Source organism: Pelecanus crispus, chromosome 3, assembly GCF_030463565.1.
Source record: "Pelecanus crispus isolate bPelCri1 chromosome 3, bPelCri1.pri, whole genome shotgun sequence".
Lineage (NCBI taxonomy): Eukaryota > Metazoa > Chordata > Aves > Pelecaniformes > Pelecanidae > Pelecanus > Pelecanus crispus.
The window spans coordinates 12,616,587-12,688,675 of NC_134645.1; the positions used below are offsets into that span (position 1 = coordinate 12,616,587).

Sequence of the window (72,089 nt, forward strand, 5' to 3'; positions counted from 1 at the left end):
GGACAGACCAATTCATCACCAAAGCTAATACAGCAACTGAAGGGATTCAGATGCAGTCCTTTGACTTCTCAGCTCTGTCTTTCTGGGAGGTTATTTTCTTTAAAATGGCAATTAAAAGATTTTGCACAGCAACTCATATTTAACTGTGTGGAACAGCATAGATGCTGGCAAAAAATTATAAGCAACATCTGATTCACACTGAAGACCTTCCTTCTTCCCTGTACATCCTTAGCAATAGCTCCCTACATCCGTCAGTATTAATGCCCTTGTAGCCGTGACAGATCTGTGGTGGTTAAGCAATGTGAGCTGGCAGGGAGAGGCTAGTATTGTTACTGTGATTATTGATAGCACGCTCAAGAGCACGTTTGTTTTTTCCAGCTCTATCTGTTGCTGAAGCAGTTGGTATTACCTTTCTCTGTAATTTCTGCCTGCAGAATGCTTTCCTCTGGATTCTGACAGACCAGCACTTGTGGATAGATTTACTACTACAGAAGTTATGCTGGATCCTCATCTCAACTCCTTTTTTTCCCCTAGCACCATTAACTTGAGTTAACTTGGAGCAGCTGAGGGTTTGCTCCAATATTTTGTGTGCCCCTGCCACAAAAGCAAGCAACACATCAGGCAGAACCACCAAGAAGCTAAATGTATCACCTTCACGATGACTCAAGGACAGCAACGTAAACCCAGACAGTCCCAGTATAAATCTATTTGCAAAGAGAGGTTGCACCAAGTCCAAAGACGTTGGCCATAATTTGTAGCCAGCTGGGCCAGCAGGACCTCTTCCTGCTCTGGTTAAAGTCAACAGCCAAATTTCCATTGCCTTTGCTGGAAACACCTGCAGAGCACAGCAGCTGTGCCAATCTGCCTGGGGCAGCAAGGCAGGAATAGCAGCCCCATGTGAAACTGCAGCAGGGAATCTGACGTGCACAAAACACAAACACCCATGCTGGGATCTGGCCAGCGTGGAAAGGGAACAGATGAGAGGTCTCAGCAGCTTGGCTGGCAGAGTAAGAGCTATCTCCAAACTGAAATGCTGAAGATCAAATGCTAAAACTGGTGCAAGCAGTGTGTCTGTACTGGAGTAACCGCATTAGCTGGGAACCTCAACATTGACCTTTGAGATCCCAACTGTCCTTTCTTCTTTCTTCTTTCTTCTTCGCCCATATGCTGTGATCTTCTGTACATCCCTTCCTCTTGCTCTCTGTGCTTCCTTGAACACGTCCACACTGGAGAATGAATGGCTTCCCCAGTTAGCGAGCAACATCACCACAGCAAACCACCCCTTCAACGGACAAACCAGTGGGTGGAAAACATGCACAAAGGCACAAATCTTCCTGCCAGAGGGAGTAAAGCAGCAAAGAAGCCACTGAGCCACGAGATAGGAGGCCTCCAAGAGAGAGACCTTAAGTGGTTGTGTGGGGGTTCATTGCTCTGCTGCTGACTGACATCAGACTCTTTGGGCTCAGACAGATCTGTTTCATTTTAAAGGGAAAACTCCTCCAGGGATCTCGTTAGCACCATCATGAAAGACAGAAAGGAACTGGAGGTGGTGGAGGGGTGATGGTGGGGAGGAAAACAGGACAAAAGCGCTGTCAAGCTGCATTTAAACTGGCAGGGGAAGGAGCCTGGGAGCACTCTGCCCTGTTGGGGGAGGGCTGCCTCCTTACCCTGTCTGCAGGATGAGCGGCTGGGGTGTGGGGGGCAACATCCAGGACAGCAGCTGCCCAAAAGCTCAATCCAAAGCACCTACTCACCCACCCGCATACCTGGGGCAGTTTTCCCCCTGCCAAATCCCTCCTCCTCCTCCTCCCTGTGCTCTCACTCTTCCTGGGGTCTGTCCTCCTCCTCTCTCCCATCACTGGCTGGACACTGTTGTTTGTGGGGGGCAGCAGCTCTGGCCAAGTTCATGCCTCTACAACTGGCAACAGCAGACAAGGCACCTGTGGCTGTGTTTGCAGTGGTGGGAGGTACACTGGCATTGTTACACCGCTGTCCCACTCTGCAATGCTGAGGACTAGTTTGAGACAGGATCCTGGCAGCCCTACACATTTGAAGCTGATTGCTCCTTGAAACATGCTTCCACCTTTCTGAAGACTCCAATGCAAGAAGAGGGTGAAGCAGCCTGTGATAGAGCAATTTAGTGGATCCAGAACATGAGCAGATTCCCCTCTATTAGGCTGAGAAAAGTCACAAAAGCAACACACAAAAAAAGCAAAGAACCCAGAAAAATAGGAGGAAAAAAAAATCCAACTTAGTTAATTTGAAGCAACACATCTTAGTTATAACTGCAAATCAGCTTAAGAAATTCAAATAGACATGTTAGGCCCCCTGTGCTATTGCTCACTAGAGGTAATATTCATTATTACAATTTCTTCTATGTAGCATCATAAAATGCCAAATAGGACTGTGCTTCTTTCAAGTACAGCCTGTTCAAAGCAACTGGTGAGTCTTGCTTGGAGCACCTGGCAAAGGGGAGGGAGGCATTCAACTCCCCATGTCCTGAAATCAAGGAGAGATGCATATCAAGGAAATGAGTAATACAAAGTTTGGCTTTCAGTAGACTTGGAAATACATGCAGCAGGTTCCAGCACAGGTTTGTAAAAAATTAATTAGCAGTGAGTGGGAAAAGGAATGATGAGTGTTATCCTCTGTGCTAGAGTCTTGTTTAACTTAATAAAAGTGACTGAACTATAAAATCCCAGTGAAACACCTCCTAAAATTAAGTGTTTCTCCAGAAATGGAGCTGTTCATTTCACAGTAGGAATGATCAGATATTCTAAACTCTATCATGTTTCATTATCATTAAAAACCAATGGGATTTTGGACCCTAATTTATCCAGCTGAGCTCTGCCCTGCTTCTGTAAGCACCTAAAATACTAAAAACTGCCATAAAATAATTAGGTTTATTCTAAATTTTAATGAAACTCTAACAATAAAAGTTTGGAGAAGACAAAGCTCAGAATTTTTCCAGAAGGTTTTTTTGACTTGCAAACCCCCCAGGCAAGCTGTGAAACAAAGCAAAAACTACATCAAAGCAGTGGGCCTGGCAACCCTGGTAAGGACTATCACATAACTATCTTCTCCCACCCAAGTGTCTCTTTTCAAGCCTGATACATTCATTCAAGAACAGAACATTTGTAAGAATAACTGCAGTCAGTAAAGCGTAGCTTTGACAACCTGTCCAGAGAAGGATTGGAAGCTCTGCTTGCTCCTGGTTGGCCACTTCAAGGGCTCCCACATGCTGAGCAGAGGGACCTGAATTGCAGCCTTGCGTGACAGTAGCACCCTTCTCACCAAGGGTTTGACAGAGGGATCCCAGTCCCGCATCCCTCATGCAGCTGTCTTCCTTGGGATTCACTCCCAGTTTCCACAAGCACAAAGCAAAGGAGAATTAGTCCTGCCAAATTCACAGCGATGCATCAGACCCAGAGCACTTTAAATTCCCCAGGTGACAGTGACAAAAACCAATTGCTGGGAATTAGTCCTTCAGGTCACCTCTTAATGTCATAGGGCAAGCAATAGTCACCACAACTCAAGCTGGGCAATCAGTACATTGGGCCCATTCCCACTGCAGCCAGTGGTGATCTTGCCAGCTAAAACCAGAGCTCTGTATAAAGAGCAGCAGAGCTTGTTAGAAGAAGCAAACCTTTGCTGTAACCAACAAACACCAGATGATCCCTACTGGACAGCAACCACCTCCATGGTTCAAACATCTCACAGAATGCTTTCTTTCATCCATCAACACACCAGGAAAGTAATCACAAGGCCTTGCGCAGTGCCAACGAAGACAATAAGAGTGTACTCAAGCAATGAGCACTGGCTTCCTCTCTGCCAAAGCTCTGGGCTCAGACCCCATGGTGGCAGAAATCAGCAGGGGCCAATGGGTAGGGAGAGAGCTGGAGAAAGTAGCATTGCCACTACAGAATCAATCAAGCAACCCACAGTCTTGGGCATGCTGAGATGTGAGCTCTGCTTTTCCTAGATACTCTGCATCTTACAGCAGGCAGCTAACAGGGCAGCTGGCACCAACTCTGCAGCTTCCTTATGAACACCTCTGCAGTGCCCTTACTCATGAATGTATTTTAGGTTGGTCTTAAAACAGCTCATATAGATAGGAAAAATACCCATTCTGCTCAGCTGGTGCATTTGAAGTGTTAGAAACATCACCAAGGTGATACAGCTTTTCTGTTTTTTATCCCTCCCGTTAAAAAAAAACACCTGCTCAGAAGCTGTATTTCCTCTCTCTCTCATGCACACACACACTTTTTCTGTTGAAAAAGCGCACTTGCATTGCAGTCATTATCTGTGGGATCATATGTCTGTAGGTAAACACACACAGCTATCACGCACCCCCATGCAGGCATAGGCATTACAATATCAGTCAGATACAGAACAAAATCTTAAGTTTCCTCCCTAGGTCTGGGGTGTACTGTGCCAAGCTCGTTCAATCAGTCTGTTATAGTCAACAGCACTTGGACATCCATGCCTACACAGGGGCTGAATTTGGGCTGGACCACATTGAGCTGGGGTAGGGATGTAGGTCAATTTAAAAGCCTGGTATGTAGAAATCATCATGTTTGATGTCCCAGCAACCGACACTATTATCACCCACCACCCATCCCAATTAGTCAGCACATCCCAAGCAGCTACATGGGAACCACAGATGCTCCTTATGCGGTGCTGCTCCTGCAGAGGCCAAGGTGGCAAGGCCTGCTCCAGATGAACCCCTCCATGGAATATGTGGCATTGAAGGTGGTGCTAAGAGGAACAGCGTCTTTCCAAAAAGTCACCTCTTTTCAGAGTGAAAGCCAAGCTCCAATGACAGAAATAAACTAGCATCTTATTCACTTCTCATGTGGCAAGTCAGGGCTATGTTCTGTCCATGTTTGTTTCAAGAGGAATTGCAGGATGTCATCTGAAAGTCCGGGTGTTCTCTTTCTGTCTTCCAAGACAACTTCTCCCTCAGCTGGCTTTGAAAAGCAAGCAGCAGTGGGGTGGTTTGGAAAGATCTTACACCCATCTCTGTTCAAGACCACCTGGGCCATTTGCAGGCAACGCAATGCATATTTTGTTCCATCCCGGTTTGCTAGCTCTGAAACCTTCTGCGACAGACATCGTGATGCAGCCTCGTAGGTGGGATCCATTCTGTCTGGCCGTTTTTTGCAATACATTTTGTAGAAGCCATCAAGAGATTTCCTGACGCTGGTATCTTCCACACTGTCTTGTTCATACATCCATGAGAGAGCAGCATTGTTAGGTTCAGTGGGCTCACACAGCTCCGCTTTCAGATAACATCTCACGTTTGCTTTTTCAGAGCCTCCAGCAGAAAAGCTCACAGGAACTGCACAGGGTAGATTGTTCTCTCCTGCAAGCACAAGATCAATGAAAACTCATTAGTCACCAGGTCATCCCTGTGGCAAAATCTTTTTTTGTCGCCCCTCATTGCAGTCTGGCAAACAGGCTCTGTGCAGCAGTGAGCTAAGTACTGCTTTAAACTTGGCTGGACTGCCAGAGGGGCTTGCTGCATAGATTTATACAAGATGGGCTGTATTTGGGGATCTTATACTTGTCCCAGCCTCACCCTACTGCAGTGATTGAACCTACTTGGTAGTATGCACCTCCTAGCTCCTCTCAGTCATACTTCCAAAGAGGTGGAAATTGGCATCTGCTGCTGCTGGAGACAACAGCTGACCTACAGGAAAGTCTAATTTGCAGCTGAAGCAGTTCTGCCTCTGTTTCCTTTTTCTCCCCTTCATCCCTGGATCTAATTCTTCCCTTTTTAGTTCTCAATTTTACTCCTACAGCACAAGTACAATGTGTAGTCCTGCCCTTCAGCTTTCAGCCAGATCTAGAGCCTTGAAACCAACACTGTTATGGTGACTGTACAGAGCTGGGAACAGGGCTTGCAAAAGGGGACCTTGTGCTTCCCCATGAAGTCCCATTTTTGCAGCCCAGCTGCACTAAACACTCTTCCCACATCCTGCAGGGAATTTTATAGGTAACATTTATGTAAAGACCAAGGATTCATTCTTGCCTAGCTCTTCTCCTCCTTCCTTGCTGACCCACATCTCTGGGTAACAGTCAGGGCTATGGTTCCCTTCTACTTCAATGCAATCAAGGGGGATGCTTTGTACTTGCACATAATGAATACAGCATCAGCACAGAGACTCTTAGCAATGACATGACCAGGACGGTCAGCAAGCCACACAGCTTCTAGTATGAAAAGCCTCCATAAAGGGACCTTGAATTGGGCTCTGGTACCCAGGGAGTGCCTCTAACTGCAATCTTATCTCCAAGCCTGCCACGCCAGCCTGTTTGCCAAGCACCTGAGTCACCGACAAGAAAATTTTCCAGGGCTCAGCCAGAGGTTGCACAGCCGTCATCTGCAAGTTACATAAGCAGGACGCAGGCAGTCAGAAATATAGCTTGGTCTTTCCTGTGAAATACGAGGCAGAGTGCAGTCCTTCATTTCGGTAAGAGACCATGTTCAAAGGAAATCTCAGTGCAGTGGCAGAAGGCTGTTCTGTCCCTCCCAGTACACAAAGAGCTACCCTCCTCTTCCTGAGTAGTTAGAGATTCATTACAATGAAATTAAGATGTCTGTGCAGCCATACTGCACATTGCCTCTTTCTTCCTCCCCCTACTTTCTGTCTTTGATCTTTCTTTTCAATTTCACTTCATCTCCAATTCTGCAATTTTAAATAGAACTTTTCCTCCTCTTGCAATGTGTCATTTCCAATGCAGTACAAAGAAAAAGCTTAGTGGCCTTCTTTTAACATCAATATATGCCATCAGAGTAGTAAATCAGAGCTAGTCAAAAAGAACAGGTCCATTTTGCCTCAATAATCTCTCAGCCTTGGTGCCTATGTTGTTAGAACCGAAGCCTCATGCATCTCTGATAATTCAATCAAGTGGCACTTGCGCTCAGACTCCTGTGGCAATTGCAAACCCCTGTGCCATGCTGTCATCTTGCTACTCCTCACACACAGCTCACAGCCATATTTTGTAAAAGGGCAGCAGCTGCCTCCAGCTACAAATCTCAACCCTACATGATCCGGGAAGAACAAAATCCTGTTGGTTTCACGGTGTCAGGGGAGACCTTTGCAATGCTGTTCTGCCTTTCTCCCACAATCTTAGATTGGATATAAGGAAAAATTTCTTCACTGAAAGGGTTATCAAGCATTGGAACAGGCTGCCCAGGGAAGTGGTTGAGTTACCATCCCTGGAGGTATTTAAAAGACGTGTAGATGTGGCACTTACGGACGTGGTTTAGTGGTGGACTTGGCAGTGTTAGCATTACAGTTGGACTTGATGATCTTAAAAGTCTTTTCCAACTTAAATGACTCTATTCTATTCTAATCCAGTATGACCTATAAAGCAGCCATCCTCTGTTGAAGTACAATCCACTGAAGCAGTGACCAATATTTCAGGGTTATATTTTGGGGTTTGATTAGTCAGAAAGTACTCAATTATATTACTGGGAGAACAGTTTTCTTTCAGTTACTGATTCAAATTTATGTATCTCTATTTTTCAACAGTAGGCCCTACCCTCTTAGTGGATTACTCTCCCAGCAAAGCCTTCTTAAGGCAAGACATAAAAAGTTAGATGCAGAATTCCCAGAACCAATCTATATCCCATGAAGTTGCACCTTTCCTCAGCTTTCCTGACAATTTCCCAATACCTTCTCAAACTATGTGCCAAGACTGATCTTTGCAAATACACTCAACCCTTTTCCTCCCTAAAAGATATCAGTCAAGGTAGAGGTCCTTCCTCAACACCCTCTAAAGAGCTGATACTGCCATCGTAATCCACAAATCTCCTGAATGATTTATAAACCATGGGACACAAGCCCAGTAGCTGGATGCCTGCAGGGTCCAGAAAGAGCTTCTCAGCACACGTACATCACACAAGCACGCCACCTAAGCCAGCAAATGTGCTGCTAAAGGCAAAGGCAGCATTAAACTAATCAATCCCTTTCCCTCTCTATGCACCTGCAACCATCAAGAAAGCTGGGATTCCCTGACAACACACAGCAGCATTGCTTCAAAGCTTAGACCTCTCTGGCCAGTTCTCAGCAGTAGGGAAAATGGAGTTTTGTAAACCCTCTATCCTTCCACGGCATACTTAACAACACAGTTGTCACACACCCTTGTGTTGGCTTGATCCAACATCTATAGAAGTCAATGCAAAGATGAGCAGGGCTGAAAACTTGCACTCCGTTCACCTGAAATGGAGTTTCATCACCAGAGAATCTGTTCCAAATTATTTTTAGCAATTTTCACTCATTTATACTACCAAGCATGCGTTAAAAGGGAAAAAAACCCAAACCCAAACCCCCAAAAAAGTCCCAAAACCTGAAACAGGCTATTACTCATGTGTTGATTTCATTCTCACATGATGGATAATCATCAATAAGAATGTATATTATTTCATCTGTGCCTCCACTCCATGCTAATTGAAGTTCAGCATTTGCAGCAGTAAAAGACCTGGGGGCTGATAAAAGGGTATTCTTTGTGTTTATAAACCTGCTGATGAAAATTTAAAGTCTCCATCTGGTACAAGCACGTAACCCTACCACCCAAAGCACACAATCAAATCCTGCTTTGGACTTGGGTCACTTTCAGTGATGCCACAATTCTGCAATTATTATTATTTGCACTTCTACAAAAGCAGCTCACGTAGCGGTTTGAGTCTCTGTATAACTGTGTTCAAGCACATACAGTCAGAGTGTAAAATAAGACATCCTTCAAACAGCAGACCTCCTACACTGCTGGCTTTCTGGGGAAAGAAATCCCCCCCAGTTCAGGCAGGCAGCAATCCCTGCAGCTGCTAGTGCTTCATTAGAGCTGGTGCTGCCATGATCTTTGCCTCTATCACTTGCAGGGGCTTAGCTGGATGCCAGCAGCTGCTAATTCTCTAGTTACAACATCTGTAGCTGCATTTGTCCAAGCCTCCTGCCCTCTCCCACACTGACTGCCTTCCAGGGACCCTGCTTGTAGGACATGTGGTTCCCCTCCTACCCAGTCCACAAAGGCCCATCCTATTATCAGGGTCTGGGAGACTTACACTTTAGATCTGAGCATGGGAGAGCTAAACCAGCGTTTGTCATCAGCAGTTCTGTGAAAATGGCAATTACATCGCTTGTTTTAGGGCAGGAATCATTTGCCCTAGGGCTTAGGAATGACTCATCCCTGGCACAGATGGAGGTCGAGTCCAAGCCACCAAAATGAATGACAATCCCATACCCACCCCAGAGCTATTCTGGTGCTCGCAGGTGTTAGACACTACTGGAGCAGCCACGTTCAACAAGGGCAGCAAGCCCCGTCTCTAAATAGTTCAAGCCCTTGACCTTTTTCAGCCATCTGATTGATCACATACTGTGGATAACTTGGAGCAAGGGCTGTTGTGCCACCATAAACAAGGACCAAGAAAACTGTGAAACTGAGAAAAGTGAATCTTTTTTTTTTTTTTTAACAGAACTAAATTAATCTGGAGACATACAAATTGCCCTTATGTTCACAGCAGTGATTGCAGTTCAACCAGATGTTGGTTAGATGATGCTAGAGCACATCCCTATGTTGTAAAGTCAATGACAGGACTGTTATCCAGAGTATCTCAGAATGATGGAGTTCTTTAGGTACTCAACTCTGAGATGGTGTATCGAGAAAACACGTGTCTGCTTCCTGCTACAGCCATCCTGATGGCTGTCAAGGCCCTAAGAGACCATTAGGATCAGCTTGTCTGAACAAATGTCCCTGAACAAAGATTACCAGAGAACTGAGCAACACAACAGTGGAAAGGAAAAACAAAGGAAAGGAGAGACCTAGATGAGAAACTCTTTCCTTGGGTGAGACTATCCCAAAAGTCACCAATACTTTACCTACTCTCCCTGGGAGTAGATGCGGCTGAGCATAACTAAACACAGCTTTTTTTCAGAGTAGCTGAAGAACAGAAGCAGGAGACATGTTCTAGCTGGGGAGACAAACGCCAGCTACGGGCTCCTATGTCAGAGCTTAAAATACTGCCTTGCCCAAGGCACCACCATGATTTTATGCCAAGTTCCAAGATATGCAAGAGACCACAGATCCTGCCTCTCTGCACATCGCAGTTAATTGGTACTCCAAACTTTTCCTCAGAGAGGAAGACAGAAGATTCTCCTCTGTCGGTCAGAAAATCACCCACTTCTTGCCCTGAACACCCCACCTGCCCTGGATACTGCCACCTGTACCTCAGCATGCTCTTTCTACCCACATGAGTCTTCTCCCCACTGTGACTTTTTACAGTTAAAGTCAACACATTCTCGATACCCATGGGCAATGATGAGTCATGCAAGAAGGACAAAAGTTACCAGTTGTTTTGGTTGATGGTACCCATTAAAAAAGGGCCATTCAGAAGTTCTCACAGATTGTATTATTTCTCTTTTCCCATCAACCTGCCAGGATGTACCTGGGGTGAAAGCAATCATCCACAAATTAAGAAAGGGTCCCTAATTTTGTGGTTGCTATTAAGTGATAAGACAAGTGCACACAGATGCCATCCCTGAGGGTTGCTACAGCCCTCTCACCGCTCCTGGAAAATCCCTTCTTGCCTCTCCATCAGACATGTCCATATGGCATGGGAAAGCTCAAGCAGAGGTGACAGTACTTGGGCTTGAGGAGAGCTCCCAACTGACAACAAATCTGTGCCAACCACATCTTTTGGGGGATGCATCTATCTGCACAGGAGGCAAGAACAGGTCCCATGTCGCAGCAGAACTCCCTACATGTCCATACACCTTACAATTACATGTGTTGAGCACTTGAGACAGCTAATGCAGAGAAAACCATCTTTTTTTTCTTTCCACCTGGCTGATTTCTAGTGGGAGTGTGTGTATCATCACGGTAATGCGATTCCAAAGAAGAATTTTAAGAGTTTAGCAGGAGCTCATTACACCTCAATCTCACACAGCACCATAGCCTGTCAGTAATTGCATACCAGAGCGCTCAGGCATTGCAAAGCTAGACATTTTGGGGCCAAATCCTATTGCCCTTATTTGCATTAATAAAATTTCCATTGATTACAACAGTTAAAAACCCATGTGTGAATTTCTGATTATATCCCTTTACATGAACTGGAATATATTTGCATTGTATGATTTCCATTACTAACATTTAAATTGGAATAGCACCAAAAAGACAAGTATCAAAAAACCAAAGATCATTCTGCTAGATGCTGTACAACCACCTATCACTTTGAGTAAATGACAGATCCTAAAGCCTTTCTTGTACAGTACTGAAGAATTGTGGTAGAGTTTACAATCTCTCTGCACACATCTCTGCCTTGCAGAAAACAGCTTTTTTCTTCTTGCATTGTTTTTTGGGAAACCTTTCAGCATTTAAAGCAAAGGCAAAATGGAATTTTCAATGACATTATCATTCAAAAAGACTGTTGTAAACAGGAAAAATTTGTTCCTTGTGGGTATTTAAATTGTGAACTGAAAGTGAAAATAAGAATATAATAAGCCTTGCTACTTTGCTGTCTCCCTGATGACACACAAACCAGCCTTCTCATGCCATAACTTGCAGTAGGCTATAGCTCGCAAGACAGGATCCGTGAGACTCTGCTTTACACGACATAACTAGCTATATTCTTCATCCACCAGCCCACAGGAGAGGCACATGTTGCTGTTTCTGATTGCTGAGGAGCTGGCCGCGAGATGTGCAAATACTGGCTGCTCTGTCAGGAGACCTGGAGGAGGTGAGCATGGGAGGGTGGGCGAAAGGCAGCAAGAAGGAAAGGAAGAGGCTGGAGGAATTTGGGGTATGGAGTACAAAAGGGAGGCAGTGATGGAGGAATAGCACTGGGTATAGCCCAGTATTGAGTCAGGCTCCCTGCCTTTTTTTTACCTGCTGCACATTTGTGGTGTGAAAAGCTGGGGGAGGGCCTTTAATTTGCATGGGATAAGACGTAAGCAGTTATTCTGGGGGAGCATAAACCCTTCCCTTTCTGTCTAACTCCCTTAGGAATTTGAAATTCAAGAAAAGTAAAAAGCCTGGGAAATAGTAAAGTGCTTTTGAAATGCAATAAGCAGGCATAGCGCATCCCCCTAGACACTCTTCAAATGTCACACTTGGTATTAAGCTCTGCCCTGCTCTGAGAGCTCACAGCTGATGCCTGCTGCGCCATACTTTTAAGACAGCTGGAAAACTCAGGTAAATTAAATCTTTCAGAGAATGCACTAGTTAAACACACTGGATTTAATAAACCACAGAGCAAGTCAGCTACAATATGAACTCCTACAAATTAACACTCCTTATTTGCTGAAAGCCAAGAGATAGGCACCGCTGTCATCTCACAAACCTGTTCCTAAGCAACCAAGCCCCATGGTCCAGGGCAACAGGTATGGGAAGAAGCAGCAGCAGCAGCAGCAGCATCATAAATACCATCACTTATGGCTGTGCCCCAAGAGCCTGCTGGCGATATATCCTCAGCCAGGCCCCAGAGCAAAGGGCTTTGGATGTAACTGTCTGTGAACAGCTCCTGTAAGTGCAACAGCATACAGGAACATCTCTCATTGCAAAGATCCCAGGTGTCTCTGAAGAGATGGGCAGCAACATAACTGGCGTGCCTGAGATTTTATTTTTACAAGGCAAGTTCCTGCCTTGGAGCTCATCACCATTCTAAAAATAGAAACAGCAAAGTTAAGAACTCTTCAAAGAGGTATATTTAGAGTGGTTTAATTTACATGATTCTGTAGCCAGCAAAAACCCCTAAAGCATCCTATTTGTCTCAAATTGTGATTTTAAAAAAAGCTTCTTAAGATCTAAGGTTAAAGATTCTACTATCAAGAGTAACCTTTCTCTGGAACATAAATTATAAAAAAAACTGTTTATGTAGCTGCAAACATTAACTGTCAATTAGTTATTATCCAGTAGATGAGGGCATCAAGGGGCTTTATTAAACTGCAACTATCTGCTGCTTTCCTATTACATATACAGTCTTGGGAACTGACAGCCAGACTCACCTTGTCTATGTAACACTAAAGGCACCAATTTCCAAAAAGCAACTCTGACAAGGCTGCTTCTTCTCAGCTTTCAATTCCTAATTGAGCTTAGAAGAGCACGGGCAAGCAACTGCAAGAATAGCACCATGCACGTTCATGTGCACAAACACAGCAGTGCTATGCTAGACCAGTCCCTCCTTAGCCACAGCAAAACATCCCAATGGGCTTTCAATCTTTGACAGACAGGATCCAAGACAAGCATCCCCAAGCCAAGCCTCTTCCTTCTTTGTAGGTGAAAGTAAGAATTATCCTCTCATGTCAAGTCCCTTACTCACCAGGACCACAGCATCGCTCTGCCTGTGGGGAGGATTCACACCATTTGAGTCAAGTTTGACCCCTTTCCTCCTGTGAGCAGGTAGAAGCCTTTTATTAACGAGATCGATTTTTCCTTCTTTTAATCAGTAACTTGCAGTGTTGCTTTTTTATACATGGAAGGCTCTAATTTAGCCCCAGATCATTTTTGTCTTTAAGCTCATCCTATTTCAGAATAAAAGCAGAATTCTGGTGCTTGAAACCAGTGAGAAACAATTCTGCCTGCCTGATTTTCACTGCTTAAGATTTGTAAACAATTTTATGAAGGAAAGCTGTGGTTTGTGTTTTATGGTGCATGAAGGAACTTTCTTACTTTATTCACATTGCACAGCTAAAGCAAATGGTAGCTGTTTCCCTTCATATTTTTTTCCTTTATAAAGGAAAGTTATAAATTCCAGTCTTGTCTATTCTCTTTTTTCCAGTTGACTCTATAGAGTCACATCTTCATGAACTGTTAGTTTTCTGGCATAAGAAGAATTTCCTAAGGAACCCTAATTAACTGAGAGGGAAGGCATTTTTATCCAGCCCCTGGGTTTGGTTACTAGCTAGTTAACTCCAGAATTCAGCAAAGGATTTGCTATGCCCACCTCTTCAGCTAAGAGCTGAGAAAGTCCCTTGGGAACCTGAATCACCCAAGGAGACCTGTTGAAGAGACAAAGAAGGACTGATGAAAGACAACCTTCTTCATAGTTCTAAAGTAAAAGATGAGCAGGGAAAAATCCTTCCAGTTTCTGGCAAGGCACACAAAGGAAAGATACTGTACTTTTAGACATTCTGCAGATGTTGTCATGCAGAACTGATGAAACTATGAGCTGAAATTAAGAGGACTTGAACATCTATCTGGATGACAATTAGTGATCATAGACAAGTCTAGCAAAAAAAAATCTGGAAGAGTTATTAAATCCTATTCTTCAGGGCATTAACAAATCCTCTGCTAGAGGCAAGAATGGGGCCCAACAGGCAGCCCACTGTATGCTGCAGACACCTGTTTTGGAGGACAGGGATGAAATAAAGAGAGGGAAACTGCCTCTTATTCTGAAATACTCAGTAATGACCACTGCCAATGACAGGAAGCAACTCTAGATTGCAAGTATTACTGAGTAAGACAATATCACTATATTTGCAAGTATTAAAAAGAAAACAAAACCCAAAGCAATATCCTTTCTTGATATATTACATACTTTGTCTTTCATTCAGTCACACATTTTCAGTACTCAAGAGTACCGATGATCCTCAGCTGATGCCTTTGGCAAGAATAGGAATAAGCAGACAGCTCTCACTGGAGATCAAGTCTCAACATCAGTTTGCAAGGAAATGCAGAAGGTAGAATTTTTGTAGAGTGACATGCATGACAGTTTGCCTGGAAAAACAAGAATATGGATGCTATTCATACAGCTAAAATAGAAGAGGAAGAGCCTGTCATGACAGTATTTCTCTAAATGAGAAGAACAGACTAGAAGACCAAAATACCTAAAATTTAGCAAAAGATATGCTTTATTTACAGATTGCGTGAACTTGGAAAGGGGCTGGGGGGGCTGGAATTGTTCAGTGTAAACTGCCTTCCCCTGCCATTATAGCACTTGAAAGTCCAATTCATTACCATGTTAGCACCCACAAACATACATACAGTTTACGTTGCAGCTTTTCAGCTGCATTTCAGCTCTGCTTCCAACCAGCTACACACAGCTGTGGACACAAGTGACATCAGCAGAAAGGCAGTTTCTAGACCAAGAAAATACTGCAAAGCAAGATACTTTTTAAACACCCTTCTTGAATTGTAGGTAAAATGATACTACTTGTAAATATTTTTGAGAATAAGTGAGTTATGACTATATAATACTACCATTAGCCATCTTCATGGGAGGCCCTGCACTTGGAGGCCTGAATCCTGATGTGGAATTGATGCCTGGGTACCACTGGGCATCTATTGTAAAACAGCTGCTGTGGGGAAGAGAAAATGCTCTAAAAACTGTGGAGGTTGAAAACTGAGTCAAGTAAGGCAGAGGAGGGTGAAGGTTGACTTAAATGTAACTTCCTTCCAATTCTTTACCCCCTCCAACCTGTACACCTGTATCTCTCTTAGTCAAATGCATCTGTGTGAGTTTGTTCAACTTTATACCAACTTACTATTTAGGTTCAGATCCCAAATCAGTGGACTGATTTTCAGAAGTGCTGAATACACAGATGCTCTCACCAAATTTAAAAGAAGCCATAGAGGTTTTAGCTCTTTGCCAGACAATGCCATCTAAGCTTTAACTTTACTAATTCTTCAGCAGCAGATCACTACAAGTTGTACAACAGAAAAACAAGAGGTACCTTTTGGTTCTCAGCTTTTACAGTCCTGATCTTTTGTTTTTGTCTAAGGCCAAAAGCATGAGTGTGGGAATACCACAAGAAACACTTACAGATGGACTGATTCTTTCTAGATGTGACAGAAATAGCTGAACGTGTGCAGTCTGTCCCTCTTCAGGTCAAAGCTCTTTACCTACAGTCAGGATTGATTTTTCACTAAGAACAACAGAGGAACACTTGCAGAGGTGGTTTCCTGAATTTACTTGCAGTAAGATGATTTTAAAACCACGCTTCTTGTCTGTGTCATGCTCCTGAAAATATGCTGTGTGGCAGACAAGCACAGAAAAGCTTGCACTTCTTTTAGAAGTAGGAGTAGAAAAAAAACCACAAAGAAATAATCTTAAATAGCACAGGCAAATAGCAGGTACAAAGGTAAAGAAATCTACTGATATTCTGGTGAAGATTTGAAGGTAAAATGAGGCATTTTCCCAGTCTCCCTGCAAGCCTGACATGGCTGTGCGCATTGAACAGGCTGCACAGAGATGTAGCCAGCCTGAGAGTGCCTTGGCACAGAAAGAGGAGACCTACGGCTCTGTCCTCTCCCCAGCCCCACCGTGTGGGATGTGGAGTCACACAGCTCGGGGCTGTTTTTTTCTGCATTGCCAGAGGAAGCTTGTGCATCAGATATTGGTCAAAAATGAAAAACCAGACTCGAAAATAAGAATGGAAGCAAGATACCAATCTCCACCTATCAGCTTTCCACAGGCTAATAAATGAAACATCCTCATATTGAAGAAATCAGAGAGTCAGATATATCAAACAGTCATCAAGGAAATTTTCAAGAGACAGAAAATGCAATTTCAACAGAATACAATGAAAAGCAAGCAAGATATACAAGTTTAATAACTTGGAGGTATTTGTTCATCACTAGTCTGTGGCATTTTGGCTTGCCACTTTAAAAGTACACTGAATAAACATTTGATCCATCTAGCTTTGGTGCAGTATTACTTGAAATCAAGTAAGGAGTAGAAAGATTATTGGACTAGAGCGATAGGCACATTTATAGACCATTCACAAATCTGGAGGCTTGAGAACCACAAGGGCTTTTTCTTAATTATCTACACGCTGTTTGGTGAATCACTGAAAATCTCTTCCATCAGAACCAGCTTAATAGAAAACTAGGTTTTGAATAAAGTATTTTGCCACTTAATCAGTCAGCCTTCTGCAGGAATTGCTGTGTTGCTAATAAACCAAGCACCTGAAAACTGAAATCGGAAATGGTTATCACGTAAGAATGGCATTGGGTTTGAATCCTCAGGCCCTTAATGGGCTGCACTCACCTGCCAAACTTTTCTCAGGCTGGGTTGTGGCTGTGGGACTCTACATGCCTCTGAACGGACTAAAAAAACTGAAAGGCAGAGGAGAGGGGAGAAAGGAGGAAGTCCTTAAACAGGAGTATTACTTTAAAAGCTAAAAAGGAGAAAAATCACTGAGCAAGCAACAAGAGCCGTCTCCATTCCTCACTTTGTCCTCTCAGCCAGTCATGAGAAAGGCTTGGCAATATAGGCATTTCCCTGCTATAATTCAGCTTTGCCCTCTAAGGCCAAACAGTAAAAGGTTTCAGTCACTCAGGATTTGTTTGCATCCCTTTAGCTGTCTGCATAGCCTACTAGTCCTGCTTTTTAAGCAAATTTCTTAGCCATGAGCAGATCTGGGTGCACTCAAACGTCTTAGTTCTGTCCAAACCAAACATTTCACCTGAATTACTAGTGGACACAACTGTGGGTAAACAATGAAGGTCACGGAGAGCCCAAATCCCGTTTAAAAAGCAAACAAAATAAACCCCCATGTTTGCCACCCCACATTGAGTATTAGCAAAAAGCAACTCTGCTCTGGGATGGTTCTGCTGAGAGATTGCACAGACTTTATCAGAAAAGGGTCTGGTGCTGTGTATGAACCACTTGCTTGGACAGTTTTTCAGTAACACCTTCAACTACTGACGAACTGTGGTTAGTGACAGTTACTGCAACCACATTATGTTTCTTCACCACACTTTATGGCACAGATGTTTTTAAGCCACACAAAAGGGTCCAGACATATTAAGATCTTGCATTACCACACATAGCTTGAAAACATTTACACAAATACCTGTGAACAAAAAAAAAAAAATTAATTCGTGCAAAACAAGGCAAACAAAAGGACAGATAAGCCAGAGCAAGTTATGGCAATTTGAATTTTCCTTTATTAAAGGGAACATTTTTCACTCACCTTTAGGCCACGAGATTGCCTAACTGAAAATACCCATTTCATTCAAAAATAATCACACAAGTAGCAAGGTAGGGAAAAAGATAAAACTCCTTTTAAAAATGTAGGACAGTTAGGGCTTGTTACTGCAGGGATCTATGAACACTGTAATGTGTGTTTTTCATAATCCACCTGATATTTGCATGTGCAAATATTTGCACCATTTACAAACAGTAAAGAAAAACATCCCAACTATTTTTCAAGGTGATGTGAGAGTGTTTGTATGACTTTCAACAGTGACATGAATTATGATCATGTTTGTTTAATTTGTTCTCTGAATATGGGCTAGAGAGACTATAGAAACGGACACCCAGATACTGGGAACACCAGTAAGTTCACAATTTGTAGCTTATTGATCTGACTCTCAAAATTGCCTGGCTCTTTTTGCAAATGTGAAGCAACAAATGTTACTGGGGCATTTAGCAATTCCCATTGCTCTTTTGTCATCTAAATGAGAACACAGGTCTCCACATGCAACTGCTTCTCCCTCCAAAACAATACCAGAGGGGGAAAAAAGACAAGAAATAAAAATAATGAAAATAAATATGAGTAAAGGTGAACAAACAGGCAATCAACAGACAAAAGGAGTTCTCTAGAGTGTTTTTCAGCCCAAACAACCAGGGGCTGCAGCACAGGTGCTAAATGCATGAAAATTATGTTCCTAAAAACAACACACAACCTAAAAACAACCCAGCTATCTGGGCATGTAACCAGCTATCTGCACCAGGAATCTCTAGTCAGTTGGGTTTAGAGGTATCCTTGGACTAGTGATGGGGATTCTTTAAAAAACAACAAATTCCTTCAATATGGTGGCCTTGCTCAAAGTTTTCTTTTTTTTTTTTAACTCTGATCTCAACCAGTGAAGATACCTCAGCATCTTGCTTCTGGACGTAAATTTTAAAGAGCATGGGGAAGGACAGCATGCTTGTGTATATTGCTCTACCTGTTGAGAAAGGCTTGCTGGCCTATGTGAAAAAATAATCCGAAAAGAGAACATGTTTTGGAATTAGCCTACAGTGAAGTAGAAGGCAGAGGTGTATATAAATTAAACGCCATCATGATGGTATTTAGTTACTTTTAGTACTCTGAGAGCCAGTTAACTAGACAAGGTGAAAAAGCCATTAGAAAGTGGAATGCCTCTCACTGAAACACAGAGCAAAACAGCTATAGAAGCCTGAAAACCCAGTTTAACAAAATAGCTTCAAATCCGTGGAGCTCATAATTCCTAGGTAAGCAGCACCAGTCCAGGCCCTGAAATTGTTCAGGGAGCCTCTGGGAGCAGGTAGGTTTTCCAGACCCACATGCACAGCCTGAACCAATGGACGACTTCTCAGAGATGGAGAAACCTAAAAATTCAGCATGATAGGGCTGTGCAGGTTTTGCTGGACCATTTCAGATTTTGCTACTTGCAGTCAAATTATAATGTGGCTAAAATTAATACAGAAAATTGAAGATAATTTTAATCAAACCGTGAAACTCATTCCAGCAATACAAACGGCTGCCAACTTCTGCTATCAAATCTTATTTTCAGGCAGGTGGTCAAACAATGGAAGTTCACACATATTTTGGAGTAACATTTCCTCCTCTTTGAAAAATGTCAATTAATTAATGACTAGTCACCACTGACTAGCACTTCTGGCAAACATAATTAATGATATTAATCATATTAATATAGCTATTCACCTATTCAAAGGTTTAGCATAATGAATGCCTTAATATTGGACATTTTTATCCAATGATGAAATTGGATATGTATGATATGTGTATGATACAACATAGATCCTTAACAGTGAAGGTAGATTCCATTTTTCAAGTAAAATGGTAAGTTTACCACTATTCAATTTCTTATATCTAGGTTGGAGATATTCCTGACAGCTGTGTTCTAGTACAAGCTAAAGTCTCCTGGTTCTTATTTGAGATTGGTTGGTCAGGTGGGATTTGACAGTCCAGATAATTTAGCTGATCATATATTCAGGTAATTTTTTTAATCCCCAAAATTTATGATCACTTAAGAATTTTGTTTTAAAGGGCCTAATGAAAACATAATTCAAACAGATTGGATTCTGTGATTGTAGTAAATACATCTGGTTTATTTATAAATAAAGCAGGGAATTCTGAAACAAAGACTTCAGTGAACATTTTCAGCTGAAGTTTTGAGATTGATTTCCAAAGGGTACTTACTATGTTTTTTAGATCAAGTGTGGACAACACGAGGAAACCAAGGGCATAAGTAATTCATTTGTATTCCACTACAACAACCTGCTTCCTTAATCTCTTTCATTTTCTCATTTCCTCAGTGGATTGATTTTTTGTAAGTCATCCCCAAAGCCTCAGTACCCTCATAAGGGAGGACACTTCTGCAGAGTGTCTGCAGAGTGCACATTTGTGCCTCTTAAAGAAGGTGTAGCTACAGGTATAACAGCACACCAGAAAATGCTCATATCCAAGGATGACTTGGAAATGAACATTAACAACTTACTAATAAGATGGATAGGTGCATTTCCCACTAATTAAATTAAGTCAGGAACAGCTGTCAGAAAATAAAATTGACATTCAGGGGATCCTCAGCTCTGAAATTTTAAAACCTCTACGATCATAGCGCTAGAGTCCTTCATTTCCTCCACTCTACAAACAAATCCACTTTCCACTTTCACATTCTTCCACCTCCTCTTGATCACATTCACTGAAGGTTAATCATGACTCTTAAGACAACAGGAGATATATCTAACACTTTCTTTAGCTGGAAGATGTTTAATGCATTAAGGGCACAAAAAAGGCTGGCGCCCTTGAGTGAGCAATTGAATCAAGATAAAATAAAGGTCACTGAGAATTAAAATAAAACAAATATCTGTCTGTCTGCACAGAGGCTTAGTTGTGCCCTTAGTGCCCCCCCCCCCCCTTAAGCAACTGTCATTCATTCTTTATAATAAAAACATAAGAGGCCACTCTGCTGCAGCACAGACTTGAAAGAATTCAGAGATTAAGGTATTCAGAGGTGGAGACAAAAGGTGCATTTTAGTGACAGCAGCACTTGTGATCTAATGCCAACATATAGCACAAGCAGAGCACAAATAGCTAACAAAGTGAAGCCATCTTGAAGAATGCATACAAGGTTAATCATGGGGTGTGATCCTGTTGTTCTCTTTAAATGCAACTGCATCATTACTGCCATGTATTATAGAGTTTAAAAGATCTTGAGGTTTTTCTCCTTTTTTTTTTTTTTTTTTTAACCTTCAGCACAACAATGAAGGCTTATTCATCCTCCTGCCAAGCCGTGAGGAAAAGGAGGCATAGGAAAAGTTGTTTAAATCTGCTCCTGATCAACAAAACACTGACACTACAGGGAGCACAGAGTAAATCTGAAGACAGCAAAAGAGTGGTCTGTCCTGGAGGAGCAGGGATTGTGCAAAGCAGGAAGAAAGACATAAGGTGTTTGCTTCGTTGCAGAGGGGCTTGGCAGAAATGATGGCATCAGCACGTGCTGCTTCCTTGCAAAGCTTCCCTCTTTGTGGCAGTGTTCACGCCGTGCGGTCAACTGTGTGATGAGCATTCCCATGGTTAAAACAGCGCATGCATGTGAGGTGCAATGCTCGCCTGGTCTAGGCTCCAGGGGAGCCGTCAGAGCAGAAAATAGGTTCACCACAGCCCCATCCGTGCCTGCCCTGGCAGCTGCAATCCTGTGGAGGAAGCACGCTCTGCTGCTCTGGACCATGAGGGAAGCGGCGCTCTCTCCAGGTCTGCCACTGTCCACCCTGCGCAAGTCATTTCATAATGGAGGGGTGGGATTTATCCAGGAAACCACAGCGTGATACTGAGCCATACTGATGGACTTGGCAAATCACATTGAGGAAAATCTCTATTGGAAATCCCACAGCAGAAGTCTGCTGGGAATCTCAGATATGCTTCTAGGCATTAGGTGCCATCATCAGTAGCTGCTTTCTAACATCCACTGCCCGTCTCAGTGGGGTCCTCTCTACCCACATGCACTTAAACACTACCCAAGTGTCTCACTGTGTTTGAGAGATCAGAATCTCAACACAGATTTTCAGAGATTACAACCAAGGTAGCAGCAGTGTTTGTTTTCTCAACCACATTATAGAATTTTTCCTCATATTGCAGAACACGAATTTAAAGAAAATTTGAAATAAATGCAAATAATGGCAGTTCTTATGTTTGTACAAAAAGCCCTAGGCTTTTAAAATGCAATTTATGTGAAAGGAGACAAAAGGATTTTGTACTCTTCAGCAAAAAACAGCCCAAGGAAAAAAAGGTGATTGAAAAGAAATTACATCCCTGCTCACAGGTAAATTATATTACAGACAGCTAGTTGTCCAACAGGAACACTTTGGACTGTGATACACATCAAAATAAATCTAATTACCCTTAAAATTCAGAGAATCTCTAAGTTTACCTAAAAAATAGGAGATGAGCTTTTAATTGTTTTCACTGCAGACACAAACAAAAGACACTGATTAACTTACTGGGCTCAAGAAAGGTAATTATTTTGCAGCAGATGGATCTGTAAGAGCAATTCTGTGACAGCTGCAGATTTAATCTGCTTTTGTTTTATGAAGACCATCTGCACAAATTATTTTTCCCCTTAGATTTTAGGTTTTGAGATTAACTCTACTCAGACAGAAGGCAAAACTCAATTACAGCCCAGTATCAGGATCTCCTGATGCTAGACACAGGCTACAGACTAAGTCTAATGAAGGCTCCCTAGCTGAAAACAGAGTTTAATTTCCTTTAAAAAAAAAAAAAAACACACACACTTCCCAGTTTTGTAAAAATATTAAAAAGATTACTGAAAACAGATGAACAGATTACTGAGCACATATGAAAGGGAGAATATTTTAGAAGTTTTTTGCCTGGAAACAAGCTAAGACGTATTTTAATAGACTAATTAGACTATTAGAATATTAGAATATTAGAATAGACTAATTTAACAGCTAATGTGCTGTTTCATTCTGCAGTATTACCCAAAGAACAGAGCATCTAGGTAATAATACTCTGTTATACCATAAATTGACAGACTTGAAAAAGTGTGGCAAGAGATGCCAACATTTTCATATCAACTTTCCCAATGCTGTTTCTCAGATCGCTGCAGACTGTAGCACTGACATCCTACTCTCTGCATGATCAGGAGTAGCAGGGGAGAAAAGTGCAATTATCATCACACAGTTAAGTGCAGATCAGTGCAGACATTCATGGCACTATCCCAGCCCATCCTAACCTGGGTCTCGAGTCTTTCCTCAGCAGCCACTAGACTTTGCAGTGCTCCCACATTGGCCACCTTGGCAGTGGGACTGGGCTGGGGGCTTCTTCCAGTAAGAGCAAAGCAGGCTGCGCTGAGGAGCTGGCAAAAAGACGGGGAGACACAGACGCCAGCATGAAGTAAGGCCACAACTTAAGTCATCAGACAGGGCTGCAAACTCGAGCCTCTGAAACACTGACCCAAGCTCCCTCCCCCAGATCACCTGCCTCACAAGCTATTTAACTGAAATGGCCAGCTGCAACACAACATGCCGGCTCACTGTCACACTCATACATCATCTGGCAGTGCCCTTACTCCCCTTGGATTTGCTGCCTCTCTGACCTGGACTGTGCTAAGATTTTCCTGTTCTCAGTGTAATCCGTGCTGCATTTCACATGGGGCAACACCAGCTCACCAGCATCTGTTTTACGATGGACTACTAGACCAGCCCAGAGTTATTTGGCTGGCTTTGACACTGGGCAGACACACAAGCAACTCAAAGCCCCCGAGCTGTGGGGAGCACTCTAGCTCCCAGCCAATGAACTAGTCATACGGTCAGCACAAGAGCTGACTGACTATGAAGAAAAAAGCCTTAGCGGGCAGAATTACAACTGGAGTCTCCAGAAAAACAGAGGAATCCTTCTCTGGACTGCTTTGCCAAAGATACTTTTAGCCGAAAAGGTCCATGTTCATTCTTGATACAGTTGTGAGGAGTTCAACTAAGTTTAAGGCAAAGGACTATTTAAGCAGTAGACAGGAAAAACCTGCATCCCTTTCTCCTGTCTTAGGCCAACAGCTTATCAATATTACCAATATAGCATCTGTCAATCAACCTGCATAAAAATCTAAAGTATTTTTCAAACCTATTTGCCCTCACCATCATTTTAAAGGTCCAAGGCTCAAGGCAGGTTTCCACAGTTTTGACAAACAAAAGCATTAGCTGTGTGTGACCACCAAATGAGTTAACAACTGCTTCTGAGAAACCTAGTCATCTTCCAGGCAAGGTTTGAACTCTTCTCCAAGCACCCGTACCCATGGCCCTCCACCAGCACTCATCTGCTGTGCATTTAGTGACTGGAGCTCCACACAGATATGACAAGTGCAGCAGGTTTTATTTATTCACATTAATCCACTGAATTAACTATACCATCCATGTCAAGTCTTCTCTCATGGGCACCGAGCAGTATGATTTCGGGAAGCATCCACAGACAAAGACCCGTACAAAATGAAGCAATCAGTACTCACCTCCATGCTCTCCTTTGGATGCACATGTTCTTCAGGGTGTCACACACTGTATGTCATCCAGCCCCAGGAGTGCTCTCTGTATCAAGGTATGGCTAAGGTAAAACAGATGGTTCACTACATCTCCTTTGTCTTAGGTTTTTTGCCTTTAAGCAGGACTTAATGTGCACCAATGCACATTTGGGACAGTGGTATTTTTCCAATACCACACTGAGCTTTAGGGAATATTTGCATGAACATTAATGAAACCAGAGATGTTCCTGCAAACACTCCCAGAGGAAAAACAAAGATGGTTTTGGGCAAAGGGTTATAGAAAAGGACAAAGCAAGAGTTAAACCAACATAGTTATGTTGATTTCTAACAGACGCAGATGTTCTAATAGATGCAGAACTGAGAACATTAACCTCTTCTCCAGGTTAACTAACATTAGCAAGAAGAGGCAGGGACAACTATAGCAAAATTTTAGTGAGTTATCACCAACCAGCCGTAGTTCTAGATACCATTTAAGTTCCATAAGGGTTCAGCCTTTGCCTAATTAGTTATGTTCTGTGATAACATGTAGTAATGGCAACAACCTATCTGGCAAGACTGAGTAGCACCCAGACCCATGGTCATAGTCCAACCATGAGAAGAGGAATCAGAGACCAAAGGGTGCTTCTTGGCACACCATCTCCTTTCCCATTTTGCTTCCTGTCACTGTCGCAGCCTTACTATCAAAGCAAAGGCTTGCTGAAACCTGCCATAGGTAAGGGCAATACACCCTTCCAGGTGCATTATTCCTCAATAACTGCACTCTAAGTGTTCTAGGTAGGTGACCATCTGCAGGACTGAGCAGACGTTGACATAATCATCTTTCCGATGACATACAACAACTCCATGCAACGCTACAGGATTAGGGAAGAGTGGCTGGAAAGCTGCCTGGCTGAAAAGCACCTGGGGGTGTTGGTCGACAGCCGGCTGAACATGAGCCAGCAGTGTGCCCAGGTGCCCAAGAAGGCCAAGAGCATCCTGGCTTGTATCAGGAATAGTGTGGCCAGCAGGAGCAGGGAGGTGATTGTCCCCCTGTACTCGGCGCTGGTGAGGCCGCGCCTGGAACACTGTGTCCAGTTTTGGGCCCCTCAATACAGGAAAGACACTGAGGTGCTGGAGCGCATTCAGAGAAGGGGAGTGAAGCTGGTGAAGGGTCTGGAGAACAAGTCTTATGAGGAGTGGCTGAGGGAACTGGGATTGTTTAGCCTGGAGAAGAGGAGGCTGAGGGGAGACCTTATCGCTCTCTACAGCTACCTGAAAGGAGGTTGTAGTGAGGTGGGTGTTGGTCTCTTCTCCCACGTAGTTAGCGATAGGACGAGAGGAAATGGGCTCAAGCTGCGCCAGGGGAGGTTTAGGTTGGAAATTAGGAAAAATTTCTTCATGGAAAGGGTGGTCAAGCATTGGAACAGGCTGCCCAGAGAGGTGGTGGAGTCACCATCCCTGGAGGTGTTCAAAAAGTGGGTAGATGTGGCACTTTGGGACATGGTTTAGTCTAGTCTACCCTTGATTGGTTTAGTGTGGACTTGGTAGTGTAAGTTAATGGTTGGACTGGATGATCTTAAAGGTCTTTCCCAACCTAAACGATTCTATGATTCTATACACTCTATAGTCCCTAGAGTGTTTATTCCAACAGCATTACTCCTGTTTGTGCAGACAGGAAAGGCACAGAGAGGGAAAGCATGGCAGGTACTGTATGCAGCAGTAAGCTGTCCAAGCAGAGCACTGGGGTGCCTGCAGTGCTCACACAAAGCTTGAATCCTTGCCTGGTCCCTGCACCCCTGAAGAAGATGGGCTCTACTTCTGCTTCATTGCTTGCTTCCTTCTTTCATTACAGGTGGAAGGCAAGGGATATTCAGATACGTATCCAAACTCTCCACCTAAGTTTCAAACAACAGGCCATTTCTGTTGCTCGTTCATTAGTCACTAGAGCAAGAGCAATTAGGGATATTATGGTGTCCAGAAGTAAAATCCATAGGAACACACTGGTTCCTCAGAGAGCAGCAGAAACAACTGTTTTCAAATTAGCAGTAAACAGTGTTTTGCAAAAGGAAAACCCCAGACACGTTATCAGATGTAACAGCTTCCAAAACAGCAGCGAAGCCTGATTACTTTCTCATGCAATAATCAAGGGAGGGAACTAGATTCCTGCAACAAGCCAATAACTTGCTGGCTGACAAAAGCTATGGAGGTCTGTTTGAGAGGCGAGGAGAAAAGGCGGGCCCAGCTATTGCCTGGCAGGGCTTCAAAAAGCTTGGAAGATTCAGAGTAAATCCCTTCACTAAGGCTGCTGAACCAAACCTAGTTTTCCATCTTCTCTCAAATTTGGCCACCCGCCTGTTTTGGGATCACTCTGGTCTTACAAATATCTCCTCCAAGATGAGCAGGATCTTGAGGCACATAGAATTGTAGTATTTCTAAGGATGCAAAATTTGCCCCTACTTGCAGCAGTACAGCTCTGTAACACTGCATTCCTTTCCATGGCTTAGCTGCACAGAAAATCTGGCTAAGTTTGACCACTACACATTCATTTAGCACCAGTTTGGAAAGGCAAACGCTGTTTTTAGTGCACAGCTGAGAAAAGGTGAACTGGCAGCAGAGACTCCTCCCAGATCCTTTCAAAAGGATTTCCTTCTGAAATCATCCTACTCTTAAGAAGTGGCTAGACTGGTTTGTTGTTTGGTTTCTTAACAGGACGACCAAGAGTGGGGAGACCATTGCTATGATCCCACAAAGCACAGACTGCAACACTTCAGCATAAACACAGCTAGACATTGGCATCTAGAAACGGCACAGTGTTTGTTCTGTGCTACAGGGAGGAAGATTTTGGCAAACTAAGGATGTAATAAAGCAGGTTACTAGTCTGAAGTATTAAAACCAGCCACAGGCACTTTTTAAAGGTGGATTATTGCCTGAAAGATACCATTAGGTTTTATATCACCTCATTCTATGACCAACTCTTCAGCATGTTGTAGAGATAACAGTTGACTAATCCGTAATTTAACAGGAAGGTTCATCTACAAATATTTAATTGCCAGGTATTGTTAATATGAGAGAAGTTATGAAGAATTTAAGCAACTGAATATTTTGTGCATGTGTGTGGGAAGAGCATGGGCAAAACCAGTATTTTGTTTTCTGTGTGAAGACTCACATTTGCCAACAACGCATGTTTGCTCCCTTTCCCTACCTCGTTTAACTCATCCTGGTGGATGAGCATTTCACAGTTGCTAATTATAGAGCATGATGCTTATGTTCTGAGTATCAGATCCAAATTTCAACCTCATTTTTGCTTTCAGCCTCTGCAAAAGAATCCTCTTCCTTCTCTTAAGAGAAAAAAAATTCAGAGCTAGATCCTCATCAGGAGTAAATTACTAGCTCCATATCAGTGGACTGTTGAGAGCTAACAGGAATACGTGATTTCTTAACAATGCAAACATATTTCTCTTTATATTCCAAGATTGCTGGGCTGAAGAATACTATTATTTCCTCACATTCAATCTAATACAGGAATGAAACCCACTGGCGCAAACTCAGTGACTCAGCCACTGGAGCTAACTTCACTTCTGGAATGCTGCCACAGGCTCTGCAGATGATTCACACGCACACACATGCTATTAGACAAGTGCCTCATATAAAATAATAATTAGCAGCAATAACAAACATCCTACCACAAAGCACTGGTGCAGCATGAAATGGATTTTCTCAAGTTATTTTATTTTGCATCTTCTGTTGCCTTCATTATATTTTAATTGAAACTGCATCAGGAGAAAAATTAACCTAGAAATAACCTCATTAGACATCCAGAGAAGAAGCAATGTAGAGCAATGTTAAATTCAGCAGGGATTGCAGATGGTAGCTCTGTAAGGTCTGTAAATCAGGTTCTGCTTCAATTCAGCACTTCAGTAGAAAGTTCACCCCTTCAAGAAATTACTGATAGATTATAAGATATCACGAAACAGATCCTGCTTGTGCCACACCGTGACCAGGAGGTAAGATGACACATTTCTCTGCAATCTTTATAGACCATAACTGCTTAAATCATTAAAATCAGAACAAGTTTATGCTATGAAGAGTACAGAAGGACTTGGGGCTAGGCACAGGGTCAGCACATTAAGGGTGAGTATTCCTTAGGTCTGCACAAGTTACTGCATTTTTGATACGTGCTATCTGTGGGTTATCCATTAACAAAGTAAAATACCACTGTAAAATTTACTCATGCACAAATATAACCTAAGCTGTGGACCAAAAAAAAGATTTTTCCCCTCCTCCAACTCTCCATTGCCCGCTTCTCTACTCCAACAACCCCCTTACTTCAGTTTGCCTCCTGCTTCTGCTTTTGGGCAGATTATCCAAGGATTTATTTTCAAGTAACAGTACTTATGAGGTACAGACTATTGAAGGCAAGAGTTGTACCCATTAAAGCATTGGTATCAGCTTTTGCATCTGCAGAATGGGAATATCTTTTCCTCTTTAGAAAAGAGGAAAGGAGGGAGGTGCCAAGCAGGATCAGATCAGAAGTATATCTAGGCTAGTGTGTCCCCTCCCGTTGTCATCTGTTCTAGGTGACAACAGGGAGATGTAGTAATGGGGATATGTAGGTGTGATCTGACATGCAAAATTAGGCAGTAAATCATATAAGCCTTGAAACACCCCCCAATGTATCCAATATCTCAGTAACATTTGTGTCAGCAAGAACTATTTACTTAGCTTGTTCTTATTATCCAAATCACGTGTACAATCCCCTCTTTTAATAATGCTAAGCTCTTAGCTTCAATAATTTCCTGTAGCACTGAGTTTTGTAATCTAATTACCTGCATGTACGGAAGTGCTTGATTTTGATTCTACTACCTTTTCTTTTTCTCGTCTTCCAACACATGCAGATTCAACATTCAGATTACTCTCTAGATCATTAATATTTTCTGGATTTAACTTTAAAAAAAATAAAACACAAAACACCCAAGTTTTGTATAATCCTTGGAGATACAAGTATGCATATAAAATGGACCACTATGTCAGTGTCAAAGTCTCAATTTATCTAGAAGATGTTATAGTGTACTTGCCTGCTTTCCCACGCTTACTTTTTTCTGGTTCTTTTTGTCTCACCTTTTCAGATTTTTTTAAAAAAAGAACTTTTCCTGTTACAGGCATCACAGCCTGTAAAAAGCTGGGACCTCCTTTAGTACTAACACACATCGTATTACTACTTAGAGATGTATAAAATCATCTGTGGGAATATATGGAAGGTAGGAATGCAAAGGGCTTACTTTCTTGACAAACTCAAATAACTTTTGGAATAAGATAATCTCTGTAACACAGGCAGTGCCATCTTTATAAAATACAGTCAACTTGCAAAAACTCAAGCCGCCGCTTGCTCCCACCTCTACCCAGGAACGAACATAAACAGAGCACAGCTAGAAATCCCTCAACATGCTGAAAAGAACAGGAAGCAAAGCATAGCACAAAATATTGTCATTTGCTTGCCAGTGCTTATTATGGCAATAAATAACCAGCTGCCTGCTACCCTTCACATATAACCTTAACACGGAGGCTCACTGTAAACACAGAAGCACTGCTTAGCCTGACAGCATTCCATCTTCTGTGGAGGAAATTTTATAGGAATATATATGTGCACACATAAGCCAGCCAAGGGGCTCAGCTACTATGAAATCTACAGCATGCAACACCAAGAAGGAAGGGGAGCTCATGAACAATCATGAAATGAAGGAAGAAATCAGATGCATGAGGGCTCCAGGATAAAACTTCATGTACTATAACCCACACTGATGTTGAATCACTGGCCCGGGTTGTTTTGTTTAAAAAAATATTGTGGATGATGAAAGTGTGCTGTATTTTATACTAGCAGTCTGCTACTAAAGCGTTATGAGTCATTATTTTTTGTGCTTTTATGCTGCAGCCTCATCTGCTGCACACCAATAAGCTCAGTAAAGTAAACCAGAGAAACAGGCAAAAAAATTGAGGCCTGAATTAAGACACACAGAGAACTTGTTTAAATCCAGCACCAGATCCCCCACTTAACGTCATTTATTTTTGTGATAGGTGCCTGAGCTGGAAGGCTTTAGGAATATTTCACCTGGACCCAATCCATGTGGTGTGGTGCAAGCCAAACATTACAGAGGGGAAGAAAGACACACTGAGAGCGGCATCTGAGTGCAAAGGCAGGGACTAAATAACTACACAGAAAGCCAGGAAAAAATCCACAATAATCCCCACAATCCTGGGATTAATCCAGGCCACATCACTGCAGAGAGCAGGGACCTCCAGTCAGAAGGTGGTAATGGCTGTCCAGGCAGTAGCACTATGTCCTACTTCGTTGCACAGCTATGGAGCATCCCCTGCAATGCTCCAGGCACTGGATCCACTGTAAGCTCTACTCATGCACAGGAAATGAAGGCATCCCTATCCACAGCCTCCTGCTCAGCTCTTACTCCAAATTTGCCATGGCAGAATTGGGTAGGAACAAGCTGCATGCTCTCACAGCAGTAAGTCTGGCCTCTACACTAAACAGAGTCCTGGGAGCACAGCAAGCAGTACAGCTTCTCATTTCAACAGCACTGGCATCCCTTTTTTCTCCTCCTCCCTGCCACCAGCCACAGAGGATTCCCCAAGATGCGTTTCATTGTTGCCAATTCACAGCAGCTTCAAAGAAGCTTCAAAGTCAGGGAATAAATTCAGAAGCAGTAAGTGACCATGGCAATCAGGGCAACCATATCTTTAATTTTCTCTTGCTGCACTTCAATGACAACTGTCAGTGCAGAGCCTTTTGGGTCCAATAAACTCTAGATCATTTTTCTAGCACATAGTCATGCTACATGTCTGAGAAAAGGTTTGAATGATAGAGAGATACATATAGTGAAAGCCTCTCATTGAAAAGGAGAAAGTCAGGCTGTGCATAAATGATCACTGGTGTAACAGATGCCCAGAAAAGGCTGAATATCATACAGAGAATTCAGGCCTCTGAGGGTCCTCCAAGGTGTTTTGTATAACAGGACAGGTGAGTCTGACAAACTACAAGGCAAAACCCCTACTTTTAGAATCAGACTAGGGGGGGAAAAAAAAAAAAAAAGATAAGAGATCTTGCTAATAGAGTAATGAAGAAATATCATTACTGTACAAGTTCACCGTTTAGGCCATGCAGGTACTTCGTACAGGCTCATATACCTTATCTCAGTGACATTCAGACATGCTCAAGAGATACCAGTATTTCAGCACACAGTGCTCTCTGACACACGTTGCTTACACAAGCTATCCCTGTAAATCGGTAATAAAAGAACATTCTCTGGTTATTTAGTTATGCAGCTCCAGGGGCTGTTTGCTATCTCAGCAGTAACTACGATGAATTACATAAAAGCACCGTCAGAGTGGGAGGAACACTGATGTATAAACATGCTCCAACATGTGGCATGATGCAAACTGCTGTCCTTCCATGGACTGCACCAGAAGGCAAAGCTTTCCAATGTGAGCAGTGAGGCTGGGTGCAGGGCAGGCGAGGCATATATCCACCAAAGAGGCATACACTTCAGAAAACCAAGCAGAAATGAAAGCCACTGTCACCAAAATAGTGCATGTAAAAGAACAAACAAGGAAACAAGAGTTTTTAAGGAGACTTGAGGAGTCACATTTCTTATTTATGTGGTGTATCACCAGAGTATCAAATCTTCATCTAAACTATAAACACTACTCACAACTGGACTGGAGGTGATACGCACCAGAGCATCTGACTAAATGTATGAAGCTCAGGGTTTACTGGAAACTCTGTAGCATCCTTACGTGGGTTCTCTGCCTTGAGTACAGCTGCATTTCAGGCCGATGCAGCTATACTGCTTCCCCAAATACCCAAGCTAACCTGGGTGACCCACACAGCACCATGCTATCAAAGAAATATCCTGGCGGGCTGGCACGGGATGGCCTCAGCATGGCTTTCCAAGCCAATTTGCCCTTTTTCATTGTTCTGTCCTAGCCAGACATCCCTCATCATTTAAATTGGGGGTTTTAAGCCATTTTCACAGATCTTTACCACCCACACGTAAGTGATGCAGCTGACAAGCTGAAACACCAAGGCACACTCTGCAGACAGCAGGGAAGGGTAATGCTGGTTTTACATAACAAAGTTATCACAGGCATTTCATGTTTTGCCACTTGATGGCTGCTCAACACAGATATATATGTCTTGGGTCATTTTTGCAGTGTCTGCACTACAACAAGACCATAATAGCAAGTTGCAAAGAGCAGCTTTATTATACAAGAAAGGAACCAACAACCTGGGAGCCCCGCACGAAAGAATCTAACATTGATGGAAAAGATGCCATGAACAAGTGTCCAGGTAACAGGAACAGTCACACTCCTAGACAGCTTTCCCTAGTTATTTCAATCACTTAAGGATTCATGGCATGCATTTTCATCTTTCTTCAAGAAAAAAATCAAGTATTTTGTGGAGATGTTTCAGCTGTACAGCAGTTCTTGCACTCCAAAGTAACTGGAAACATTCATGCATACACCAGCATGTTTCACAGCTGCTATTACTGTATTATTGTAGCACTTTATTATAAAAATGCATACCCTGGCTTATAGGCCCCAACTGCTTTGTAGCTTCTCCTCCCAGCTGTTAAGGAAAATCAGTTTCACTGAAATTGTTTCCTACAAAAGATGCTTCTCTTCCTAAAAAGCAGAACAGCAGAATGCGACAAGTCTAACCTTGAAACCCTACAGCAGGGTCTGCAGGAGCTATAGTCCAACCCCTTCATGTTCCCATTCTCCTCTGTGGTCTTTGCCCCTTGTGTAACTCTCATGACTGTGAATCTTTTAATGCAAACTTCTTGCATGATTTTAAAGCTAAAAATACATCCTAAAGGTTTTGTTTTCTTTTTAAAAAAAGGAACCCAAACCTTTTCTCCACAGTAGTAGAGAAAGTGAACTTCTTTCTTTGCCTCTCAATGTTTCAAACATAGAGCACTCACTGCTCAGACATACATTGAAATCTGGTTCATATTATCCTTGTTTAGACATATACCAGCGCGAAAAACCCAACCCAACTTTTACAGGAACACAGCATTGCAAGACGGATGGAGCACTTGCTGGATTTCACATCAGAAAGAAGAGATGAAGGGAACCAGACATTCAGTCTGCTGTGGGGAGGGGACAGCTCCCAGTCTAGCACAAGAGTACATTTTGCACAGATGGGTTCCTCTCCGGGACCCACTCTCAGGTATCACAGCCTCTGTACATCAGATCATGATGAAATCCTGTCAAAGCTTTGGTGTTGTAAAGAAGGGTCACTTTATGAAATCCTCTCCTATGGGTCTCTGAAGAGAGATTCTCAAAGCTGGGAAACAACATAGCAGAGAAGGAAAGTCTGTCTTCCTGCAGCACAGCCTTCCTCCAGACTCTGAAAAGAAGCGTAGGAGAAAAAATGATGATTGTGTCCTGCTGCTGCACACAAGTGATACCCAAATTCACTGCTACATCAAGAAAGCAGAGGACATTCTACCAGCCCTCTGTGCTTTGCTTGGTGAAATACTTTTTGGATACCTGGATCCAAACAATATGAACACGCTAATCAATTGTTACTTCTCAATGGTAAGAAGTACAGCTATGGAAGGTTATTTAGGAATTCAGCATATAAAAACGTAACTTGTCTGAAAAAGAGGAAATGTACTGCAGTTAAAATGGTAACCCAAGGTGACAGGTAAAGAGGGAATGCTGCTCAGCTCCCACATACGTGTAAAATATTCTGTCCATCGCTGCCATTGCTATCCGTCTTCCCATACCCTTCCAGCACCACAATTACATCAGTGATTGTTCCTAGAGCTCCTCAGCTTCGAAATAATGACAAAATTAATCAAAACCTATGAGCTAGAGATTAAACAACAAAACCCATTTTGCACAGGATTCTTGTCATCTCCGTCAACCTCACAGACACTTTAATTTCCTCTTTCCCTTTCCTGAATCCTGCACTTTCATTCAACCCATATGCTTTCTACCTGCACTTCAGCACCCTCACACAGAGCCACAATATTGCTAAAGGAAACAGAGTCAGGCAGTGAAGTAGATGAGGATCTCTGCAAGAGCAGACTGTGCTTTCGATTCTAATCATGTGAAGGAAATGGCTCCCACTGCTTGCCCAAAGCCAGCACCTGAGTGAGAAGCAGGCAGTAAAAACAGTCCCTGGGCAAGACAGAATCATAGAATCGTTTAGTTTGGAAAAGACCTTTAAGATCATCCAGTCCAACCATTAACCTAACACTACCAAGTCCACCACTAAACCAATTAAGGGTAGAGTAGCAATTTCATGTTTCCTGGCTTGGTGGCTGGATTATTTTTTAATGAAAGTAAAAACTAGGAATCATTAAGGTTGGAAAGGATCTCTAAGATCATCAGTCCAACCATCAACCCAACACCCCCATGCCCACTAAACCATGTCCCAAAGTGCCACATCTACCCGTTTTTTGAACGCTTCCAGGGATGGTGACTCCACCACCTCTCTGGGCAGCCTGTTCCAATGCTTGACCACCCTTTCCATGAAGAAATTTTTCCTAATTTCCAACCTGAACCTCCCCTGGCGCAGCTTGAGCCCATTTCCTCTCGTCCTATTGCTAACTACGTGGGAGAAGAGACCAACACCCACCTCACTACAACCTCTTTTCAGGTAGTTGTAGAGAGCAATAAGGTCTCCCCTCAGCCTCCTCTTCTCCAGGCTAAACAATCCCAGTTCCCTCAGCCACTCCTCATAAGACTTGTTCTCCAGACCCTTCACCAGCTTCACTCCCCTTCTCTGAATGCGCTCCAGCACCTCAGTGTCTTTCCTGTAGTGAGGGGCCCAAAACTGGACACAGTGTTCCAGGTGCGGCCTCACCAGTGCTGAGTACAGGGGCACCATCACCTCCCTGCTCCTGCTGGCCACACTATTCCTGATACAAGCCAGGATGCTCTTGGCCTTCTTGGGCACCTGGGCACACTGCTGGCTCATGTTCAGCCGGCTGTCAACCAACACCCCCAGGTGCTTTTCAGCCAGGCAGCTTTCCAGCCACTCTTCCCCAAGCCTGTAGCGAGCCCATGAGTCAAAACAAGGCATTTATCTCTTTTATAAAAATCTAATGGAACGTGAAAAATCTGTACTACAGCTTTGCACTAAAATAACTGTCACAGGAAAATAAGAATCTCTAACCCCCGTCTCCCTGCCTGTGACAAGCCAGACTCCACTGCTCTGAGGCATTCAGTAAATCTCTGGCAGCCATATACAGAAGCACGGAAGAGCACCAACACCACTGTGTGAAACTGGTATCGCGGGCATTAGTGCATTTTGGAGTCACGCTCTTGAAGAACTAGACAAAGAATGATATTTACTTGCTGAAATATCGTCATAGGCCATGGCTTCCCTGCTGGCTACTCAGAGACATACCAGATGCCACACAGACCTGTTAACGCCGCATTTCCCTGAAGACTCTGAAGCCCAACTAAAGACAATTTATAGACAAATTTGTTTCAGATGGGAGCTCAGTGTAGTGAAGGCAGCCATCTCAAGTGGACCTTTGTTTTACAGTGGACTATTAAGTTCTGTAAACACTCTGCTCCCTCCAGCAGCATCAGCTGACTGCCAACATCCAGCATCCAGTTGCTCCAGGACAGATCCATTTCCACTGATGACTCTGAGGGGTGAGGAGCAGAGCTAATGTTTTTGAAAAAGCTGAGTAGGGCTATAAAAGAAGACTTCAAGCACAGAAGAAACTTCACACTACATATGTGATAAAAACCTATTTATGGAATGGGGAAGCCTAGGGAAGCACCCATTAAGGAGGAACCCAAAGCAAGGATCAGCTTTTCAGCCATGTCTGCACTGTATTTTGCAGCTAGTAGCATCTGCCTACCCAAAGACACCCCCATCCCAATCTGGTATCAGCCTTTACCTTGGTCAGTAAGAATTCTTGAGGTTTTCTTGTACTGTCTTAGAAATTCTTATTTGTCCCCATAATATTTAATGGCATCGTGGTGGTTACAAATGATGGCTGAAAGGCACAGGCTTTATAGAGTCTAAATTTGGCTATCGTTCCTCTGTAAAACACATACTTGAGTGGTTTCTGTTCCCAATCTACAATTTTCCATCTCAAAGAAGGAACTTCAGAGGATGGAAGATTATTCACAAAGAATTGAACAAAGTCTTGTTCTCTGTCATTTATTTACAGGATTTAATTCCTTCTTATTTAAACAGCTAACACTCACTAACTGACCTCGTAAGATAAAATAGCATTGGCATAAGTATGTACAAAATTGCCTCGAAGCCACCTTAGGAACAATTGCCATAATGACATTACTGCAGTCTGAATTAGGTTAGGTCACAGCAATGGACAAACACTGATAGCTATGATGAGAGAAACAAAAGCCCAGGTTGGAACGACAGTTTAGATAAAGATAAGAAAGAAATGGCCCACAGGGACTCTTACACCACAGCTGCAGGGCAGACACATCTCTAGGTACCTATTACAGGTCCCATTGTCTGGCACTGATGTGTGCTGATAGTGTGGCTGTTATTGCCAGCAAATGAACTAGGCCCCTCTCACACCAGCCAACTGGTAAAAGACTAATGAGATCTAAAATAGATATATATTGTTTGTATATGCAATGTGTGCACTTTTTAGAGCTTTCTGATATTCTATCACTAACAGCCAGACTGCTGTCGTCAGTGTAAAGCATTCATAGTTGGTCATCTCCAGTAGATGGAGCTTTAAGAAAAGCTACAAATGCATTTGTTACACTAATGAAATTAGCTATATGGCATCCTGAAAGCAGGTACAAGCTTTTGTGCAGCCTCCTTTTTGAAATTAATGCCAATCATGGTTTGTTATCATGACATTTTATATAGATATGCAGATTCCCCTCTTCACTCGATTGAGTAAATCCCTGATCTGGCTACTGAAGTAGGATCACATTTGTTTTCCTGAACCTGACTCATACGCCTGTCTGACCTTTTAAAAATCACTAAAACGCTGTCTTCACATTTTAGTTTTGCCATTTCAAGTCTAAGCCAAATCCTTGAGCCTTATAACCAGGAAGGACCGGAAAACCACCTCGGAAAGTACAAGGACTACAAGCACAACAAACATCAAAGGCAGATGCAGAGCAAATGTTTTACTGAAAATTGTGCCAACAGGGTTTTGGAAGTAAAGCCAATAAAACCCATGAAGTTTCCTGAAATAGAAGTCCAGCAATAACAGTTGATTTAGGGATCATGTTGAAGACTCAGCACACAGCACAGGGTAGGAGGATAGCATTTAGGACTTCTAGTCTGTAATTACAGGCTGACAGAGTAAATATTTCCATGCTGTCTCGAGGACCATCTACTGAAAGGTCAGCATATTTTTTAGGATAAAAAGGACCACATTACCCAGAATCCACAGCAGGTAGGCGGCTGTATGCAGACAATGGAGACGTGGGGGAAAAACACCACTACAATTTAACACAGAATAGGAGACAAGGAGGCAGTGAAAGTGCAAAAGCAAGGAATGAAAGAAGAGAACAAAGTATGTGAACAGACTGCAGTGAACAAAAAGACCAGGAAAAGAGCAAAAGACAACTTTGACCTACCTGCAGGGATCCTAGACTTATATTACTAGGTAGTAAGAGACCTTTCAAGAGAGCATCTTTTTGAGACCACTGTCCTAGCCTAGGCATAGTTCATAGTTCAGTGTCCAGCAAGGAAAAACTTCCCTTCCTCTAATATAGGTACCAAACTGGGGAGAAAAAGAAAGAAAAAGACAAAATCTAGCAAAACAATGCACAAAGAACTAAAAGCAAGGACAGACTGCTCTGAGCCATGTCACAGACATTGCACTGTTCTTATGCCACATCTCTAAAAGATCATTGACAAGCTAGAAGGGACACACAGAAGGATAGTCTAAAGCTGGCTAAAGTCTTAGAATGGCTTTTCTTTGAAAGAAAAATAAAATACACCAGGTTTCTTTAGCCTGGAAAAATACAACAGGGACAATGTGTAAGATATCTGTAAGACCACAAATGGCTTGGAGAAAGAAACAGTAGTGATCATAGACTGTTTCTTAGCCTGCAGGAACTCAGGAGATTCAGGGGATCAAAGAAAGCAAAAGATGCAAAACAAAGCCAGTGGTTCCCCACAGTCACAGTCCCACTCCCACGAGAGAGAGACAAAAGAGGTCTGAAAGCAGTTAGACAAATTCCTGGAAGGATCATTCATCAGGAGCTAGTGACACAGTGATAAGCCATCTGTGGCTCCTAAACCAGAAGTCCTGGAAGCTAAAGGCTTGCAGGGATGGGATCACTTCTGTTTGTGCTGCTCTTTAAATATCACTGTTACCTGCTGCTGAAGAGAAGTTACCACTCAAACAATCTTCACCCTGACCCACTTTTGGCATTCTCATACTACCCTGTCCTGCCTTTTCTTCTCTGGAGATGCTTTCTGTTGTATTGCGTGTCAATTAGAACTGACAAAACCACTTAAATCCAAAGTTCATTTCTATGAGGTCTGACACCTCATGTCTCCTGGCAAGGTGGCTCAGTATTTGCAAATGAGGAGTCTGAAGCATTTTAGAGAAATCTCCACAAAGTGAATGGTGTCTGAAAAAATAAAATAATCAGATATATTTTTGCACACAGGAAAACAAAACCTCACTAAAAATCTTTCAGCAATGTTAAGGGATACAGCAGAACACACTGTTAGTACGGCTTGCTACGTATAAGCACCTTTGGCAACTCAGTATCCAGGCTCTAGATCATACAGTGCACCACAGCAACTGTGTATCATCTTCACAACACACAGACTTTACATTTAACAGGGAAAACAACCTAAAGAGTTATGAGCTACCTCAGAAACATGTCTTGTTCTCAGTGGTGGAGAATGTGTTTCTCCATCTCAGTGGATGAATGTGTTTCCTGATTGATGGCTTAATGGTTCTATTGGGAGTATTTACTGTTCCTTACTCTGAACCTTGTTTCACCTTCTCTAACCAAACAAAGACTAAATAACCTTCCTTCAAAAATTTAAAACAACAGGTTCTTTGTACCTGGGTCAGACAGGTACAAGGTGCTGTTGGGCTTTGTTATCCCAGAAGGCAGCTAGAGACTTCACTGTCCTCTGTGTAGCAGATAGCTATGGAGCACAGTTGGTCACTGCCCCACGGAGCTCATCAACCATGAGAGTGAGATGCAGAGCCCATAGGTACAAGAAACAGAGACCACAGCAGTGAAGAGCCGTGCCCAAGATCACAGTGCAGACCAGCAGCAGTCAGTGTGACTGATTTGACAGGAAAAGGACTGTAAAAAGGTGGGATAAGAGCAGAATTTGGCTTTAACAAACACATTCAGTCTTGAATGTGTGGCATATTTGCTTGCCTCAATACATTAACTGGTATAGAAATCCTAGGTATATCATCACCCTTTAAATACATAGCAATGTCTTAGCAGAATAGTGATTTCAGAAAAATAAGACCACCTCTGGAAGTCTGACACAGATCACAGATCTAATCAGTTCTTTGCTATTAGATTTCACCTGAACTACTTCCTGTCTAAGAAACTGGCAAATCTGAAGGTGCATGCATCTTCAGCCACAAGGTTCCCCCCCTTCCCCATCAGGACCTAGCATTAAATACTAGAAAGCAGATATGTTTTGCTAGCTTGAAGAAATGTATCAATGCAATGCACAGAAAGTTTTCAGTCCTGCAGGGAGCTGAGCAGCCAACTCCCTGGACAGTCAGGGGAAGCGCAGGGCGCTCAGCTCTTCGCAGGGCTGTGCTCTACAAACCCAAACCAGTATTAGCTGGCATCAGCAGGGAGCTCTGGATTAGTCCCTACCTGTGAAAGTTACTGTCCAGTACCAGAAACAAAAACTTCATCGCTGTCACGCTTATTAAAGCTGGAGAAGCTCTAAATCCAGCACCACAAACACATGCATACATATATCATTAAAAAGAACCCCCAAACCAGTACCCCCGTTACCTTCCACAGATACTTAGTCTGTTGCACTTATTAAGAAAAGGTGACTCATTATGCAACAGCAATTTGTTACAGGTCAGGCCCACTCCTAAAGCTACCACGCAGATGAGCCACCAGCTCCTAGCTCTACAGTAATCATGCAGCAGTTCTCAGTACAAGGCTACAGCATCCAGTTACAAATTTAATAGAAAACTGCTTAGGACTGGCTTTAGGGAGGAAACAAAACTGCCAACATTTAGAACCACTCAGAACCATTTAGAAACCACTTCACTGTTTCAAGTTTGATGGGAGCATCCCAAATTGGAAATCAACCCTTTCTGTTTCTGCCTCTACATAGAGAGGCTGGCAAGGGTTTAATGAATGAAAGGAAACAACAGTGATGGTCCCTCAAAGTTGCGCTCAAATATACAAATTCCGAGTTCTGTATTGTGCCAGCACTTTTTAAGGATTCAGAGATAACATGCAGAACACGTATTATGCTCCTTTCCATGTTGAAAGGCTTGGTAATTAGATTGGTGGACACAGCTGAAACTGCGTGGCTAATGAGAGTGAACCTACCAAATCCTCTTTTTCTGGGAAAAAAAATATGAGCTGGGTAGCAGAAGAAAACTCACTCTGAGCAGAAGATGCAACTCCAAACAAGTCAGTACAAAACCTCAGACACAGCTTCACTGCACAGTTGTTCCCCAGCACCTCCAAGAGGCAAACTCACAAGCCCTCTTTTACGCACAGAACCATAGAATCCCATCAGACAACTTCAGTGCATAAGCACAACTCCTTGTCTTTGTTACTGAAGCATTTCCTCTGGACTTGATTTCTAATTATTAATGGTTCAGTACAAACTGTTCATTTTCACAGAACACAGAGGTACACTAAAGTCTAAAAGGCAAGTTGCATGTCTCAGTTTTTTCCCTTACTGATCTAAGTATAGTGCTCTAATTCTCCTTAAAATAGGATGAGTTTTCTTCCTCAGACTGTGAAGAATAAAGCAGTTTCTTTTCCTCTTCCAGGATTTATTTTTGGCTGGATGCTTTATGTAACACATTCCTGAAAAATTAATTTACAAAAGCTGTAAGACCTTCAGCAACTCAGTGGTGCCAAGTCCTTTATTTTTTGTGTTGTGTGGTTTCCCTGTATGCCTTTTATGTAAGGTAGCATGAATTCCACTTTGCAGCTTCATTCAATATTCAGCACAACTGGGCCACAAAGAGATGCTTGAAAAGTTCATGCTCCCAAACTGACCAGAGCCATGTAGTTACCCAACCCAAGGGCCTGCCTATGACTTCAGTGGAGCTGAATAAATTCAAGTCCACTGAGCATCTGCCGCACTGGATCACAACATCTATACAAAATTATTAGGATTTGAAACATTTCACCCTTCTTTTCCTCTTGAGAAGACTAGAGTATTAAGAAAAATCTAGTATTTTGATCATATTTGAGAGTGTACTTGGTTAGAAATCATCAATTAAAAAAAAATACACATTCACTTGAAAATAGGTGTTTCTTTGCTTTTAGTAAATTAAACAAATCACCCACCTTGACAAATAACTGAATGTTTATACCACTATCAGGGATAAAAAAAGAAAGTTGCTAAAAACAGAACTTTTGGAAAGCCTAAAAGAAATGACAGTTGCACCCAAAAAAAGCATAATATAACCAAGCTTTAAAGACTCTTCATTTACATAACAAAATCAGATCCCAGCAGGCTGAAATGGTAACAGACAGAAGTAGGAAGGCTATTCCTAGACAAAAACAAATACTTCACCAAGACATTAGCCACCTTATGCCAAGATCCATGCAGTAAACAATGTGCAACCAACACTCCTGAGAAGTATTCCCACATCAGCCTTGAGGATTGTTCAGCATCATTTCTCAACAGCTGTAAACTGACACAAGACTGAGCTCAGTACAGTGATGTACAACCCCACCACGAGCTGAAGGAAAAAAAAAAAAAAAAATCACTGGCCCTTTAAGTTCCAAGCATGCAAGGTTGGTAGCATCAGAAACGAGTAACATGGCTCACTTAGAGGGCAGCAGGAAACAAACGAAAACCAATAAAAATCCAATAATTCCCAAAATAGGGGCCATGATCTTCAGCAAGGCCAAGCTAGTTATGCACAGGTCATCTACCTAAAAAAACCACGCCATTAATTCCAATGGTGTTTGGGATCACAGTTCAAACTGAAGAAGGTTTGCAAGAAGGAGCATATGTTAACTTCCTGCAGTCAAAGGAGACTCTTCATAACAGCACAAAGCACCTTGTACAGCACTCCCCCCTTCATCTCCACATCAAGCCAAAAAGTAAGATATTCTTTGGGCAATCTGTAACTTTTTGGCAAAGGGAGACTATCAGAAGTTTCTGCATCTAACCAAAGCAACCAGGAGTGCAAGTACAAGTCCTTTTTAGCTCAGCTTTGGCTCAGTCTGAAAGTGATTTAAAATATCACACATGTTTTGGATTTACAAATTTAACATAGACTACTTAAATGAGAATATATATAAAGGTCTTTAGTCTTCAGGTTGTCTTCAGCATGGCCAGACAAAAAGCCATTTTAGAAATTCTGCTACTTTTGGTAACAGTCATAGCTGAGACGGCCAAGCTATAATTTCTATACCAAGTAATTTATGAATACAGCAAGTTTTGGGCTGAACTGAACCTTCAAGCACCCATTAAGTACCAGCCCTGAAAGGTTGCTGCTGACATGACAAGTACAGCCTGCTCCTTTCATTTTCAGCTTCTATGTCAGCACTTGTGCACAATTCCCATTCAGAAAAAGTACAAACCGTGCCAGACTTCTTCAGTAAATACCACCCACTTCTGCAAAAAGAGATTAAGCAACTCTTGAGAGGCAAGTGGACATGGTCAACAGGAGAGAGCATTTAAAGACAAGTCAGAACACAGGCACCAACATTAGCATGACTCCTCAGTTGCTAATAAAAGACATAACAACCCACTGCAAAACTAAGCATGTAAATTCATTGGGTATGTGTAGCATTTTTTTGAGAGAAATCACAATCGCCTATAGAACGAAGAGCTGTGTTAAGAGGTTAGGTATCTCTGCTTTGTTTAACACACATGCTTGGTTGATTGAAAACCCGGAAAGCAACCAGAACAGTCCAAAAATCATGATGGCTTTTATTTTTAAACTGGAATAATCTTGTGATCAGGTGTCCTCTTGATGTGAGCGACAATTTCAGCAGCAGTGCCGTGGCCCAGACTGACTGATTTGCCTGGAGCCAGTGAGTCTCCAGTGAAATGGTTCTGCTTCACTTCCCTCAAGCTCTCACAACTTGTTCTAAATGGACTATTTTTGAAGGTTCATAGTCCTCCTCAGCACACCTGGAATCCTTGCTGACACCAGGAGGTGCTGGAGACAGCAAGGAGGCAGGATCTGGCCTCTCAGCATGCCTTGGTACTGACCTTCAGCTATGTATTCCACACATGCACCGTAAACAACTTGCCCAATGCTGTCATTTGGGTTTAGAGCTGCCCATCTACATTTCTGCGTATGTCACTGCCGCTATGCCTCAGACCAGATGCTGAGTGGTCATGCAGTTCTTCTGTGCATGCCATTCAACAGAGCAACCAAGTCCACTTGCCCCAAGCCACAGTACATGGTGTTTGAGCAACTAAGCAGCCCTATGAACGTTGCAGGAACTGCCTCACAGCTCCCAGAATTTCTGCATACCTGCAACACAGGCCTTGCGAAATCTGAGTAGACAAATGCCTTCCAGCCTGTCTCACTGTTAGAGGAACTTCCCCATCCTCCCTTCCCATAACAGCAGAAAAGTCTGGCTCAGGACATTCCTCGTAGTGGTGGTCACCACCCTTACGCACAAAAAATAAAGTCAAACCTCAAACCAGATACACTATTCCTCTAATGCAGTATGGATCATGGAATGTGATATATGGATCATGGTTTAAAGTAGAGGTTAGAGCAGATCTGCATCATTAGTAACATAAGACACGTGACTTCCTGGTCTGCATAGGAAAACCAAAGCAAGGATTGGTATCTACTGTTTGCAGATTTCATTACAGTTCTGGATATCCCACAATTAGAGATGAAGACAACTGCACAGGCAAGTAGTCAATGTCAACATCAACAGAGCTAGATTAGTTTGGTAGATCCCACTGCTTAGCTGTTTAGCATGCAAAATAGCGGAATTCCCACTGAAAAAACTCACAGGTCTAATTCCAAGCCAACTTCTTGGAACTAGGCCAAAGTAAACCACACAGTGCCAGAGGAAGAAGAGGAGCCAAACTCTGCTTTCATACTACTGAAGATTCCAAAGCAACCAGAAATGTCATCAGTGACATTTCACCAGCTCAGTTGCCTTGACAAACCATCTCCACAAATTATTTGCTGATCAGATTTTATTCCTCCCCCCAGTATTAAATACAATTACTACAACCTTCAGCCCAGCCAGTACGAATATATGGCAAGTGTCACTGGGCCAGTGCATTTCAATTTCACACTTCTTGCCATATATTCAGAGTGACTGAGCTGAGGGGTGTAGTAATCAGAATGTGCCAGCTATCCCTTGATCTTCTCAGATACACCATTACTCCTGAGAATCTGGAGTACTGGCTGACCTAAAATGCTACTACTGCAGGAATCAGTCCTCCTTCAAGTGAGGAAACTGCTGTCTTCCAAGAGTTGACCTGAAGCAGTTCTCATCACACTCATGTCATTAGCACAAGCAAACATTCGGGCTACAGAGGCCACATCCTGAGCTCATGAGTGGAAGATACATGATGAGCACGTGAAGAACATAAGGAGAAGTTTAAAAACATTTCTTACTACGGTAATTTGAGACAGTATTTCCTACTGATGCCTGGAGAATTGCTCTGCGGGTTAGTTCAAGTAACTCTCTTCCTCTGAGCACACACTAAACATGAAGAAATAGTGTTGTCAAAACATTAGCAGCTGATAGTATCCTCTAACTCCTCTCCTGTGTCTCATCAACCCACAGTTCACGCTGCATCTGTCAAGCTGGAACAGACTGTAGTTCTGGTAAACTGTTTTTAAGACAAGGCAGATGCACCAGTATCAGACTGCTGTTACTCAGTCAAAAGACACATTGCCTAAATAGACAATACACTGGCTAAAGAAAGAGCATGTGAAGAGGCAGAAGCTGTTACCTGTTGGCAAAGAGGGAAAAGTATCCACAGAATGAAAAAGCTCCTCGCTGTTTTCAGAGCTGTATGGAGGCAGAAAGCGCTCTGCTAGGTCACAAACAGAGGGTAGGTCCAATACGTTGCTCTCCTCTGAGTGATGACTTGGTGACGTCTCTTTTCCTTCCATGGTCCCACTGCAGAGAAACAAATGTGACTGAGCTGAGTTTTTAGAGCATGAAAATCTAGACAGAAGTCAACACAAATGATCTGGCATTTTTGTACTGCTTTATGAGCTGAGAGAAGCTGTTCTAGCATATTCATATTTCATTTAAGAAAGTAAGAGCAAATTTAAAGATGTAAAGGAAGAACAGCAGCAAAACCCATAGACAACAACCCTCACCCCTAAGTATGTGTCGTGGTTTAGCCCCAGCCAGCAACTAAGCACCACGCAGCCGCTCACTCACTCCCCCTGCCCCGGTGGGATGGGGGAGAGAATCAGAGGAGTAAGAGTGAGAAACACTCCTGGGTTGAGATAAGGACAGTTTAATAATTGAAATAAAGTGGTAATGATAATAACAGCAATACAATAATGATAATAATAATATACAAAGCAAGTGAGGCACAATGCAATTGCTCACCACCCACCGACCGATACCCAGACAGTTCCCGAGCAGCGATTGCTGCTCCCCGGCCAACCCCCCCCAGTTTATACATGGAGCATGGCGTCATATGGTATGGAATAGCCCTTTGGTCAGTTTGGATCAACTATTCTGGCTGCGCCCCCTCCCAGTTTCTTGTGCACCTGGCAGAGCATGGGAAGCTGAAAAGTCTTTGACTAGCATAAGCAGGACTTAGCAACAACTAAAACATCAGTGTGTTCTCAGCATTCTTCTCATACTAAATCCAAAACACAGCACTATGCCTGCTACTAGGAAGAAAACTAACTCTATTCCAGCCGAAACCAGGACAGTAGGATAACTAGGAGTCCACAACAAATCTGGCTTCCCAGAAGTACAGATTCAGGCCCCAGAAGTAGGAAGCTATGGAGTATATTCCCTTCAGGGTGTATTATGTGTGTGATTTAAAAGGGAAACGTTCTACAGGGTCCCTTTTCACTGATGCTTCTAGAAGTCACAAGTTAAACCCATCTGTTCATGAGGTTCAGCATGCTCACTAGCAGAAGGAAAAAGCATCTTAAAACTTGGTAGTCTCAATCTCACAGGGATGGCAAGGATTTCCTGGTATGGAGACACTAGGGCAGCTTGTGTTGTATACCCTGTGCACAGCACTTTGGAAAGTTGCAGTTGAAACATCCCCACATCCCAACACACTTCTCTTGAGCTCCCTGAACCAGTCCACCACTGCAGAGGGCAGGAGCACACAGCTGGGTAGAGAGCAGGGCAGGGCTGGTGCCGTCCAGCTCCACACCAAGGGCCACAGTGAATGGGCAACTCTTTTGGAGAGGATGAAACTAAAATGTTCCAGTCCAGCAGCTCCAAGCACAGCCACCCAAGTGTCTGGGGCAGGAGAGGAGTGAAAAGGCAAAAACTTGGTGGGGCAGCTCACAGAATGATAGAGAGAAGCAAGCAGGAACCCTTGGGCCAGAGCATGATTAGCACTGATTCAATAAGAGGGGCTCTCTGTAGACCTCGAGGAAAGACACCTGCAAGGAAAGATGCAGAAGAGCCCCAAACACCCTCAGTTTCCACCTGATACCTAAGCCACTAGCCTTTGGCTACCCTGTGCAACCCCTTGTGAGGCAGCTGAGACTCTCCACTAACAGTAAAGGCTCTAAACAGAGCACTGTTGTACTCCACCTCACACCTCTAGCAACACCAAATAGAGCAGGAATTGTCCCAGCCCTTACTGCAAGGCCTTATGCCAGAAGGGCTTTCAGGCAGGAGCTTCACTTAAACACCCATGAAGTACTGATGATGAGACTGAGTGGGGTAAATGTGAGCTGACAATGTGGGTTTTTCCCCTCGCTCAAATAACAGATGAAGCTCTTAATGGAAAAAACATGGACAGAACAACAGTGTTTCTCGTGAAATGTGAATTTAGTTCCCAGCTCTTACAGAGACTCCAGGAGATTTTGTGCAAGGTTCTTCCTTCATCTGTTTTGTCTACCTATATGCAATTTAAAAAAGCAGATTGTGGCTATCTGTGCTGCCCCCTTCACCAGCTGTATCCTTCTGCTATTTTGGTAAAGAGTGATAGGACAGAGGAACCAAATCCAGTGGTCAGGCAATAGCTTGGGACCCTGCAGGCTCACATTTATTTCCTCTTCTATCAAATGAAGAAGGCAACACACTCTTATCTCAGGGGTGTTGTCAGTGAGGAATGTTACAGCCACAGGAGCCAAAGAAATCCCTAGAATGGATCAGTACTGAAAAATGAAGTAAATACCCCCATGCAGATTTTTTTTCTAAACACCATTCCTTAGATGCTTCTGTGTTCAGTAAACTTATAGCTAAGATGCACCTCTGACCTTTGCAGAATGCTGACTAACCTGCTAATGAACAGAGTGGAGATGTTGGCTGTGATACTGGAGGGGACCAGCTGCCTTGCCTTGGAGGGACAAGCAAGGTCAGTGCATTCATAGAAAGTTTCCAGGAAAAACAGAGTGGAAGGTTAACAAAACAAAGCACATAATCCTCTGCCCCCCAACAGTCACATCAGAGGGAAGCTTCTCCTCCATTACTCTTCATGTCCCAAAACACAGATGACCTGTGTGTAAGGAACACAGAGAAGGAGAAACTTGCCTCAAATATTTTAATGATTTATGCTAATTTTTAAGCACACAAATATTTTAGAGAACAAAACTGCCTATTTCAGTCTTTGGTCTGGAAAAAGACAAACACACCAAAACCCCAAACAATCCTATCCCTCCAAGGGCAAGTGGGAGATTATAGCATGAGGAGCTGTTGGTGTGGTACCACAGCAGCTTAAGGCTGTCATTGATATGGGCTGCTGCGATCCTGGCTGTCTGCCAGCTGCCTGTGCCGGCCTCCTTCCTCATATTGCCAGGACAGGGCTAGTAACATGTGCAGCCATGTGATGATCAGGTTCAGATAAAACAAATCACCTTTTTTTTTTAAAAAAAAAAAAAAAATTTCCCTTGGATCAGCTCCCTCTAGTCCTCCAAAAATTTCAGAGTGCAGTTTAACCATATAAGGCAGCATAAGTCAAGGCTACAGCAGTTCTACTCCCAAAACTGATGAAGAGACTTGTTTGTGAGGATAAGCAAGACCTCAGCTCAGCCTTGAACCTTCAGGCATGTGGAAAGGACACACTATTACCTCTGCGCCATACCTGGGAACAGCACTGATGTGGAAGCAGTCCCCTTGGACAGAGTTCAGGAGCAAGCAGTCTGTCACTACGCCAGGATCCCCTCCTTCTTCCTTCATGGTTTGTCAATCCCAGCTCGCTGGAATCAAACAAACAGGTTGGTTACATGCTTTGCATCAGCTGATCGGGCTGACGGATGGTGTGACCTTTCAAAGCACATATGCCAGCCAATGTCAACAATCAGTCATCAGATATACCTCTGTTTGTTGGGTCTGGCACAGAGGAAGGTTTTTTCTAGGAATCAGAAATAGCAGGTCTAATGATGCCCTTGAATCTTTTGACAGTGATGGAGACCTCCTGGAAAGGGGTCGGTACGCTCTAGAAAGAAAACCAAGATTTTCTTTACAATAAGCTACCAGATGGGCTGTTTATTCAAAGCCTGTAAAGCAGAGAAGCAAATTACAGCTGGCATCCTTCCCTCCCTCTTGTGAAGGAGCAGGTATTTCCACAACAAGTTTATCTAGCAGTGTCTTGACAACAACACTGATAGCCTGTGCTGCATCAAACCTCAACCAGGAAATGAGTTTTAAGAGGGCCACGAAACCCAGCCTGCAGAGCAAGCCACAGGCCCATGAAACCCAAATCACGTTTCTCACCCTCTGCCATTACCTCATGATTTTCAGCGAGCAGCCAGACAAACATACTTTCTGGAGGAAACCAGCTTTGCCTCCGGGCTACCCTCAACCAGCGGCACTGCGCTGCTACCGGGAATTTCCCAGACAAAACGCACACCGCCGGTCCTGCACAAACACGCCGGGTCGACAGCGCACCGCGGGACGTGCGATGGGCACATCGGTGTGCACGAGGCGCTGGCCTTTCCAGCTGCCCTGCTCAGCTGGTTTTGGGGGGCACAGGAGATGGGGTCCTCTTCCTCCCAGTCTCGTTTCTTTCCCCCTTTCCTGCAGGCAGAGACGCGCCTTATTTCAACAACCACTCCCTTGGCCGCAAAGGGAAAGGAGAGCAACGCAGGGCAGCCCCACACAGGCCCGCTGCGAGCCAGGCCCCCCCCAAAGCCGGAACCCCCCACGACCTCAACATGGCTGCCGCCTCCGCCCCCCCGCCACTTTCTGAGGAGAAAAGCAGGCTGCAGCACCCCACGGACAGCAAAACATCACGGAGGGGAATAAGGGGAAAGCCGAAAGCACGCCCGGGCTACCCCGTGCAGGGCCATACCCCCACAGCCCCTCCTCTCTGCTGCCGGGTGGAAGACGACGAGCCCGGACAGGCCCCGCCGCGCATCGCCGCCGCCCGCCATTTCCGCGCAAGGCGAGATGAAGCGGGCAGAGCCATCTTGGCTGCGGGCAGGCGTGGCCGGAGGGGCCCCGGGCCCAGCGAGGGGCGGGACGGCGGCGGAGCCGGCGCTGACAGGGAGCCGGGCGGCAGCCGCAGCCGCGGGAACAGCTGGGCCGGGGCACCCGCGGGGCTGCGGGCGGGCTTTGCGTGGGGAGAAAGAGAAAAGAGGAGCAAAATACGTATGGGGGAGACCAGGGCGGGGGGAGGGAAATCAAAGTTGTGTCCAGTCAGGTTTTCCTCAAAACACGTTTAACTGGGTTTTCATTCTCTGCGTTCAGACGGGAGAGATTTGGGTACCACCGCCCCTCACCTGGGTGAGGCGAGGCAGGAGCGGGGCTGCCAGCAGGGCCATCCCACACCTGGTACACGGGCTTTTGTCTCGTCCTGCTCGGGACGTGGTCGTTTTTACACCGCTGCTGTACAAGCCCTGAGCCAAGGCGCAGCCTGGAAAAGCCCTGAGGAGTGGTGAGCGCAGGGCTCTGCTGGGTCTGTGGGGTGGAAGCAACATAGTGGGGCCCAGAGGAAAAAAATAAAAAAACAATTCTCACTTGGGACATCAGTAGGTGGGTAGGCTGAGTCTTTCCCCTAGGGCTCACAGAGCTCATCTACAGTAATTCATACAGAGGTAAGGAAAGAGGAGGCCAGTTGTCTGCTGCTGCGAACCAAGGGTGCCTAGGCTCTCCCACGTGGCACCAAGTTTAACAGGCAGCACAATGGAAGTTTTGCAAACCCTGCTGGAAAACAGGATACAAACCACCTGAATTTGGGGCATACACATCACTTTGGCACATGGCATGATTGCCTCGTACTGTGATGGCCACAGCAGGCATAGTGACAAGGACCCCAGCGGCAGTCACGGAGGAGCGACACAGACATCCTGACCCTCTAGCAGGGGTGCAGCAAGTGCCCCCAGCCACACGCCCCACGCTTTCCCAGCAAAGAATATACTGCAGTTCCACCTGCCAGAGCATGCATGGTGCAGCCAGACGTCCCAGGACACTGCTGCCGGTGGAGGTCAGGGAGCAGTCCTTTTTATTGTCTGGGCAGGCAGTCAGGGAGGAAAGCTGCCGGCCGGCCGGCCTGCCGGGGGGAAGTGTTGCCAGAGGAGAGCTGGCTGCACTTCTTGGCACACACACCGCCTATGAGACTGGGAAGGAGCTGGTAGTTTTTTCCAAGAGCCTTTGGACTGCAAAGCAGTGGTGGCAAACTGATGTGTTTAGGAGGAAATTGTTAAAAGGAAGAAAATAAACTTGAAGTTCCGTGGTTGCCAAGAGAGTTTTGTTTTGCTCCCAGGTGAGGTGGCTCTAGCCGGGGAAGGTTCCCACAGGGAGAGCCTTTGAGTCTGCTTTTCAGGCACAGGAGCCGCGACTCGGCCTTACTCTTACAGCCTCCCTCGAGTCAAGCCTGCACTTTTGGGGTCACCGTGCAAGTAGAGATGCAAGACTAGCTACCTCCTAGGCTGTAACTAAACACAGACACTGCTCTAGTGCCAGGCTACCTCTTGTCATTCACTGCCTGCCCCCAAGGACTAACCATCCCTCTGGGGAGTGGGATGGACCATTTTTTTATGAGCTGGAAGGCAGCATCCTAGCGCATTTCCTTGCAGGGACTGGGGCTAGAGCTGAGCTGGGGAATGCAAAACATCAGCGGATCTGCCTTATTTAGCTATGGGAGCACATGCAATATTACAGCATCCAGAAACCAGCCATCTCTGTGATTTCACCTCTGGATCATCCCAAGTCTCTGCCCTGAGAGAGTTCCCCTCTGGCAGTGGGGAACTTGGTAGGTATTGCTGGCTCACAGAAAAGCAAGGCGCTCCAGCAAACAGAACTGAGAAGGAAGCCATAGTGCTTATTAACAAACATCTCCAGCTTACCAGTTTCTATTTGTCATATTAGGTGGACAACCAAATCCTTTAACTTACCTTCATTTCCCTCCTCTCCCTCACCAAAAGGGACCTTTGCCCTCCCAATACAGCAGTGCTCTCCCCTGGTCCATGGCCATTGTAGTCTACAGTCTTTACCTTTATTCCTTATGGACTGCATTATCAGCAAAAAGATTACATTTGTCTACAGTATTTAGGGCAAGTCTGTAAGTGTGTACTATGCTCCTTCTTTTTATCAGCATGTTAATGTTAGCACATGCACCCGCAGCCATGTCTGAAGTTGGTTAAAGCAGAAGGTACTCGCGAGCCAGGAAATGCAGAATTAAACCCCACATTTGACATTTACCAAAGATCAAACTACTGAGATTCACACATGGGGAAAAGGAAATATATTTTCTGACTGTTGCAGCTCTGTTGCAATGTCAGTTTTCAGTGTTGACAGTCTCAGGGCCAGAGTCTTAAGCTGTACAATTTCATGTCATTGAAGCTAATTTGTATCGGCCGACTTACCATCTTAAAAACTTAATACGTAACATGAAGAAAAAAAGTCTGCTTCATAAACAGTAGAACTAGCAAGTTCATGTCCTTTCAGTCCTTTCCCACTGTCACACCACAGGGGAGCAACACTGTCTACTCACTTCCTTCTTTCACAACAGCTAGAAGTGAATTTAGTACATGAAAACAGACTAACAGCTGAATAGCTTCTATTCAGCAGGAAGTGCTGAGGGTAGAAGGGATGCTAAGGAGACACAAACAAGGTTGGTTTTCTCACTGTTGAATTATACAAAGATTGTTCTGTTGTTTAATAGAAATGATTAAGCTGAAATTCGTAGTCTGCATACTTAAGTGTTTTGAGTTCACTTCCTCACAATTAACTAGCTCCTTGTTCTCAAAACTGAAAGCAAGAAAGAATACTAGTGTATTGAAATCTATTATTTGCATGCATTTTACTTCCCAGCTCTAGAAACTGTTACTAAAATGGCTGGAGGATCAGGCTGTGCTGGATTCCTGTTCTAAAGTTCCCCTCAAGCCCTGCAGGCAGTGCTTTAGTGGCCTTTGCTCTGGAAAAGCCTCTGTGGTTACCCCAGGAACAAGTGTTTTCAGGCTTCAGGCAAGCCAATCTGAGAAACAGCTCTTTGAACCCATGAGATGAGAAATAGCAACTGGCAACTCATCACTCCTTCCAAACCAGTAAGGCTTGCTGGTGGTACTGCAGAAGAGCAGAGGTACTGCAGCAAAGAGCAGAGGAAGGCTGGAAGAAGAGCTCTTTTCCACTACCCCACCTCCCCGTAAAAGGTGAAACAGCTGGCATTCTCAAGTAAGTTTTCTCACAATCATCCTCCCTTCACCCATATATCTGTCCTTTGTGTGCACACCATAGTATAGCATGGAAGGTGCAGCTCACCTGCAGAGGCAGGAGACGGACGTCAAAGCTTCATTACGACAGCAGACACACAAGGACCATCTCCAAGCTCCCAGGTCTAGGCGTATTATCCATCTGATTGCTACCAAGGCCAGACCTTAGTTAACATACATGGGGGAATATACTTGCTTACCTGGGGAAAAAACCAAACCATACCTGTGCAACCCCAAAATAAAAGGTTTGGTTGTCCTAAAACTCATTAATTTATCCAGCTATGTTAGCTGATCAGATGAAGGGTATTACCAGTCCCAACAGATGTGCCACAGTTAAGTTTCCAGGACTGCATAAAACATCATTGTGTGTTTCATGTTTTGCCACATCAAAGGCAATCATTCAAAACAGCAAACCTCCCTCTAAAGGTTCAGTTCCACTTAAACTGAAATACCCCTCCCTGTCTTCATTATCCCCAGTGATAACTGAGCAGCTCATGCCTTGCAGACTTTGGACTGAACTATCACAGAGCACTTACTGCTGATTCAGGTTCCTGAATAATGTTGACACTGATGTCAACATATAAGCTATCCTACTTGTCTTTCTCATGCATAGTCATCTACCTGTCATCACAGGCATCTACCAAGTTACCCCAACCCCATAAACTGTAATCCAGTAACTGCACTTCCCTTCAAGACGGTTATGAACAGCAAGCAGTCATCTGCATTACAAAAAGTGGGTCAGCCAGGCATCCAAAAACTTCTTGGTCTTCTCTTCCCTGGCCATAAGGCAAGTAATGCTTTTTGCTTCCTCCCTCAGTAACTAGGAGTTTAAGCCTTTTGCTTGCTGCAATCAACACCTTAAGGTACAGCAGTTTCAAAGACCAAATGTTATTTCTGCTGTACCACATGCTAGTAAACTGACTTCTTTTTTTTTCCCCCTCCCAGGAATCTCTTGCTGTGGGTCTGCCAGCAGTATCTGACTTTTTAAGGTGCCACTTCTAAACTCAACATGAAATCATGGTAGCCAGTTCCTGCATTAATCCCATGTCTTGAAATTTTGTGATTTCAGGAGAAACTCACTCTCTCTTCAAAAAGTAGTTTTCTGTGGCAAAGGCTTGAAAATGTGAACGTTGGGGATATTCCAATACAAGCAGGAGCCACATTTTTTTCCTTACAATCCTGTACCAAATCCTGTCTCTCCTGTGAGGGCCTTTGCTGGAATGGACGCAGAAGCATGGCTCCTACCCCACTGATTGATATTACCTCTCTTCTTTTTTGGGCTACACCCTTTGCATCTGCTACTGCTTGAATCCACTTTGAAGGAAAGTTTTTTAGGATGCTAACACTATTATTCTTGTTCTGCTTAAGCTTTTAGCATAGTGGATGCAGACACAGGGCTCTGTGGGGCCTCATTTCCTCCCTACAACGAAACTTCTGCATCATGATTCACAAAACCGAACCACAAAACAAAAGCATTATGTGGCTCAAGGATAGACAGGAAGCACACTGTAACTTACCTCCCATCTTGCACCTAAGCACAACTTGGGCCTGTCTTAACTAGCACTGTATTTCCTTCTTCCAGACTTCCCCTCTCACAATGTATTTCTATTTAAGTCTCCACACCCATGCTCTTCCTTTGCATTCCTGCCACACAGTGATTCTATACATCCTAATTGCTCTGCCTGTGCCTGTGACACAGCTGCTGCCTGATGACAATCCTGCACTTTGCAGCCATGATGAAGGAAGCACACAGAAAGAGCAGAGACATTAGGAGTAACAGGCCAGGTCTTATCTAGGCTCATCTCTCAGTCTCCCTTTGGGGCAAAATAACCCTTTAAGGTTTGGTTTATCATCTGCTGTTTATCCTCTTTCATTCTCATTTCTAACCTATGAACTGAGGGATCTACAGTCTCTTCAGCTTCTTAGTCACCATACACACCAGCCAGCAACTGCATTCCTTCAATTCTGGCAGGGAGTGTGTGTCTGAGTTTGCAGTTCTTGTACTCCTGGGATCTGGATGGAAATTGTTACAGCTGGACCTACATACATCTATACACACATAAACATCTACCAACTATTTGTCGTGTTCTCATGCTGTTGGGCCTTTAGGGAATTTCTGAAAGACAATTCCAGCCTTGCTTGAAGTAAATGGTCCCAGGAGAACAGGAAATAAAATCTGGCTTCTCACCTGGATTTTCCAGTGCCTGATATAGTACAGAGGTCCAGCAAGAAGTGTCAACTGCAGTATTCATGCAGTTCTCTCCACTAGAAGTCCTCCAGTGCTTAGGAGCTGAGCCACGTCCACGGACTTTCTACACTGCTAGGGTCTCCCCTGTCTAGTAACAAACTTTTGTTATGGCAAGCACATCAGCTCTGAGATCTTTTGGATTTGGTCAAAGAGTTCACAAGTAACTTGACATGCGCTCATCCACATTGGCTTTGTTTCTGCTAGAAGCCAGGCTCAAAATAAAGAGAATAGTCATGTCTTTCATCTAACGGGCTGGCGGCCTGCAAGTGGGGTTATGATGAATAGAGTGAAACTGAAGGCCAGAGAGCATGGAGTGCTGGAAGGAAATCACCTTCTGCTACACAATGTTATCTGCTCTCCCAGCAGTTCTCTCCACTGTATTACTTCAGGGAGCTTCTAACTAGTTTTTGCAGTTGTCAGCATATCATTTTACTTTAACTGAGTTCTCATTCATAAGGCATAAGATTGACAATGGCTTTGGTATTAATTTCACACATCAGTTCTAGGAGAACATCTTTATAACTTAAAATGGAGGGTCCATTTTGATCCTGTTCAGTGTCTCTTGAGATGAGAGTCTTACTACCTGCCCCATATATTATGGTGGGCTGGAGCTTTTAGGGGCTTTGGGGTTTTTTTTTGGAGTAGTTACACTTTTTTCCATAATTTCTTTTTATGAGGTTATGGCTGATAAAGTCTGGCCCTCTGCTAAGGTCCATTCAAGAAATGGCCACCTCTAGTGCCTGCACTCTGGCTGAGTCACAGCTAAAGGACTAAAGCCCGTTGAAAGCCAGGCATGTATCAGTGCCCCTACATGAAAGGGGCACTGTTGAGGTCTCTCTGCAGAGATATGCTGCTGATGGAAAGTGGCAAGAAAATGCTCAGAGACCTGTTGGCTTCCAGCTCTTCTCTAGTACTTGACCTGGGCAGGTGTCCTGGTTTCGGCTGGGATAGAGTTAATTTTCTTCCTAGTAGCAGGCATAGTGCTGTGTTTTGGATTTAGTAGGAGAATAATGCTGAGAACACGCTGATGTTTTTAGTTGTTGCTGAGTACTGCTTAGGCTAGTCAAGGACTTTTCAGCTTCCCATGCTCTGCCAGGTGCACAAGAAACTGGGAGGAAGCACAGCCAGAACAGTTGATCCAAACTGACCAAAGGGCTATTCCATACCATATGACATCATGCTCCCTATATAAACTGGGGGGGGTTGGCCGGGGAGCAGCGATCGCTGCTCGGGAACTGTCTGGGTATCGGTCGGCGGGTGGTGAGCAATTGCATTGTGCATCACTTGCTTTGTTTATCATTATTACTATTATTAGTATATTGTTATTATTATTATTTTACTTTATTTTATTTCAATTATTAAACTGTTCGTATCTCAACCCAGGAGTGTTTCTCACTCGTACTCCTCCGATTCTCTCCCCCATCCCATCGGGGTAGGGGGAGTGAGCGAGCGGCTGTGTGGTGCTTAGTTGCTGGCTGGGTCTAAACCACGGCAGCAGGGCAGGGTTCTTCCCTGAGCTGTGAAATGCTCACAAAGTCCTGCCGGTTTCCCTGGGAGGCCTAGCCTCGCAGTTATGCCAGGTGGAAAGGAAAGGCTTCTCTTCACTGCTACGTTTTTGCTTTGGGCTATTCAGCAGTAGGAGAGTGGTTTTGGGCCTTCCTCTTCTGAGCAGTCAGCAGAGTAGAAGTGCAATGGTAATTGTCCCCCAGCCTGAAGATTGAGAGGCAGGCAAAGCTAAACCTGGCAGAGTGATACATTAATGCATAAACTTCCCCTCATTCTGCGGCAGCCTTCAGCTTGCTTGCAAGCATTCACATGAACTACCCTGATTCAGTGTCACCAACACTGAGAACATAACATTGTACAATAAATCTACATGATCACCTCAGAAGGAACACCAAGCTGTCACACTTACTTCCAGCTTCAATCCTCACAGCTCCAAAAGCCCCCACTACAACCAAAAGATTTAAGCCAGCAGTGTTTTTTCTTTAAAGATATTGGATCCTTGTTGCTGGCTTTATGCTAGTATTTCTGGCATCCTTCTAGTTGCATTTATTCATGGCCTCCAGTTACTGTAGAGAGCCCATCCAGTAATACCTGGACAGGAGGGGACTGTTTGGAGCAGGAAAAGCCATGCAGCTTCCAGGGCTGGCATATCCCCACTGCCGCTCAGCCTCCTTTTCCACTCCCAGTGCTGACACAGCTTGGGAGAAGGAAGATGAAAGCTTTGGACTTGGGCTGGGCTGAGGCAGGAGAACCCCACAAGACCTCTTCCCTGCTGGCACATGATTTCATTCACCATATTCCTGAGTCAGCTGGAGATGGCCTTGAATTCCTTGGGTAAAAGCATCGGACTAAGACTGCCTTAGGTGCTGCATATGAACAGATACAGAAGAGGGCCTGCCCTCTGGCCTAAGGCTTATTTATTGCCTAAAAGCACAGACACATTGGAGATAGAGCACTGTTCTTTGTCCTTAGTCTCCACACGTAAGCTCCTTAACTGCTTCTCAGGAGAGCTCCCTCCCTAATCTGTTATTTTTAGATTAGCTGTTTTTAAGAGATTGCTTGATGCCCTCTGTATGCCTGCTTACTTGGAGGTTTTTGATGCTCTCATTTCTCAGTAGTGCACACTCTGTTTTACCTGCAGTTGTATCGCACCAGTTCATATTCTACTGACTGGATCACAGCATTAGGCCTGGGCAGGCATGGGAACAGAGACCTCCAATTAAAAAAACAAATTAATAACAAAAAAACCCCCCAAGCTGAAGTGACTCAGTCACTGACTCACATTACTCTGGGAATAGAGCCAGTTCCCCGAGTTGAGACCTCTTTTCCAGAGGTGATGCAATCTGTAAGTCCTAGCCTTTCAGCACTTTTTGAAACAGGTTGCAGTATGTAGAATCTGGCACATGCCTCAGGGCTGCATTATGCTGACAGGCAGGCAGATACTCCTCTTGTACTTTCAAATGTAACTTCAAACTTTCAACTTCTCCCCCTAAAAAGCAGGGGAGCAGGGAGAACCTTTTATTCCCCTGCAAAAAAATCCGAGTTTGCTGATAGAAACAAGCTACCAGCTGCAGTGACCTGCTGGACCAGCATCACCAGCTCCCAGCACCGGCCACCTCTTCTCAGCATGACTGTGGTGGATTGACCCTGGCTGGATGCCAGGTGCCCACCAAAGCCACTCTATCACTCCCCTTCTCAACTGGACAGGGGAGAGAAAATATAACAAAAAGCTCATGCATTGAGATAAGGACAGGGAGAGATCACTCACCAGTTATGGTGACGGGCAAAACAGACTTGACTTGAGGAAATCAGTTTATTACCAGTCAAATCAGAGTAGGATAATGAGAAATAAAAACTAAATCTTAAAACACATTCCTCCCACCTCTCCCTTCTTCCCAGGCTTAACTTCACCCCCGATTTTCTCTACCTCCTCCCCCTGAGCAGCACAGGGGGCAGGGAATGGGGGTTGCGGTCAGTTCATCACACGTTGTCTCTGCTGCACCTTCCTCCTCAGGGGAGGACTCCTCACACTCTTCCCCTGCTCCAGCGTGGGGTCCTTCCCACGGGAGACAGTCCTCCACGAACTTCTCCAACGTGCGTCCTTCCCATGGGCTACGGTTCTTCATGAACTGCTCCAGCGTGGGTCCCTTCCATGGGGTGCAGTCCTTCGGGAGCAGACTGCTCCAACGTGGGTCCCCCATGGGGTCACAAGTCCTGCCAGCAAACCTGCTCCAGCATGGGCTCCTCTCTCTCCACGGGTCCACAGGACCTGTCCTGTCAGGAGCCTGCTCCAGCGTGGGCTTCCCACGGGGTCACAGCCTCCTTCAGGCACATCCACCTGCTCCGGCGTGGGGTCCTCCCCAGGCTGCAGGTGGATATCTGCTCCTCCATGGGCCTCCATGGGCTGCAGGTGGGTATCTGCTCCACCATGGGCCTCCATGAGCTGCAGGGGCACAGCCTGCCTCACCAGGGTCTTCACCAGGGGCTGCAGGAGAATCTCTGCTCTGGCACCTGGAGCACCTCCTTCCCTTCCTCCCTCTCCTCCTTCACTGATCTTGGTGTCTATGGAGTCCTTCCTCTCACATATTCTCACTCCTTCTCCGGCTGCAGTTGTGCAGGGTTTTTTCCCCCCCCTTCTTAAATATGTTATCACAGAGGCACTGCCACCATTGCTGATGGGCTCAGCCTTGGCCAACGGTGGGTCCATCTTGGAGCCGGCTGGCGTTGGCTCTATTGGACATAGGGGAAGTTTCTAGCAGCTTCTCACAGAAGCCACCCCTGCAGCCCCTCCCCCCGCTCCCAAAACCTTCCCACGCAAACCCAATACAATATAAAATGAAACTCTTATGTGGCTACTGTTAACAATTATCAAAATTATAATATGAAAAAGAAGAAAATTCAGTCATTTTCAAACACTGTTAGTTTTCACGCAGTGGTAGACAATGTTACAACAGAAAATTTTCCAAAAAAACCCAGGTGCTAATACAATATTTCAGAAATGAGATTTGGATTATGAGACATATTATAATCTAGTCTTGAGGGTGCCTGAGCATGATTTGCTTCTTGATCTAAGCTGGTTCATAGTTTGTGAAATGAAACATGTATAAGATAAACTTTATTGTGAAACACCTAAATAAAGAACTAAAGTATCACACCATCAAAGCACCACATTTAAACTGGCCAAAGTTGATTACAAATAGGAATTTTTTTTGTTTTTTTATATAACTAAAACAAATTATATCCTAACTTTTATGTGTATATATAACTTGTTATATAATAGGTTATATACATAACTTTTTTATTTTTTTATATATAAATGTATATGTGGTATATGTGAACTCCTAGCTCTGTCTGCATACCAATTACAAGCCATTCTCTTGTGTTCTTGCACAAAATCTTCTTGTGTTACAACCTCCATCTCACTGTCTCTGAAATTGTACTCAAGGCCTCCCAGGCTCCTTTTGCCAGCAGCACCCATTTAACTGTGTCAGAGGCAAGGGTGGTCAGCAAATGAAGAACAACAGTGGTTGTGGAATATGACATAGATAATGTTGATTTCTTTCTTTCTTTCTTTCTTTCTTTTTTTCATGTCAACAACAGGGAGGAACACCTGCCCTAAGACAAGGAAAGGTGGGGTTTCCTATGACAGCAGGAAGGTTTGATTCTGGTACGGTTCAAAATCCCATTTAAAAGGTCATGTTTGTGCTTTAAATGAAATGTGTGGCTGAATTTTATGCTCTTGCCACATAACAATAGTAGTGATGCAAGTGCTTCCTTTGTACTCCGCAGGCCAGGGCTAGCCATAATGCATGGTTGTGGTGTGGTGGTGCCCAGTGTTTCCCAGGGGGAAAGGACAGTGGTGCTCCCAGTGCCCATGTGAACACTAAAGGGCCCAACAGGGGCAGAAATACACCACTTCTTATTGTCTACTGGAGTGCTCTGCTTCCAGACTCAGCACTTCTTGAAGCCTGTACTGAATATACTTATATGGAGAAAGTAAGTGGGAGACCTCAAATCCAATAGGGGAAAAAGTCAGCTTTTCCTATCCTCTATCACTTTCATTTCTTCTCCATCTGCTGCATGATAATGGATAATAATGACAGAGAAACGTGTTTAAGTTTCAGTTATTGACATGAAATTCTTTAAAAGTAGAGACTCCTGTCTGTGACTGATATTTCTTCCTTTTTATACTTACTAAATAGGTATCAGTTCTCATGAGGTAACTCTAGGTTTACTGCCCTGTTATTCCTGGGAATGCAGCCATACCCCAGGGACACAATTTCTTTCTTGTGAGCAAAGCTCAGCCTGAGCAGAAGCTAAGGGTATCCCTGGACTAAACCAATCTAACATCTGGCTGCAGCATTTTGGCTCTACTACACCTGCTTTTGCACTCCTGCCTGCCCTTTGTACTCTCTCTGGCCCTTGTCTAATCTTTCACTGAGCTATACTAGCTCTCTGTCAGAAGGTGTGGTTTTTTGTTTGGTTTGTGTTTTGGTTTATGTTTTGTTTGGTTTGGTTTTTTTTTTTAATTAGGTTCCGTGTTGTTTTTTAAACAGTTCCATGTTGGATTAGTGGGCTGAAATAATTCAAAGCCAGGTCGGATGAATGTTAGATCTGTCTTTGCACAAGTGGGGGCTTCAGCAGCTAGAATTTAAATCCTCTTTAGCTGCCAGGGAACTGCTTGCTGTGACAATGGAGTTGTGGAAAAAGCAGCTCAGAGACCGATTTATCACTTGAGGTTCAAAACAGAGACAGCTATCAGTAAGCAACCTCAAAGAGGACTTCTGTAGGAGAACAGGAAAACATGTCAGTCACTTTATACCTACTCTGTATTCTTGGCTGTCTCTGTCATACTCAGCCAATAGCTCTTGTAAGCAGAGTGTGCCTGTTCTGCCCACAGCATTGAAAATGTCCAAAAATGAGATTTTTTTTTTTTTTTTAAGACTAACAAGATACAAACCAAGCAAGCTTTTAGAGCAATTCTGACTCTTATTCTTCTTGCTGGGAGGAAGTAAGAACTCCCATCTCCAAACTTCTGAAGGTACATACAGACGTATGTGACTTTAAAGATGACAACATCCCTTGCTTTACAAATCCAGGTTTACCTGCAAGTAGGCTGTTGCTCCAGCTGAGTCTGACAGTTCTCCTCTGTGGCTGTCTCCACATGAAGCTGTTCACAAGTTTTCCATTCACATTTTAGTCAAATCTTTAAAAATTAAGAGCAACAACTACAAAAATGCAAGATCAGTAATAAAAATGACACGCTGTACAGCTGAGAAATGCATAGCATTTGTGTAACAGCAGCAGAAACTGGTTTATCTGGTTCACCCCAGGCATGTGAAGGATAGATAAAGTTTTGAAACAGTACAAAATCTATTGGAGTATTGGCTGGTTTTCTCACCAAAAAAAGAGTACCAGGACTAATGGTAGGAAAATAAAAGCTGCAAAATCTAGGCTGTAATTGGTGTGAGATAGTGAATCTCAGAGCTAGCCTGTTGGTTGGTGTGAACACCCTTTTCTGTGAATCACAGAAAAGCGCTGAAAATCTCCCCAGCTGCTCTCAGCCATGAGACCAAAAGAAGCCAAGGTGTGCCAGAGGACTGGCCTGATCCCAAACCTGTGCACAAAGGCAGCACAGATAAAGCTGCAGACAGGACACAGACAGAGGATTGATTAAAATGTGCAAGGCTCTGTTTTGTTGGTGCTGGCAGCTCTGCCGGGGAGATTGCAGCCACGAAGTTCAGCTGCTGTTCATGATCTAGGGAAACTGCGTGTCACTGGAAAACAACTGCTGAAGGAATAACTCTCCATGCTGTCTTGCAACTCTTCCTCTCAGGACCTGACCCTGGGGAGAGGTGAAATAATGATTAAAATAAACCATGGGGAAGGTTCCCAGTGGAGAAGAGTTGTGCTGCAGTCCCAGGCTGAGTTTGGTCATCCTGAACCCAGGCCAGCACTCCACAAAACAGAGTGAGCATGCTCCCACTGGGTGCTACTGGCAAGAAATGGGGCACTGTTTTGAGGTGCGACCATCAGTCACTTGAAGACTTCGGTTGCATGAGTTACTCTGGAAGACCATTAGGGCAGGAAGTATCTTTTGGTTGCACTTTGCATTTCTCCGGGCTGCAAAAAATCCCACTCATTTGCAGGGAGGTAGTCTGGGGCTCCTACCAATTTTGTTAATGATTGCCTTGAGCTGAGATGGCATTGCAGGTGTGCTGCTCATAAACAGCACCCACCTACTTCCACAGTGGAAAAGTATTTGCCTTTAAAATCTGCTAGTGTTGAATTATGGTCAGTTATGCATTGCATTACAGAACTTTCATATTTTTAAAGTACAAATAAATGTGTTAACATGAGGAGTAAAGTGAGAGCACAGAAATTATCTCTTTTAGTGTTAACGGGAAGCCTGTGGTGTTTCCTTGCTCTCTTCCAGAACAAGATGAAGCTATAATTATTTCTGCTGTTTTCCTTCAAAGAATTGCTCCATATATAGTTATACCCCTTAAAAATTGAACCAGTTTTTAACATTATTAAAACAAACCAGAGTTCTAGTATCCTGGGGCCTCAGAACATGAACAGTGTTAAGAGATCATACAACACTCAAAAGACTTTTTTGAGACTAAACATCTACCTTTGTTCAGTGGAATTAGAATCACAGAATGGGGTTAGAAGGGACCCTTGAAAATCATCTAGTTCCAACCCACCTGCCATGGGCAGGGATGTCTTCCACTAGATGAGGTTGCTCAAAGCCCTGCCCAACCTGACCTTGAACACTTCCAGGGAGGGGGCATCCACAACTTCTGTGGGCAACCTGTTCCAGTGTGTCACCACCTTCATCATAAAGAATTTCTTCCTTATGTCCAATCTAAGTCTACCCTCTTTCAGTTTAAAACCATTACCCCTTGTCCTGTCACTACAGGCTCTGGTAAAAAGTCTCTCTCCACGTTTCTTATAAGTCCCCTTTAAGTATTGAAAGGCTGCAGTAAGGTCTTTTAGATTAATGAATGCTGAGAATCAAACAACAAAAGCAAGTGTGATCTTTATGCAGTGACTTGGGGAGGTGGTATGATTCTGAGGAGACAGAGGAATTAATTCAGGAGTAATATCTTCTGGCAAAGACAGAGGAATTGATTTCAGAACATGGCTCAGACACCACAAGGATGGGCTATATATGGAAAAGCAGGTAGAGCTAAATGACCATGTCTTTTCCAGGACACAAAAAGGATGCAAGAAATGGCTGTGTCTAAATGTAACACTAGCATAAACCATGGTATTGATAATTAATTTAGAAAATAGAAACAATAAATTCCTTTCCAGATCTTAACTCGGTTTTCTGATGTTTGGGTTCTTCATATCTCAGTGTGCAAACAGATAAATGTGAACTGCTTTATGAACAGCAAAGTATTGCTTTTACTGCAATTGCCTGTATTCAAAAGGCAAGAAGGAAGTAATTATAATTGTTTACATCAGCAATTGCCTTGCAACTATTGTGTTAAGAGAACGTGTCCTAGGATAATCAGTGGTTTATAACTGTGTTTTTTCCTTCTAAAGTGTCTAATCTTTCTGTCTTCTATTTCTTGTTGTGTCACCAAGTCTTGCGCAAAGGCAGATAAAATCTTAAACCTGGGAAACAGGTGAAGAGTTTGAGAGAGCTGAGAGTTTGGAAGGAGCTATGTTTGCCTCTAGTCATATTCACAGTGCAATGAATAGACATGGCTTTATTATTTTCCCAGACAAAATGCCACATCGTATTTTGCACTTCGAAGTTATCTAACATAACTTCGAAGTTATCTAACATAACAACATTATCTTGGATAAGGATAGCAAAGGAAGCATGGGGTATGAAGGCTAAGGGTAAGGGAAGACCAGAGAGCATAGATAGAATATTCTTCAAATGGAAGAAGCAGTTTTCCTGGACAAGTTAAAAAAACCCCGTGAGACCAGTCTCTCAATCCAAAATGCATGTGCATTTTCTTACTTACTTGTCAAAGTGGTGAACAATGGTTCATTTTCAGTTTGTAATGTAAAGATAATTTGGTAAAAATCTCTGGAAAAAGAAATCACTTGTCTCAGATTCCATGTTACACTTTTGCTTGATAGACAAAGAAATGCAAATTAAATGCCTGATTCACTGGGGAAATGTGTTCTGCATTTCATCCAGGAGCAAGATGAGATCATTTTAAACTCCAGAGCTGCGTCACAGCACATATGTGCAATACCACTTCAAGGATGAGCAGAAGTGCACATCATGCCCCTTCCTCTCAATATTAAACATGCATATTGTTTGCTATGGTGGCACCATAGAGGAGTGTACTTTTATGGACTTTAATAGTAGTTTCACTCTTTTCATCATATTCTTAGTCTTTTCACCCCACAGTCAGGCCACTTAGATGCCTCTGCTCCTCCAGAGCAAGGATGTAGATAAATAAAGCAACCTGCTTCTCAAAGAAAAGTACACAAACGTTGAAAGGTAAAAGGAAAGCTGACATGGCAACTTAGGCAGCTTTTAGACCCCAGAAAGCTCAGTAAGTCTCATTAGACCCCTCCTAGAAATCTCAGAACTTGAATCCAGCACTTGGGCTCTGTGGCTCCAGCTGTGCTGGGCCAGCACTTGAGAGTGGCATCCTGGCCACTGTGCTCTGTGGGCTTAAGAAAAACAACCAGGGTATGAATTGTAGGCAGTGATGTCTCCTGCTCATGCTTCCTCCATGTGACAGGCAGGCAGATGGGCATCTCCGTTGTTTCACAGAGACTTACAGACAGCCTCTGCAAAGACTTACCACTACCTAATGGCCCAGGTGGGTTTAACTCCTAGTGCAGAGCATTATTTCACCCCAAGAGGATCTCTGCTCTGCAGCAACGCCATGATTTTCCCAAGGGACTGCTCTTTTAAAATATGGTTTATAAATACAGTCTCTCCGCTTAAGGGAATTGTAGTTATACAACCTGTCATAAAAACTGCCAGCAATTTTCTGTAGAGAGAAGGAGGAGGAAAAAGGAAGAAGAATGTTAGCATTAGGACTTCAGTTACCAGTGGGACAGGCTTAGCAAGGACAAAAACGTAGGATTTGATTGCAAATTTGTGGCAGTGAGTCCCAGGCATATTCCTTTGGATACTGCCAGTAACAGGTACATGTGAAGAACTGAGAAAATGGTGCTTGATTCTAGGACTCAAGTGTATTGTCAGCACAAAATGCACACCTTCAAATGCCAGGAGTTTTCTGGTGCAACATGGGCAAGTTCCTTCAGCTGCAGGAAAACTGTGCTGATGGCCAGCTCAGGGAGAACCTCCAACACGTCTGTCCTTTTAATCCCCAGTTCAGCCTATAAGCTTGTCATGGTGTTTCTAAGTTTACTAGCTTGGCAGTTATCTTATTTGATCTCTTCAGTTCTTCCTTGTACATCCAAAGGGTGAAATAGCTTTGTCACCTTTTAAATTCACCAGTCAGGAAATAACATTTTATTGGCACACTTTTAATGAACTAGTCAGCTTCAACACTTTTTTGCCAGTTGAGTGGCACAGACCTATCCCAAAACAGGAAGCAGATTCTTGCCAAAGTATTGCTGCATAGAAGTTGCTAAGTCAACACTGACAAAGTCCAGTGGGTATTAACTTGGTGCGATAATACTTGTGAGTGATAGGCATCTGGGGCACACCTGTGGAGAAGCTTGCAGTGGGTGGCCAGCAATCCTCATGAGAAACCATGCCTTGGTTTCTGGAAGCTGGTCAAGAAAATGTCTGAAATGTTGTATACCAGATAGCACAAATGAGTTAGGGATAGGTTTTAAAAAAACATCATATGCTCCTCTTGCCACAAGCTGGAGTGCTGGCGAAAGACTGCAAACTTGGGAAAGACCACTTTGAGGAATGCTTAAAATCTTATGGTGAATTAAACAATTCTGCTTGGTTTTCATCAAACCCTCAGTCCTGTTCCCGTTGAGCTCACTGGCAAAACTCCCTCTGCTTCTAACATGGACCAGAACTAGTATAAAAAATTTGTGCTGCCTTATACGAGCCTTGGCACAGGTCTGTGTTACTGGAAGTAACTGCTTTCTGATACAGTTCCCAGTGTGACCTGTACAATTCTCAAACTGAAAGAAACCACAGCTGCACCAGAGATCTTTTCCTAGCAAACAATTCAGCTCATTTGGTTATTTGCATAGGTAGTTACCTGGGCTTGCAGTCAGATATACACAGTGGGGAAGGAAATAAATTAAGACAGAGGCTGAAGAGGCTAAAGTTTACACAGGGCTGGGGGAAAGCAAAACAAAACCAACAAACCCCAAACCGTTTGTTTGCTTTTGTTGTCTGTCTACACATCTTTGGAGTTCAGCTGCAGGCAGTTAACATCTAAAATTGTGATAAGATCTTGTATTTTCTTAGATTTTTTCAAAGCTGTGGAAAGGGTTCAGATGCCAAATTTAAGCCCACAGACAGAATCTCATCAATAGCTTTTTTTTGTGTTCCCACCATACAAAACAAAGGCAGCTATATCTATAAATAGATTTTCTTGTCATGATGGGTGACTTCAAAAAGCATGGTCTCTCTGTTCCTGGGAAACAGCTGCCAGCTGATTTTCTTCTTATCCTTGCAGAGCAAGGGAGGAGTGGCAGCATGGCTGGCCAGCTTAAGGAGAAGCACTGGAGCTGCCAGACCCAGGTCAGTGCAGTTCAAGCCACTAATTATAAATACTGTCTTTTGTGTATTCAGGGAAGCCTTGACTGTTTCTTTGACCAAGAATATTAGCTATAGTTTCCTGAAGCCACGTAGATATTTTACACCTCACAAGGAAAAAGACCCTCAGGCAGGCAATGATCTTGCCGTGCTTTCTCCCAGGGACAACACAGGGCACAAACATCAGTTTACCCAGGAAGAAAGGGATGCTCTTAAGGTTAAGATTTGTTCCACTGCACATAATATCCATCTACGGCCAAGCATCTGCTTTACCCTCCCCTCCTCATCAAGGGAGGAGAAAGGATTTCTAAACCAGTGTTATTGTGAATTGTTTATGTGTTTCCCTTAGGGTGAAATAAGCAGCAAGCCAGACATGCTTGTTGCCCTCCTGTCCACTGACTGAAAATCTGCTCAGCTTACTTAGACCCAGGAGCCTACACTGTTTACATTTCAAGTAAAGATAGATGAATCTTCCCTACTGCTCCATGAATGCAAAGCCCAGCTCACTGCAAGCATGAACTCAAACTTTTCCAAGGTCAACTATGTTCTTGTAAGCTCCTCAGGGAGCCAGTTTCCAACAAGAAAGCTGGAAGAAACTAGCCTCTGTTTTAAGGAAAGTAACCTCAACAAAGATCTGTCAAGCTCAAGTACAGCAAAGGGTAAAGCCAAGGCATGTGTTCCTGTGACCCAGGTACCTTCAGGAAACACAAGCAGGACAGAGAGGACTCTGGCTTCTAGCTACAGGAGAGCAGCTGAGCATTAAGACATAGTAATCCATAATTAATTTATTCCCCAAAAAGGATAATTACTAGCAACTTTTTGCTGCAAAGTAGCAGCCTAATATTGGTGCTGATTTTAATTAACTAGCCAATGGGAGGCAGGATGGGCTGAGGAGAGATTTCGTACAAAAGTTAATTAATGCTCTGACCTAGTTTAAATTGTTGCTTAAGTGGAAACTGGGGGGAAGTTGACATCAACCAGTTATGGATCTTTTAGCATCCATATTACTGGTCATATAATGAGTCATCCCATGTGATCCACAGCACTTAAATTAGCAACCTAGAACAAAATTAGTAAACACACAAGAAATAAGGAAGTAATTTCCAAGGTAAACATAATTCCTTCTTCATGAACACACCTGAGTGATAAGAGGAAAAAGCCCTTCTTGTTCAAACCAAGCACCTAGTTTACAGCTGAGCTCAGCTCAGGGCATGTGATGGGTGATAAGGGCTCTGCTGCTTAGCCAGGAGGCAGATCTGAGTAGCACCAGTCCGGCTGAACCGTGTGATGGAACCAAGCCAGTGCCCAGCATGTGGGAGCAGAGCTCAATACCTTTGCTCAGTGTTACTTGTAAGAGCTGTACTCCTGGGGGACAGTGTTTTGCACCTCATGGAAAATGTGCTAGGCTTACAGAAGCATCCTGATGATAACTCATTATCTCTTTAATGAGACTATAACTATCTCTGGGTTTCTTCCTTTTGTTCTTCCCTGATCTGTTTTAATCATATGTGTCTCAGATTAATAACTTTTGCTTTGATTTATTTTCCTGTTACTGAAAATAAGACACTTCAGGATTTTATTTAATCTTTTTGTTTATTTGTTTGGGAAATAAAAGATGATTTATCTTACTGATCGTCTGTAAATTCTTCATATAAAAGCAGATTTCTCCTCATCTGTGAAAAGCAGGGTCCTCTGTGATTCTTGCCTTGGGCCCTGTGACAGGTACGCTCTGACCCTGGGGCCGACCAGCCCACACCCACCACGGGCCGTGCCCCCAGGCTTGTGCACCCCTCAGCAGGGGCAGCAGGAGAGGCAGGGCCCCTCAGTCGACAGACAGGGCCCACAGGCACCTTGGCTCAGAGAAGCTTCGGGATCATGACCAATTATGACCACAGCTCAGATCCAACCTAGGGTATAAATGGGGTGCCGCCGGAGACCCCCTTTGAGCGGTCTTCTCAGAGCAGCAGGTTGGGGTTTGAAACCTCTCCCCTGGGGTTGGGATGCCACCTGAGGAAACTTCCTGGGATCGAGTGCCCTCAACTCCTTTTCGTGAGTGATTTCCTTCTGCATATATCCTTGAGTGAGCCCTCGCCCCTTCCCCCGAGGTGAGCAATTACATCTTCTGGGTACCCACAAGAGAGGGAGTTTCCCCTTGTGAGTGAGCGTGTGCTTTGGATCATCCTTCTTGTGTGTGTTGACGTGTAGTAACGATATCCCAAGTGACACCTCAAACCTGTTATGTGTTCAATGTTACTGGAGTGTTGATTGCTTTTTGGTTTCCCCCTGTTTCTCATTGGTTTCTGTTGTATGGTTTTGGCTGTTTTGCAGAATAAAGTTGTTTGGGTTCGTCCTTCATTTCGGTCAGTCTTAGTGTACCTCTGTGACAGGCCCACAGCTATTTAAAACCACCAAATCACTTCCGCAAACTGATGCCAATGAATGCAGGACATTGATTATTGCCTTATTATGCTTAATGGGCTGTGTTTTGCTTGGCACTGCCTCTGTCTTGAAAAGTTAGCCATCTGAACAGGCAGAATAACCACACTGTGGGAGAAAGGAGGATTTAGTTCTCTCCTATTTCACAAGCAGGAATCTGAGGCACAGGGACATGAAATGACTTTACCAAGGTCACAGTAGTGCAGAGCCAAACCATCTGATCCTTTCCCATTCCTCAGCATTACATCATCTTCCTCTCAGCTGGCAAAGTGCAGTTGGGATTATTGCAGTTGGAAGAGCATAGAAAGACATAATTTAAAAATCAGGGTATCAGGTAAACTACAGTCTTGTAAGAATCTCTTCCTTTTCATGAACAGCTTTACCAAGGTGGTTGGGAGTCAGATCCTGTACCCAAATTTTGTGAAACGTTGACTCACTAGGCAAGCAGCTCTGTTTGGATCACTGTAAATCACTGAATTGTTGTCCAAAATTGATGCTGCTATAGCTGTCCATTGTAAGGCCATACCCTAACTATGCTTTTGTTTAGTGAACAGATTGTCTAAGAGCAGAAGTCTAGGTCACCCTAGCTAAGTTATACAATATGCTTTTGTTTAGTTAACAGATTGTCAGAGAGGAGAAGTCTAGGTGATGCATTACTGACTTCATCAGTAAACAATGAGAAGTTGCTTAAGATCTGCCAAGAAGAAAACTGGGGGAAAAGTAATTCTGGCAGGGGGAGATTGCGACCACCAACTCATGAGCCCCCTATCACAATTACACCCCAGACTCAACTGAAGGACATCTAAGCATGCTCACTAATTTACATACTAGATGAAGAGATTTTAACCAATCATAACACTGCATATGTATTAGGGAATTAAATATGGTCATGAATGTGTATAAATAGATGCTGACTTGATGATTTGGTATGCTGGCTTTGTGGAATTACCACCTAGCACCCATGCCTGCACAGAAATGAAATAAAACAGTATCTCATCTCAGTGTGTGAAGACTGACTGGCTTATTGCACACCGGGTAAATGAACCCTATTTGGGACAACAGAATCACAGAAGCAAATTATTGTCTGGCAGCTGAGCATCACATCCTTGTTTAGGTCACTCCATAGATAAGCGGTGGCTTATACACTCTACTAGTGGAGCCTCACAGCCTTTTCTAGGTTACTTCACAAAAAAAATATATAAAATTCCTTCTCTGCAAATGACAGCCTAATTTTTTTGTTGGAAGCCTGAGGCAACTCCTTCCTGGGAGGCAGGAATTACACACCCCTGGGATCTGACTTCTCCCAAAAATGCAGACCAATCCTAAGTGGGGAATATGTTTAGACCTTACTGAATCCTATTAAAACCCCTTTTTGTCGAGGATATGCCAAATAGCTCTTTTCTCCTTTTTCTGCAGGAATGTGTAAATAAGGCTTGTTGTCTGGTTGGCATTCAAAGAACATCAAGTCTGGAAAGGGTTAATGAATTGTGGCCTTGCCTTTAGCACCTGATTTGGGTAGGGGAGGCAGATTCATACAAGAGAAGGGAGAGCTCTCTTAAGGAGTTGATCAGTGTTTGTAAATAGCCTTGGGGGAGGCTTTAGCTTCTTGCTGCTGGGATTTTGTCCTGACTAAGGGACCAGTGGCTTTCAAAGAAGAGCCTGAAGGACTTAAGTGCTGGGTCCTGCTGGTAGGGAAGGTAGGTTGCCCTCCTTCAGTTATCTATTTTACTCATTTTAAATATTGCTGCTGTTCCCTTTCCCCTTGCTGTAT

The 72,089-nt window shown here is 43.7% G+C and overlaps 1 protein-coding gene across 1 annotated transcript; it reads right to left on the bottom strand.

The window, feature by feature from the left end:
- Window positions 1–2,991: 2,991 nt before the first annotated feature.
- On the bottom strand, window positions 2,992–50,130 carry SHLD1 (shieldin complex subunit 1). The gene is made up of 5 exons (XM_075707678.1): window positions 50,090–50,130; window positions 49,114–49,234; window positions 48,881–48,995; window positions 45,593–45,762; window positions 2,992–5,365 (listed from the first exon to the last, which is right to left on the bottom strand). Exons 3-5 carry the CDS (start codon window positions 48,973–48,975, stop codon window positions 4,845–4,847), a joined length of 786 nt encoding a protein of 261 aa, XP_075563793.1. The 5' UTR covers window positions 48,976–48,995; window positions 49,114–49,234; window positions 50,090–50,130; the 3' UTR covers window positions 2,992–4,844.
- Between the last annotated feature and the right edge of the window lie 21,959 nt (window positions 50,131–72,089).

What these genes read in the sequence shown, in the direction of transcription:
- SHLD1 (XM_075707678.1), bottom strand. Translation starts at nt 48,975, where the DNA reads ATGAAGGAAGAAGGAGGGGATCCTGGCGTAGTGACAGACTGCTTGCTC. An exon ending in CACATCAGTGCTGTTCCCAG is followed by an intron (nt 45,763 to 48,880) that starts GTATGGCGCAGA and finishes GTTTCTCTGCAG; the next exon opens with TGGGACCATGGAAGGAAAAG. An exon ending in TTTTCCCTCTTTGCCAACAG is followed by an intron (nt 5,366 to 45,592) that starts GTAACAGCTTCT and finishes TTGTGCTTGCAG; the next exon opens with GAGAGAACAATCTACCCTGT.